Consider the following 72,089-nt stretch of genomic DNA (forward strand, 5'->3'; position numbering starts at 1 on the left):
AAAGAGCCCACTTGCCTGGTCATCTCTATCTCCTTCAATGTGCCTCCGCACATCACTAGAGTTAAGTTCTTGCCGCACTTGCTCAAGCTTGATAGGCTCCTTGCTATACATTATTGAATTCTCAATATCACGATATCCTGAAGTCAATGAAAATAGCAAAGCACATGCAAGCGTTTCCTCCTCCTTTTTAATTCCTGCAATCTGTAAGTCCATGACAAGTTTATTGAACGCATCTAAATGATATTGTAACGAAGTACCTGACCCCATCTTAAATGTGTTAACAACATCCTTGTTGTCACTGATCGGTCTTGGTATAGCCCTTCTAGCTTTTCCCATAACTATTTGGTCGTCTCTTCGGTACCCGTACTCACTTCACAAAGCACGTTAGGTGCAAGGGATAGTTGGATTGCACTCAATGCATCCCCTTCAATCTTCTCCTTGTCGGGAGTTGATATATCCTTAGGATACTTTCCGTCAATAGCATGGATTGAACCTTCCCTCCGCAGTAACGCCATCATCTGGATCTTCCAGATATTGAAGTTGTTGCGTCCACTGAATCTATCAATTTCAAACTTCATGGAACTCATCTTTGCTTGTTATTCCTCCTTGGATCATTAAAGAATCCTGTTACTCTGATACCAATTGTTAGCGGAAACGTAAAAGAAAGAACACAAGATTTAACGTGGTTCGGATCAAAATAATCCTACGTCCACCAGAGAACAATTGCCTTTTTAATATTAACAAAGGAAGGGGAGAGTTCCCAATTGCACTTGAGAGAATTTCTCTCTTAACTCTCTACTCACTACAATGTGTTGTATTATTTTTGGGAGGGTTTCTACAAATGAAGGAGTGCATCTATTTATAGAGGTAAAGACCTCCTCTTGAGGTGACATCAAACTACCTCCTCTTGATGTCATGGGTGACATCAAAGGAGGAAGCTTCCTCCTAGCATCCACACCAACTCTTTCCACCAACTCTTCTAATTGGCATGCCATTGTTGACTAAACATAAACCAACACCTTTAATTTGTTTACATATTTTTTAATTTATCATTCTTGTAGTGTTGTTCTATTTTGTTTTTCTTATTTTATAGGTGTATGCACATGGAAAATAAATCCATTGGAAGGAAGAAAAAACAAACAAAATGGTTAGAACTAAGTGTGAGGTACCCGCACGAAGGACCAGGCTCGGGAGAAGTATGAGTATCCCATGAGTTGCTGATGTTTCGGCCTTTGGCCTACTAGGGAGTTTTTTCCACCCTCTTGTTATATATAGTGTGCATTGGGGACAATGCATAATTTTAAGTGTGGGGTGAAGAGATTATCTAAGTGATTTTTATGATATTTTATTTGTGTTAGTTTAAAAAAAATAGGACTTTTCCTGACGATGGATCTCTTGGACAGCTTTCTTGAGAGATTAAGGTCCAGTTTTTATTTTTATTTAGTCGTAGGTAGATAATAATCCCCCTTGGTTTTTCTTTTGGCATCAGTTTTTTCCAAGGGATGTAACTTTAATAAGGTAAATTTTATTTTATTTATTTTTATATATTTTTGATTTTTTAGGAAACACATGGAAGAAAAAAAATTGAGTGCCCTATTGGCCTTTTGACCTGTTTGATGCTAGCATTGTTAGGCCATATCATGCACATTACCTTCCTAACATGTTTTAATGAAAAATATACTGTGAAAGATTGAATCGTCTGTCAGTGACGCCTTTTCTCAGTTGCTTGACTTATTATTCATGTATTTTTATTGCTTAATACTTCTTGACTTTGTGTTACTTGCCTAAACTTGAGAGTTGGAATGGAACCGTCCGACTGGGGTCATGTGCATATGTTATGTGAGATTTTGATTACGTTCTGTGTTATCTTGTGTTTGTCTAGAACTTGCCCTGTGTGTTAGTCGAAGCGAAATAAGTAAGCTTAGTGAGTCTAAGAGATGATGTAGGCATTTCTTTAATTTTCCATTGAGCTATTATGCCACCATATATAAAAAATTATATGTAGATAGCCATTTGAGCATATAAGCATTTTCTTTGGTACCTACATTACAAGACGATTCCCATTTTATTCTTAATTAAATCTTTTCGAACCTTTACCTCCGAAGGTGAGAGTTGGGATAGCTTTTGAGTGGAACCATAGAAAAGCCAAAGGTACATGTATGTTTTGGAAGATCATTAGCTAGGCAACCTAAAGTTATGGAGAGTGTTGAAGAAAAAAAAGAATATATATATATATATATAGAAAATACACCTACTATTCATCGTGATCCGGGCTAGTGAATGCATAGTTGTGCTTAAAGAAAAAAGGCCAAGTTGTATATGGTTTCGTGGCATTGCTTGAATTGGTCATGAAAAATGTGTATTTGAAAGTTAAGTATAGTGTATTAAAGTGATTAGGAGGGTTAGTCACTATACCCAAAATATGTCCTACCCGTCCCTTAGCCTACATTACAATCCGTAAAGACCTAGTTGATCTTAGACTTTGCGAGCTTAGATTAGTGGAGATATACACTACGGGCAAGCCTATGGTATAACCATGGAGTGCACATGAATTTCTTTGTGAGAGTGAGCGGTTCTTTGTTCATATATGTGATGTCCTTAAATTATATTCGAATGCATATTTGAATGTATGGACGAAATACCCTCTTATTCTTTGGTGAAGTACATGAGTCCATGACAGATATGTGATGTTATTAAACATCTCTTGTTGGGTGAGTGCACGTGTTGAGAATGTTTATTGGCGACGAGTCGGCCTTTGAGGTTGGGTAGTTATGGGCAAGTTGTTTGAGTGTTTTTAATTGGTCACTAATATTCCGGCATATGAAAGTTAGGAAAGGTATGAATGCGTTTGCAAGGACTCTTTTGTAGGTATCAACCATGGTCATAGGTGTAGTGTGTTGAATTACCAAATGTTCCTCCATTGTATGATATCTTGCGTGCATTGTTTGGTTAGCAAGGTTTTAGGTTCCTCAAGGAAGAGCAAGAGCTTAAGTGTGGGGTGATGATGCAGGCTAAAAATCCATGTTTTCGCACGTAATTTGTCTTGCATTATACCTCAATCTTGTTAACTTTGATGTAAATATTTGTGACTTGAGTTTAATAATGGTATGTATATGTGTAGGAGTCACTTTGAAGTGACTTGGCAAGCCTGCATGCAAAGTGAAGTCAAAATAGAAGAATTTTGATGGAGTATGAGTTTGGTGCCCAGGTTGGTGCCAGGCACCAACCAAAACACCAAAGGCAGAATAGCGGAAATTTTTGGTGTCCTGGTTGGTGCCAAGCGACAAGCAAGACGGCTAAGGGCGGATTTCATCCTAATTCAGCTAGGACTTGGTAGTTTCAACCCTACACTCCCCCAACATGTATAAAAGAGGTTCTAAAACTATTTCTTATGGGGAGACATTATTGGGGAGGAAAAAAGCTACGAGAATACTTGGAAGCAACGAATCGCAAGAGTTTTTCCCTCCCATTCTTCCTTAATATGTATTAGAAACCATGGATATATGTATCAACAGGTATACATCTCAGTATTAAACATATTAAACATGACCCCTCAAATTGGTATCAGAGCTATGGAAAATAAACATTTATATTAAGAAGCAAATCATGAAAAATAATACTGACATTAATAGTACAAACCCGCAAAACAGTGAAACAATTAAAATAACTAAGAAATCGCAGAAAATTAGAAAGAAACTAAAGAAACTATACATAGAATATGAATACTTAAGTATCACAAAAATAAACAAAGCTAGGCTGTCTAAATTAATCGATATAATATCTAAAACAGAATATAAATATGTTTGTTATCTAAAGGATAAAAGATGAATAAAGAAGAATTCGCACTAGAAGAGAAAACATATGAGAATCCAGAAGGATTAAAAATAACAATAATATTTTCCAACTTAGGAAGAAGATATAAAAAAATAGGAAATAACCTAAACTTAATGTTAGAAAAAGAAACTGTAAAACTAGAGGATAGTTTAACCGCCATGGTTAGAATAACAAAAGAAAACGAAGAAATAGATAGAAAACGAGAGATTAAAGAAATACAACAGCAAGCTAAAGAAAAAATACAACAGATAGAGGAAGTAAAAAACACTAAAATAACAGAATTAGAAAAAGAATTAGAGATGCTAAAACAGATGTATGCAAATAAACTAAAAGAAAAGGAAAAACGTAAAGAAGAAGAACAAGAACTAAAACTAACAAATGAGATAGAAAAGTTCAAATTACAGTTAGAAGAAGTACAGGAGAGTCCATCAAAAATAAGTATAAACGAAATAAATGACCAAAGTGATAAAGACACAGAACTAGGAGAAAACTATTCAGAAACAAGTGAAACATACACAGAACTTATAGAAAAAACAGAAAAGATAAAAATAAACCCAGAAATAAATACAGGAGATATGAACGAGGATAAACCAAGCACATCAGGAGTAAAAAATCCAAAACAATTAAACCCAACCTATTACAGAGTAAGTTATGATGCATATGATAGAAACAAAACATTATGGGATAAAAGGTTAAATAAGAAATGGGCACCAAGACAGATAACTGAACAATATAATTTTTTAGATCTAGATTGTGTAGCAGATATAAATAAAACAATACAATTATGGATAGGATATATCTCAAAACAACTAATAGATAATAAAATAGCAATAGCGGAAACACCAGGATATATAGAAAGAACATTAATAGGAACTGTAAAATTATGGTTACAAAATTTATCAAGTGAAAGCTTAGACACATTAAGGAGTAATAAAAAACTTGACGGTACAACTACAACAACAGTTACAGATATATTAAATAAATATGAAATAGCAATAAGAAATGAATTTAGTAGTATGACAACAGAAGTAGAAGAACAAAATAAAGAAAAAATTACAAATAGGAATTTAATGACAAAATTAGCAATATGTAATATGTGTTATATAGATGAATATACTTGTGCATTTAGAGACTATTATTATAAAGGAACATATAGTCCGGATGAAAGTAAAGAGATAAGAAAATTATATTTTACAAAATTACCAGAACCCTTTAGCTCAAAAATAATAAAAAATTGGAACGAAGCAGGACTAGCAGATACATTAGGAGCAAGGATAAAATTTCTACAAAACTGGTTTATAGAATTATGTGAAAAATATAAAGAAAACATGAAAATGGAAAAAATATTAGTAAAAAATTTGGCATGTTGCAAAAGTAGAATAGCACCCCAATTTGGCTGCACAGATAAATATTACAAAAAAGAAGGAAAGAAAAAGAAATTTAAATCAAAATATTCAAAATATAAATATAGGAAACCAAGAGGAAGATATTATGTAAAAAATTATAAACATAAAAAACCATATAGGAAAAAGAAAAAACTAACAGAATGTACTTGCTATAATTGTGGAAAGCTAGGACACTTAGCCAAAGATTGTAAATTACCAAAAAACCCAAAGAAGAAACAAATTACCGAAATATTGATAGATAATGATAAATATACACAAGTAGAATATGTAGATTATGAATTAAGCAGTGAAGATAGCATATATGAGATATCAGAAAACGAGTTCTCTGAAAATGAAAAGGAAATAAACAAGGATATAGAAGAATCAGATGAAGAAAATTATGACTGAAAAAGATATACAAATTATACAACAAGAAGAACACCAAGATGAACAATCTTCAGAACAAAAAATAATATTTGACGCTAATGTATTTGAACAAATAAAAGGAAAAGAATTGGATCTAAGCATAGACAAAATATTAGAAGTACCAACAATAAAGAATTGGTTTAAAAGACAGAAAGAAGAATACTATGTAGTAAGCCAAAGAGAACATATAATAGATTGTAAATACATCAAAGGTAAAGCACAAATACCAATTTTAAATAAAAGACTACTAAATAAAGAAATACAAGATATAAAAGCAAAAAATCCAATAAAATATGTACACTTAGGAGGAACGGAGATCCTAATAAAAGCATGTTTTAGGGAAGGAATAGATACCCCTATAGAAATATACTTGGCAGATGATAGAATTGTACAACCTATAGAAAAGAGTATAATAAGTGCCGTAAGAGGTAACTTAATATACCAAAAATTTAAATTTATAATAAGTGCTAACTATTCAGTAGCAGTAGATGATAAAAATATAGATAAATCATTAGTACTATACTGGAAAATGTCTGGAATAGAATTAGCACCAGGAAGTAAAATATTCACAGCAAGATGTAAAAATCTATATGTCTTAACAACAAAACATAAGATAACAGCTAAAAATAAAATAAATAAAATAAAAATAGAAAATCCATTCGAAAGAATAGTATCAGTTATAGACAACAATGATTACAGTTATACGGAAATGGACATGGATGAAGATTTAGAAATAGTAAAAGAAAGATTAAGCACATCAAAACGAATAAATAATGAAATGCCAGAAACGTCATCAAGAATAAGTACATCAAGAAGTACATCAAGAAGAATAAATTATACCACTCCACAAAAATTAATAGAACAAAAAATAGAAGAAATAAACCCACACCATTATTATATAACAGGAATAATGGACCAAAGAAAATATTTAATACTAATAAATACAGGACAGGAAGAGAATTATGTTATAAGAGAATTAATACCAGAACAAGAGATAGTAACAATAGAACAACAAAATTCAGAACTACCAAAAGCGTTAAGAAAAAACGAAGAAACAACTGAAAAAGAATTAATTATTGGAGGAATACCAATATTAATAAATTTTAAAATATATCAAGGCGATAAAAACATTACACTAGGAATAAAATGGTTAGAAAAAGTCAAACCATATAAATTAGAAGATAGGCAATTAACAATAAGTTATGAAAATAAGAAAATAATAATAAAAAGAACTTTGATATAATGCCAAAGATATACATACTTGCCAAGGAATGCCAAAGATATACATACTTGCCAAGATAATAGTAGAAGGATATTATAATAGATACTATACACCTATGATGGATACAGGAGCAGAAGCTAACATGTGTAGACATAATTGTTTACCAGAAAGTAAATGGGAAAAGCTAAAAACCCCTATAGTAGTAACAAGATTCAATAATGAGGGAAGTATGATAACATACAAAGCAAGGAATATAAAAATACAAATATGGGATAAAATACTGACCATAGAAGAAATATATAGTTATGAATTTACAAATAAAGATATATTATTAGGAATGCCATTTTTAGATAAATTATACCCACATATAATAACAAAAACACATTGGTGGTTTACTACCCCGTGTAAACAAAAATTAGGAGCAAAAAGAGTAAATAATAAAGTAAGAAAAACAACACCCTGGATTAAAGGAAGTGAAAAGATTACCCAAAAATTAGAAAATGTAATACAAAGCAACCATAATATAGAAATAATCATTTTCTCAATAAATAAAATAAAATTACTACAAGATAAATTAGAATTACTATATAATGATAATCCACTCCGAGGATGGGAAAAACATAAAACAAAAATAAAGATTGAACTAATAGATGAAAGTAGCATAATAACACAAAAACCTTTAAAATACAATTTTAATGATTTAACAGAATTTAAAATGCATATAAAGGAATTATTAGACAATAAGTACATACAAGAAAGTAATAGTAAACATACTAGCCCGGCATTTATAGTAAATAAGCATAGTGAGCAAAAACGAGGAAAAAGCCGTATGGTTATAGATTATAGAAACTTAAATGCAAAAACAAAAACATATAATTATCCGATACCAAATAAAATACTAAAAATCAGACAAATACAAGGATATAACTATTTTAGTAAGTTTGACTGTAAATCGGGATTTTACCATTTAAAACTAGAAGATGAATCTAAAAAGTTAACAGCATTCACAGTACCACAAGGATTTTACGAATGGAACGTATTACCTTTTGGATATAAAAATGCACCAGGTAGGTATCAACATTTTATGGATAATTACTTCAACCAATTAGAAAATTGTATAATATATATAGATGATATATTGCTATATTCTAGAACAGAGAACGAACATATAAAACTACTAGAAAAATTCATACACATTGTAGAAATATCAGGAATAAGTTTAAGTAAAAAGAAAGCAGAAGTAATGAAAAATCAAATAGAATTTTTAGGTATACAAATAGACAAAAACGGAATAAAAATGCAAACCCATATAGTACAAAAAATAATTAACTTAGATGAAACACTTGATACAAAAAAGAAGTTACAATCATTTTTAGGATTGGTTAACCAAGTAAGAGAATATATTCCTAAATTAGCAGAAAACTTAAAACCATTACAGAAAAAATTAAAAAAGGATATAGAATATCATTTTGACGAAAAAGATAAAATACATATACAGAAGATAAAAAATATGTGTAAAAAATTACCAAAACTATATTTTCCAGATGAAAAGAAACAGTTTACATATATTGTAGAAACTGATTCTAGTGATCACAGCTACGGAGGAGTTCTAAAATATAAATATGATAATGAAAAAATTGAACACCATTGTAGATATTATTCCGGATCATACACGGAACCACAATTAAAATGGGAGATAAATAGGAAAGAACTATTTGGATTATATAAATGTTTGTTAGCATTTGAGCCATATATTGTTTATAACAAATTTATAGTAAGAACAGATAATACACAAGTAAAATGGTGGATAACACGGAAAGTACAGGATTCAGTAACTACAAAGGAAATAAGGAGACTTGTATTGAATATACAAAATTTTACATTTACAATTGAAGTAATACGAACTGACAAGAATGTTATTGCAGACTACCTATCAAGACAAAGGTACCCAAACAGATGAAAGCCAAGAATCAAAAGACATATTTACAATCCTTACTACTCTATCTTTACAGATGGATGGTATGGGAAAAAGATTACAACAGCTAGAGGAAAGCAAGCTAAGTCAGCAGCATGACTATAAAAATGCGGAACTAAGTCAATCGGAAGACTCTAAACTTCCAGAGTTAGAAGGAGACGTTGGGAAACTCCAAAAAACCCATAACACAGTTGCTTTATATACAGCTGCAGGTACAAGCAAACAAGTTAACAAAAAGCCACATATCAATGTAAACCTAAACAACGTATTTGATAAGCCATTTACATCAAAAAAGCCAAGAGAAGCAATAGTTATAGCCCCACAAACTACAACCTATGCCAATAGCCTACACCACAACAAAAAGGTATATAACCATATTACTCAAACATATATTGAGAATATATATAAAATTCAGACATTCTTGAACCTAAACCCTAGATCAACTACTACTACAGATCCAACACAGGATTATGTAACCCAAAAACTACAGGGATATAATAGGCTTATAGCCCAGCCAAAAACAAAAGCAAACCTAGTAAAGACATGTTACAACTACGGACTACTTAGCACAGTATATACCCACGACGGAGAAGAAATAATTGGAATACCAGAGCTATACAAAGCATTTGTCACCTTCAAGAGAATTACAAAAGGCAACCTATTCTTCATCAAATTCTATACAGCACCAGCGGAAATACTATATGATGAAATAAAACCCATAATACAGGTGATAAAGATAGGACTAACACGAGATATGATAATACCGGAAGAGATAGAGAAACAACCGGAGATACAGAAAATGGAGATACCAAGTTTCTATGCCAATAAAAGAATAATTGGTATAGCAACTATTATTCAAGAACTAGCTAACAATTATCTACAAGGAAATGCTATCTGGAGCTACTATTCCAGAGACCAGTTAATGATATATGCCAACTCAAAGGAACTACGACAAGGAGATATGGATGAAGTCCAGAAATGGATTTTATCATTATTAAAGCCAGAAATGCAACCAACTACCAGAGCATTGAAAAAAGAATTTATTTCAAACGAGTTATTAACAAGATACTGCAAACTAGTAGGACACAAATATCCAGACCACATATGTTCAAAGTGCAACGGAGATGATAACTATGTACCAGAAGTCCAACTAGAATGAAGGTATCAACAAGAAGACAAAAGAAGAAGACAGCTACTGGAAACACATAATGTAAAGTAAATAGTACTAGTCACATTCATGAACAGTAAAGGTCGTTCATGAATAGTAAGAGTCATGTAAAAAAGTCGTAAAGTAAATAGTACTAGTCACATTCATGAACAGTAAAGGTCGTTCATGAATAGTAAGAGTCATGTAAAAAAGTCGTAAAGTAAATAGTACGAGTCACATTCATGAACAGTAAAGGTCGTTCATGAACAGTAGGAGTCGTTTAAATTTTCTATATATTTTGTAAATCAGAGGAAGGGAGGACAGCCTCAGACATCCTCATCCTCACTCTCTCTCTTATCTTCTCTCAATAAAATATCTGATTATATACAAACTTCTGAAAGCTATGGAACATTCAAACGAGTTACAAAACCAGGTAAGTTTATTCATAATCATGTTTAACTAAACTCATATATTCCTTATAATCTCTTGAATATCATAATTGTTTATCATGTTATAGTACTGTTATAAAGAACATCTTGAGAAAGTTTGCCTGTCTAATAATGCTGAGAGTAGTTAAGCCCAGACTATGCCATCCTAAAGTGGAAACCAGTAGGCAAGGAAGCCGTTTAGGGGAGTACACAGAGTTGAGGCGCTGTTAGGGTAAATGATTGAAGCATGAAAAACATGGTAGTGACCAGAAAAGATTGTTCAGTATAACTTATTAAAATATGATAAACTCTATGATAAACAAAGAGGTTAGAGGGAATATGTTTAGTAAATACATGATAAGGATAAATAGTAAATCTGAATGAACAACCACAACCACACGTATTTATTAGAAGAAAATATTGAGTACAAAATACTTATATTATATATCTTTAACAGACTTAATAACGATGTTAAAAGAAAAATTTATGATATTTTAGTTACTTTTGAAATAATATATGTAATGGAACAAGCATTTACAGAACTAATTGTATCACAAGAAATAGATATATTAGATCTATATGAACTAGATTTATATTCAGATTAATGATCACATATCAAGTTAATAAAATCTGTTTATAAATGAAACATAACACTTTTCATTATATAAGATTCTATAACACCCAGAAATGGAAACTTCTTAAAACCCTCAGTAACATAAATAGAAAAATAGATTGTGTTAAACACAATATTAAAACCTGCAAAGACATAATTAGATATAATAGATTGCGTAATAAAGCTTTATTAACTATAGAAAATGAAATTGAATTCTATGAAGATAAACTTGAAAGTTATCAACACAGAAAAGAAATAAATCTAAGAAATATAGAAACCATGGATATATGTATCAACAGGTATACATCTCAGTATTAAACATATTAAACATGACCCCTCAAATTAATGCTTTCAATTATTATCATGATTGTTAGTATGGTTATGAGTAGCTAAAACTTCCCATATAGGGTTTGATAGAACCTCTTGAAGGATGTACCACTGCATTTATTATGAATTTTCCATTTACTTTTCTCTACTTGTTCAACTATATGATTATTGTGGTTGATTGAATGACCCTCAATTGACTGTGCATATTTAGTGTGTATTGCTTGAAAAATGGTACACATTTAGGTAGTTGTTCACCAACATCACTCCTAACGTATATGAGCAATCAATACGAAGGGTTTAAGGCGGTATTAGGAATAACAAAATCTTGGTGCGATCTTAGTGAGCGGTAAATTAGTGCCAGCTAATGTAGTTCGGAAGAATACATCTAGTAAATTGTTGTACTTGCTCGAAAGAGAAATACGACATTAAAAGTGCTCACGATCAGTAGAGAATATCTAGGAGAATTTATATGAGACGTGGCGGGGAGGATTCCGACGAGAAGGAAGATCGTAACCTAGACCTTTCCAATCTTGTCTACAACATTTGCCTTGTTAGTTTTAAAATTACAGCTTTTTAATTACCTTGCCTTTAGTTAGTAAACACTCAAACCATAATTTAATATTTTTGGAGGTTGATTACTTGAATTCGTGCTTCTAGTGGTTGTAATTAGTAGGTTAATTCTCTATGGGATTCGACTCCGGATTTGTATACCGGATTATATTTGCAACGACCATTAGACCTTTTAGGAGGCATAGTTTGGTGTGATCAATTACTCTTAAGAACCCAAGTCTTGAAAACAGGTAATCCAAAGTTGAACTCGAATCAAGAGGTTCCAAATACTAAGATATATGAGGAATCAATACGAAGGGTTTAAAGGTGGGATTAGGAATAACTAAATCATGGTGCGATCTTAGTGAGCGGTAAACTAGTGTCAGCTAACGTAGTTCAGAAGAATACATCTAGTAAATTGTTGTACTTGCTCGAAAGAGAATTACGACACCTAAAGTGCTCACGATCGGTAGAGAATATCTAGGAGAATTTATATGAAGTGTGGCGGGGAGGATTCGACGAGAGGGAAAATCGTAACCTAGACCTTTCCAATCTTGTCTACAACATTTGCCTTGTTAGTTTTAAAATTACAGCTTTTTAATTACCTTGCCTTTAGTTAGTAAACACTCAAACTATAATTTAATATTTCTGGAGGTTGATTACTTGAATTCGTGCGAATCTAGTGGTTGTAATTAGTAGGTTAATTTCCTGCGGGATTCAACTCCAGACTTGTAAACTGGATTATATTTGCAACGACCGTTAGACCTCTTAGGAGGCATAGTTGGGTGTGATCAATTACTATCAAGAACCCAAGTCTTGAAAACAGCTAATCCAAAGTCGAACTCAAACCGAGAGGTTCCAAATCTCTCTCAAGAGTTTTCTTATGTCAAAATATGCTAAGCACTAATAAAATAACCATAGACTGTTATAAATACCCAATGGGTAAAACAAAAAAGTTTCAAAGTTAATTTTCCAAAAAAAAAATCGTCAGGCCAAACTGTAGCCTCAACTTAACCCCCACCGTAACGCACAACTGAATCGTGTCAAATCCCAGAAGTTTATTTTCTTCAGCTCTTCAGGCCCCTTTTGAATCATAGCCAGCACTTGGTGAAACCGTGCTATACGGTTTGACTTGGGGTCTTGATTCTTTAATTATCAACACTTCAAACATGGTATGCTTTGCACGAATCTTCCAAGTGACTCTTCAAACATTTTCTAGTCAATTGTTGAAGATCATGCAGCTCCCCGATGTGCATCCCTGGGGCATTCTTGGGCTTGGAGCAAATCAATGGTCTACCAAATAATTCGGTGTCATATTCAATGTTTTCCGTTTTGCCCGAACTATATAGGATCATATCATTCCACCCCATCACCATCAACAACTATAGTCGGCACTGCCCACCATTATAAGCTATCATCACTTTCCTCAATCACAACTACAACCACCACCACCACCCACCATTATTAATTATTACCACCTACCACCACCATTCTCAACCATAATCGACATCACTACCAATTACCACTAGCTACTACTTAGAACTAACACCATCAACCAAATCACCATCAACCACTGCATCTAGTCGGCATTCACAAGTACCACAGTTAACTATCACCACCACTAACTACCATATTTTAAAAAGAAAATATTATTTTTTATTAATAATATATTATATATATATATATATATATATATATATATATATATATATATATATAATTGTTACTTTGTTGTTTGTTACAACAACAACATTGGGGGAGGTCACACCCTCCACAAAAAGATTGTAGTCTATTGGTACATTATAAATATTACAACCCCTTATTTTTCTTTCAAAATAGTTCCTACTTCCTATGATGTCTGCCCATATTGCTTTATTGGCAAATATTGGAGGAATTACCAAAAAGTTTGTTCTTGCTTCATTCATCTTGCTTGCTTCCTTGGCCAGCTTGTCCGCCACCCTGTTGGTTTCCCTGTAGCTATGGTTTACTAGTGGATGCCCCAGTGCTGCTAGGAGTGACTTGCATTCATATACAATAGTCTCATAAATCAGATTGCCTTTACTGATACTGTGTATTACCTATGTCGAGTCTATGTTAACCTCCAAGGGCGTGAAGTTGTTTGATACTGCCATATTTAGTTCCTGCATTAGAGCTGTTAGTTCAGAGTGAAGAGTATTGGTATAATTTATTTTCCCCATGAATCCCAACACTCAAATGTTGTTTCGGATTACTCCTCTTATTCCCCCTATAAGGCCATTTTGAATAGTTGCGCCGTCTGTGTTGAGTTTATAGTGGTCTCTCCTTGGAGGATGTCACTTGACATATATGACGTTAATAGTGATGTCAGTGTTTTTACCAGCCACATGGATGAACTCAACGACTTTAGTTATGGCATTTTTACTGGAGACATTCTATCTCTCTCCATTGAAGCAATTGTTGTTTCTGGTTAGCCAAATCTCTCATAGGCAGAAAGGGATCAACTCTCCCCATTTAAGGAGTGAGTTGAATTTTTTGTAGTGTATTGTATTATTAATGCATCCCCGACTATTTTGCTTATTCAGAATGGTGTTGATTCTAAGGTTATTTAAGCTTATGTGGGATAGGTTATCCCAAAATAGCTTGGCATTCTCACAGCTGACTATGGCATGATCAATTGATTCATACTCTTTGTCACAAAAGAAGCACCTGGGATTCAAATTGATTCCCCTGTTTTGTAGTGCTTTGTAGTGGGAATCTGTCATGAGTCAGTAGCCACAGAAAGTATTTTATCTTGTTAGACACCTTATTTCACCAAATCCAAGTGAAATTCAGGCCTCGACTTTGGTGTAGATTCTCAGATTGGTCAAGGATCATGGCATAGGCAGATTTAGTAGAGAATAGACCATTATGGGTCCTGTTCCACACCCTTTTGTCTATACTAAGTGGGTTAGCATTACAAATGGTGGAGTTTATACTTGAAAGGACACTGCCAGGGAGGTTGAAGGAAATCTTGTTGGGGATGAACTGGCCATTTAGAAGACAGGTGGCCAGAGTTTTATTCTCCCCTCCCTTGTTAAGGGGGACACTAATTAATGCTCTAAGAGGTTCTAAGTTTTGGATCCATTTGTCATTATAGAAGTTGATTCTATTACCTTTATGCACTATCCACCTACTAGCATCTCTGCACATCCACCAATTTCTGATGCTAGTCCAGGTTCTGAAGGCAATGTGCCTACCATGGTGATTGTTATTGCAGTGTTTGTGGAACAATACTCTGGCCCACAAGGCCTGAGGGTTGTTATACATCCTCCAATCCAAACTAGCATGGCTGTCAGTATTCCTAAGGCCAGCTTTATGCACATCAAGACCCCATGTTTCTCTAGGCTTAGTAATGGTACCCAACTTAATCATATGCATTTTCTTTTCTCAGCAGTGGTTCCTCATATGAAATTCCTCTGAATCCTATCTATTTGGTTGCACACCTAGGCAGGTAACCTAATGTACTATATGACATGGATAGGAATGCATCACAGTGATGCGTTAGCTAATGTAGTTCTCTTAGCCATGTTCATGAATTGGTTTTCCAACCAGCTAGCTTAGTTTGCATGTTATCTATGATGAACTCGAAATCTCTTTTGGTTGGCCTCTTGTGGAAAATTGGAAAGCCTAAGTATTTCCCATAGGAAGAGCTACACTTGATATTCAGAGTCCTTGCTAAGCTATGTATGGTATCCTGATGGCAGTTATTGGAGAAGACAACTTTGGACTTTATGGTATTGACCTTTTGACTAGATATGCTACTTAAATGGTGCAGAGTATCCATGATTGTGGCACAATTCTTGGTGTTTGCCCTAGCAAACAGAGTTAGATCATCAGCAAAGAATATGTGTGAGATTTTTGGCCCATAGTGGCTGATTTTGATGGAAAACCAACACCCTTGATGCACCTGAGTCTCGATGCTCCTTGATAATCTTTCCATACACATTATGAAAATGTAAGGTGACATAGGGTCTCCCTGTCTGATACCCCTACTAGGCTGGAAGAAATCAGTCCTACCCCCATTTACTAGGATCGAAATAGAGCTTGAAGAAATGCAAGACATGATTAATTTGTTCATATTATGGGGAAAGCCAAAGGACACCAAGATGTCTCTGATGAAGGACCATTCTAGTTTGTCAAATGCCTTTTTAGGTCAATTTTGAAGATCATGTTAGCATTTTCCCTTTCATCTTAGTAAAGTGACTGATGTATTTCTAAACTATAATGGCATTATCACTGGACCTTTTGTTGGATAGGAAACTGGCATGACTTGGGCCATTGATGGAAAGAAGGACTAGCTTGATTCTATTGACAATTATTTTGGTAATCAGCTTGTACATAGTGTTGCATAGCCCAATATGTCTGAAATTCTTAAGGATTGTGGCATTGGAACACTTAGTAATCAAGTATAATTAGGTTGTATTAACATCAGACTTCATTTCTACGGTTTTGAAAGTCTGGTTACAATACCGAGTCACTTTTCTCTCCAGGATATTCCAGTATCTTTGGTAAAAGATGAGGTGCAGACCATCAGGTCTAGGGGGCATAGTAGGTTTGAAAGAGAACATGACCACCTTTATTTCACTACTCTTTAGGGGAGCACTCAGATTAGTTTGCTCCCTATTGGACAGAGTGTGGGCATCATAAACTATGCTTTTCCAAGGGAGTGGGGGAGCCTAGGTGTTATGTGGTGAACAAATTAGAGTGGTAGTGGTAAATGGTGTTCTGGATTTCTTGTTGCCCTCAATCCAGTTCCCTACTTCATCCTGCAGGGCCATGATTTTGTTCCTTCTCCTCATATTGAGGGTGGAAGTATAGAAGAATCTAGTATTAGCATCACCTTCCATCATCCAGTTGATCATAGACATAGTTTTCCTAAAGACATCTTCCCATTTGAGAATAGAGGAGTATTCCTCCAGAGTTTGCCCTTTAGGTTATAGAGAAAGGTGCTGAAGGGGTAGGCATGAGAATTTTGGATACCCCCAAGTCTGGCCATAATGTGCTTCTTCTTATAGAATATATTAGCAAACACAGTCCTATTCTAGGTCATTACTTGGGCCTAGAACTAGGCATTGCCTCTTTCAAGGCTATCACACCCTTCATAACCCTGCTGAACAATGTTGGTGAAGGATGGGTGACTACACCACATGGGTTCAAACCTAAAAGGTTTAGAGGTTTTGTTGAGAGCATTGGGCCACAAGCTGATCAACATAGGGCATTGGTGTTACGCCCCACAATATTACGTCATGTAGTATTATATTACGACGATGTTACGCCTTACGATATTACGTTACGATAGCCTTGCAGTATTACATTACGATGATGTTACGCTTTGCAGTATTAAATTACGACGATGTTGCACCCTATACTATTGTACGTTGAATTTGTTGTAAGGTAATTACATTAGTCACTACTACAAAAAAGACCTTTAGCGGCAATACAAAACGGCTTTAGCGGCAATAACAATAGCCGCTAAATCTTTTACCAACCATTAGGGTTTTGCCGTTGATGTTGGTTCGGCAAAGCTTTTAGCGGCTTTTCTTGCAAAAGCTGATAAAGAGTATGGTTTATTGCAGCTAAAAATTATTATCTTTAATGGCAATTGTTTGCGACAATTATAATGGTTACTAAATCCAATCCAAAACGGCCAACTATACCTCTTTAGCATCTATTTTTATAGCCGCTAAATTCAAACTAATTCCCGCTAAAGGTTCACATCTCTAACGGTAATTTTTTGCGGCAATTATAGTGGCAACTAAATCCAATCCAAACGGCTAATTGTACTTCTTTACCATCCATTCTTATAGCCGCTAACTTCAAAATAATTGTCGCCAAAAGTTCACATCTCTAACGGCAATTGTTTGTGGCAATTATAATGGCTACTAAATCCAATCCAAACGGCTAATTATACTTTTTTACCATCCATTTTTATAGCCGCTAAATTCAAAATGATTGTCGCTAAAGTTCGCATCTTTAACGACAATTATTCTATTGTAATTAAAAAGGCAAAACTATCCCTCCTTAAACATCTTAGTTTGCCCTTTAGAGTCCATTTTAATAGCTAATATGTTTAACTAAATTGCCTCTAATAATCAATAGCTTTAAAAGTCATAAGCGATAATAGCAATAATTTGGCCACAATTAATAATATATAGTTACTACATTTGTATAGAATATGACCCAAATATTAAAATATATTAATATTAATTAAAAAACATAATATATCTCATAAAATCTTAACAAACAAAAGAAAGTAGTAATCAAAAATATTAATATCAAAGTAACTTAAAACATAAAAATATATTGTTTGGACTAAATAGCAATGTCATCATTGTAATAATCCAGAATGATGGTCTTCAAATGTTTTCCGCAACTTTTCATCATTTTGAAATCTTCAAACCGCTAAATTATCGAACATCAGACTGTATGACCTGAAATTATAAAATAATTGTGTTAAAGGATAAAGTATATTCATGAAGTGCTGAAATAAGAGACTAGTGTTATAGCTAACAGTGTAGATTTTATAGCTACCAGTGCATTTTCTTTTGCAGGAACAAATGAATTTCATTCTTTCTCACAAATTCCTAGTACTGGAAGGAGCTACTAAACCTCGACAAGTCAAACTCCTAATCTAAGTATTAGAATTGCTAAAAGAAGACCACAGATTGAGAATTCAGGATGAGGGCATTTACACGACATGTGGAGCAACACATGAAAGGAAGATCTTAACTCGAAAGCTAAATGTTCACTGCCAGATATCTCATCACTCCACTGAGATACTCATATTCAGAAGGAGAAGAACCTAAGAACATTTGGGAAAATTTGGAAATGATATGAGCAAACCAATTGTGCAGTGTCCGAGCACTCTTAAACCATTCAGCTAAGTCATGCAACTGAAGCAACTATACAAGAACCAAATCAATGAGTCCCAAACTATAGCCCAACAAACCAGTTTGCTAGAAACTTTAAACAATGCAGAATAGAACAGAGTTATAGTTATTAGCTTCCCGGAGTAGCCACAAAAGTGCAGAAAGTTTTATTGTCAAAGCAAGCAGGAAGCCAAAATTCCTTTACAGTTTTGGTCAGCCCAAATGTGCAGAAATTTCACCTTCAAGCTGTGGAAAATTGCTGTCAAATACTGCTCAAATCTTGATCACAAACAGCTGAACATTAGACTGTTCAGAAGCTACAAAAACTGGGCAGAAACTTCCAACAGAAACAAAAATTGAATTCAGCAAACAGAGGCCCTATCTAGCTGATACTTTGTGATATTAATTCATATGAGCAAACCAGTTGTGCAGTGTCCGAGCACTCTTAAACCGTTCAGTTGTGTAGTGTCAGTTTTAGAAGAGCTTGTATCTCTTCCTTGCCATTCTAAGGAAACAATACTCTTCTTTCAATTCTAATATCTAAAAGGCTATCATGTTTCATCACTAGAATCTATTTAGTTTGTTTTCTTCCTGATGTCTCATTGTATAAATCACACTTCTGAAATATGAATTTTCTACTTATGGACTCCTTTTGGAATTTTCTTTTTCTAATGAAGTAAAGCTTGCACTTATGGGCTGAGGTATAGTAGTAACTCATAGATTTCCTTTTATATGACATTATCTGACATGCTAAAGCAATTTCTTTTTCCAGATATGTCAACCAAATGGCTCTCTGCCCCAACCTATTTTCCCAGTAAATTACCAACAACCTCGGCAACTTTCACAATATACGGCAAACACGTTAGATAACTCACTAACATCTTTAAGAACGACATATCAACTTTTTGAGGAGTCATAGGAGCAAAGCTAGAAATAGAGTAGTTGGTAGCTTTTGGGGCGGAAATTAAATAAGACTAATTCACCAAAGAAGATAAAGAAGATCCTGCGAAGGTGGCCCTGGAAGTTGAAAAGCTTGTGCTATTTCTATTGAACATGAGAGGAAGTTGTTTATCGAAAGGGGTAATTACATAACTTACATGTACTGTCTAATAGCTCACCTAATTTGTTCTCTTAAGTGTTCATTGCTCGTTACATGGCAGCAAACAACTAAACAAATAAGAATGAAATCAAATTGTCAAACTCTTTACCCACGTGTATATCTTTTCAGTAAACTCTTCACCCACGTGTTTTGTCAATCTAAATGTACAGAATAAGCTGTGGCCTGTTGAGTCAATAAATTAGAATGACCATTAATACTGTTCTTGTTCCAAGGGACAATACACAAAAATGCTTTAATCTAGCATGTTATCATGTCACTCATAGGATCTGTAAAATAGTCAAATTAGGAAGGAGGAAAAAGAAGAAAATTGACAACAGAAGACATACTCTACAACACCCTTTCCCTAACTAAAAGTAGAAAATAAACTCACAATTACTAGAGCAAAATGCCTCTAGTAGAAAGTTGAAAAAGTAGTTCCAAACTGGTTCAAGAAAGCTGGTACAAGACTGGTGCACAGCTGGTAGCCAAACTTAGTTCAAACACTTGAAGATTAATTGTCGAACTCAAAACAATCCACACTTTACTAAGATACTGTAGTGGTGCAAATTAAGAAATATATGCTGAAGAATTAAATAGCCTGAACTCAACAACTGCCTACTGAACCATGAAACAGTCTGATGAGTAATAGAATTAGTTAGGGAATTGACTCCTCCACTGTTCTATGTACAAAATGCATGTGACATGAATTATAAGCCCAAATACAACAATAAATTAATAAAAATCGAAGGAGGAAAACTCAAACAATAGTGACGAAGGACAAAGATGAGTAGTACCATGAGAAGGTTGAGCATTTTCAGCAGCACTATATATTCTTGATGTTTGTGGTACTCGTTCATGTCCACTATTGGCATCGGGGATCTAATAAATATTAACATGTTAGATAACAATACTTTTATATGATTATAATTTCATTTAAAATATCTAAAGTTTATGAAATGGAGTTACCTGTTTACCTAAGGTGCCATTGCTACTTTGAGGCATAGATGCATTAGGAGCATATTTGCGCATTAGTTGTCTCATTTGGAGTAATTCTGATTGCATATTCTCCTGATTTTGTTTCATAATATTTATTTCTTCATTTTGTTTCTCCTTTAACTCGATTATCTGTTGTTGTAACCTTTGTATAACCTCATTAGAAGAATCATCTGCAGCAATATTTCCTAAGAAAGACCTACTACCCCACAGAACAGAAGGAGTTGGACCAAGTCCTAAACCACGAACATACCCACTTTTTTCATTTACCAACACCTGGGAATACACATCACCCTCTCAAGCAACATTACGAGGAGGTTGCTCAGTAGATCTCTCACTATTGCTCATCCTTTCATTTATCATTTCCTGACCATAGAATACACAATAAATCCATTTTGGAATTCATGAATAGGAAAAAATACACATTGTTTGACGTAGTCATCAAACCCCCAAAAAAAAGAATAAATCTTACGATTGTCTTGACAGAATCATCATCCAGTGGCCTACCATCTTTATGTTTTTTATGAGTTAATAGGAAAATTTCTGCTCGTGTAGGCTCTATCCCGTTTACAGCCTAATACAATAAAAATGATATCATATATGCATAACAAAAAAAGCTTAAAATATTATAGTTTGTAGTTTTCACAGGTTCACCTGCTCATTCATCAAGGTGGCAATACTTTTTGATCCTCCTGTGTGAGGCATCGTTTGCTTGGACCTATTGTTTCTATTTGCTTGCGTACGTCTCTGTCATTGGATATTAAAATGATATCTTATAAATTTTAAACAAAAATTGAGCATACCTAAAATCAAAACTCTTTAAAAATGTGCAGATTAGGAGAATTTTCAAGGTTGATACCTTAGCTTTATCAGAAAGCCAATAAGAGAAAAGACCACTCCATTGATCCCTCGTTATACGACTTGGTCTATTTTTTAGTAAAGCATCTTTAGTCTTATATTTTTGGCATATTCACCCTTTAAATTGCACTTGTAATTTTTCCATTTCTTTCCGAGTGACTTAAGACCCACACTTCTCCACGTTTTGGGATAGAGAACTTCTTCTACAAAAATATAAGCCAATATTTAGAAGATAAAATCATGTATAAAAGATTAAGCATGTTCACAAATAATAATAATAATAATAATAATAATAATAATAATAATAATAATAACTATTCCATACCCTTGAAAAATCCACCAATTTCTTCTTTTCTTCGTTGTGAAAATTTCTCCAATCATCTATATGTAGAGGTGTTAGTTCTGGAGTTCTGACAATAATTCCTAGAGAGCTAGCAAGCTTTCGACCCTCTTTCCCAATGGCTTGGTTACGATTATTAAACGGCACATTAATTGTCTTCCCCGGCGGAAGTTTCCAAATATCTTTCAATAAAGTAGGCCCACGAACCTTTTTTGCTACTGAATTACCTAGAATGAAAACGAGAACAGAACGTTAGATAGTACAATAGCTAGAAGAACTATTTACTTTGCACATACTAGAAAGAACTATTTACTTTGCACTTATGAGCAATTAAAATAATAACTTCTACAAAGTCGACCATACATAATAGAAAAGGTGGGAAATAAAAGTAAAATGTAAAGCAAACTCTCAACTCAAAGAACAGTCGGTAACATAAACTTGAAAATGCCATATCAACATAATTAAGGAACTTCAAATTGGCAAGTGAAAGGCTTACCATTTACCAATACATAGGTACAATATATATCTTCAAACTCCATCTGATCAAAGTATCTCAACAACCCCAAAATAACAGGATAAAAAAACTTTCAAGAAAATATACGGAATTAAAATGTAATTAAGATAGAGTTTAACAATCTTGAGTAATAATTAAGGGAAAGTAATTAAGAGCACTGGAACACGACTATTGTTAGGCTGCGATAGGAAGCTCAAGAAATCAAATTGAAAGATCTTTACAAGGTATTCTAACAGAATGCAAGGATGGATACTAAGAAGCTTGAAATTCAAAAACATGACAATACAGGTGGGAAGACAATGCTGTGATTTTTGGACAAGCAATACACGTGATCAGGTAATTAATCTCTATGTCGAAATATACAGTGTAATCATATATGGCATCATGAGTTCAATTGATATCAGTAAAGATTCTAGGTACTGGACTGTAATGGACAAACAAGTCTATTATATTACTCAAAATGCTCGATGGTTTCCAGCCATTGATAACTAACAAGAAACTAATGGGTACTGACTGTCGAAGGATTCTATATATTGCTAACAACCCACGTTGTTTCTTAACAAATGAATGAATTACTTTGGTTGAGAGTCCTATTGGCTATTGAGCTTTTAGATGGTGAAAAGTAGCCTTAGAAAATATACAGAGGAACCAATTCACAAAATAATACCAGAATAGAGGAGGAAACAATTCAATCAATTGATAGTCAATTAACAGCAGCCAGATATCACAAACGACTTAGCAAAAACATAAAAAGCTATACTTTCACAAATTATTACTAAGTTGTTGTTCAACAGCCCCTGGCTTATCGCTCTTCTTCGTCGAACATGTTCCACGATACCAGAGACTAACATGGATATACAAGAGATTAATATGCCAATTCCTATTCTTTCTATAGGTCTAAGCCTTACTTGTCTTCCGTTTATTTTATATGCCAATGGAATGAGCATGCGGTCATAGATAAGTATCCTAATTGTTGTAGCTCATTCATAGTATTTAAGGTCATATTATTACTAAAAGATCCACTCGCACATCGAGCTCCGAGTTAACAAAATGCATATCGTTACCTTCAAATAGTCAAACAGAATGAGACTTTGAACCAAAACGTGGCGCCTAAAACTAGGAACTTTCAGCTGAGACTAAAAGAACGATAAAAAATAATATGCCATTAAATTTGGCAATGTTGGAGAATAATGGAAAAAGGTAAGGGACAATCGTGTGAAGAATGGTGCACAGAAAAATCTAGTACAAGGTCAAACTGGTAAGGAAATTGTTCCAGTGGTTTCTAACAGTGTGCAACAGGTTTAAACTACTGAAGGTGTTCATCGAGCTACTGAGATTTCTGGAAGGGAGATTGTGCCAATTTCTGGGCAGGTCCAACAAGATCAAGGTCACACAAGGAATGAAATAGTCATAGCTACTTGGCAATTGCAGCAAAATGATGTTAGTACAAGGAAAGAGATGGACCTTGCAGGTGTAGTTAATAATCATCAAATCCAAACCTCTAACAAGTTTGCAATGTTAGAGGTTCAAGATGTGATGAGGAGAACAATAACCAATTGATTATGGTAGAAGGAAGTGCTGAACCTAGTAGTCCTACTACTAATCTCAATGCAGGTGGGAGATTAAATTCTAAGGCAGCTGTTTTTACCCCTAAATCTACTGGGGTTGGGAGTACATCAAGGAAAGGAAAAGCTGGAAACATTACTGGGAATGAGAGTGCAATAGTTGAGGGTGTACAAAAGGAATCCACAACTGCATGGGTTAATAGAGCTTTTGCAGACAATCCTATTACAACCAATCAGTCCCGTCAAGAAATCCCTTATCAGGCTACTGATATAGATGCAACATTGAAGGAGTCCAATGTTAATGAAAGATTACAATTAAGTGGAGGAAAAATATGGAGTCAGCAAGTTGAAGAGGATCTAGAAAAATGAACTATCGAGAACCATAAATTTACTGCTTGTAAGATATTTTATGTTAAAGGTTGTCATTATATGAATTCGAATAAGTCGTCATTCCTAACCATGATGACAGAAAAGAAACAAAAATACTACAAGACAAGTTGCTTAGTCGACAGTGACAAAGTTCCAGTTTGGATTAATTTCTAGTCAGCCTTTCGAATACAAAATACCATTATGCACCTAACTGTAATATAAAAGACCAAAGCCTCTTAACTATTTGCTTTCTAAATTGCTTCCTGAAGACTAAAGTGTAGCCTAAAATGCATCCAGAAAAGGAAACAGATAGGAAGCAGATCATGTCCAAACGTATCGTCTTGTGCTTTACACTTATAATACTCTGTCGCAGATGTTTGTTTTCTTTCATTAAACACTCTGCTTATTGCTATATTTAAGGTTGCCATTTCAGAATTGGGATGAATCACTGTCTTCAAACACTATCAAAGTGATTAAACGAGAGTTTGTTGGAAAAGGCAACGCCAATTTAAACAATCAAGCATCATCAATCAATTGTAAATAAATCTACATAAACAATCGAGCAAAAGGATCCTCTGTAAAACAATCCATATAATCAATCGAGCAGCATCAACCATCAATCCATTGTAAATCAATCCAAATAAATAATTGAGCAACATCAATCCACTGTAAATCGTTCAGTCCATATAAAAATCGAGCAGCATCAATCAACGTTGTATTGCAAAAAGATTGCAATCGACCAATTTAACAGGCGAAGAAGAGAAATTAACAGGGGAAGAAGAGAATGTCACAGGAACGAGAGAACTTACCTGGAAAAGAATCGACGACGAGGTACTGGAAATTGACGCAACAACAATCTAGGTTTTCCTATCGTTCAATGCATATAAAAATCGAGCAGCATCAATCAACAATGTATTGCAAAACGATTGCAAGCAACCAATTTAACAGGGGAAGAAGAGAAATTAACAGGGAAGAAGAGAAGGTCATAGGAACGAGAGAACTTAACTGGAAAAAAATCGACGATGAGGTACTGGAAATTGACGCAGCAGCAATTTAGGTTTTCCTATTCAATTGACGGTATCCGTTTCTATTAAAGGGAAATATGTTTTCCTAGTTCCTACAAGTTTCTAATTGGAGGGAACGATAATTGTCGTCCAAAAAATTTGGAGGGAATGTTGTTTTCTTTTTGTGGGAGGGAAACGTTAAAATAATAAAAAATTAAATTAAATTAGTAATTTTTAGCGGCAATTGTATTTTTATTGTCGATAAAAGGATATCTTTTACTGGCTAATGCTCATGTGCCGCTAATTTTTCAGCTTAAAGAATTTATTAGCAACAATTGCCTTATTGCCGCTAAATAATTACCGCCAAAGGTCTTTTTTGTAGTAGTGAGTCCAAGGAAAATATTATTTGGAGATTACAAGGATTATGCTATTTCAAACAAGTGATGAGTAAATTCGTGTAGATGAGATGGGAAGCAAGTCAAAGAAAATGAATTTTCGTCCAAGTTTGACATGTTGGGATAAAATTCGGTCTAAGCTATAATACCCCGTATTTTTGAACTAGTGTCATACAAGGTACCATATAACCATGATAGTAAGGTGTATTAAAAGTGAGTAGTATTTTAAGTAATTTGAGACAGTTCTTAATTATGTGGATAATTAACTAATGGTGGGAATAATTATGATTAATTGGATAAGGACCATGTTGGGGCTGCCACTTGGCGTTAACTAAGCCAAAGTGGCATCCATATAATGATGAGTCATAAAGACACATTAAGGCTTGCCTACACATAAAGTGTCTTTGGATAAAGACTTTAATTTGGATTCTTTAGTAATAACATGATGTATGGATTTCACAATTAAGATATGGAAACTAATGTATGGAATTCACATGAATTCTTTACAAAGATTAAATGGAAAAGTAATTTTCTTTAGCAATTCATTAAGAGATACAAGGAAACGTTATTGTCCAGTAAGGAAACCATATAAAGTTTGATCAAATTCACCAAAATGTGATATTCTACATCTACCAAGTAGCAATCCTCAACAAGGAATTCATGCGAAGTTATACAGATTTTTTCCTACTTCGATCCTCCATTACGTATTTCATCACAAAAGAGGTGTGTTATAGGGATTGTCAAGAGGACCGGCTTAGGTATATTAAGGTTATCCCTCTTTTCTTTTTGGCATGATCCCTACGAAATAAACGAAACGAGCAAATGCACAACTTTTATAAATGACTCTATTCATACAAATCCTAGGGGTGTCTATATTCTTGATTCTCCATGTTAATTATTATTATATCTTTTGTTCATGGGTCTCAGAAAAATATGTATTTGATCAAGTTTATCCAAAAGGCACATTGATTTTTATGGCAATACGAGAAAATCTTATTAACAAATTTCTTATGCATCTCATGCATTTATACAGGTACATTGACCCATGACCAGATGACGTTATATACGTGTATATACGTATATTATACGTATATGGGATATGAAAAAGGTTACGGCGTTATATACGCACCACCACCTGATCAGCTGGTATACGTTAATGATTTGTCCACAATGGTCGAGATGATATGATGAGATGCCCTCAGAGGCTTGATGATGTTATGAATACATGTACCTATGCACGACATGACATTCATACGCATATGCATGACACTATAAGTACTTCATAATTTACAGAATTATCCAGACTTACATGTTGAATCATTTACTCTATATTTCTTCTATGTCTGTTATGTACTTATTTATTTGTCTTATATACTTGGTACATTATTTGTACTGGCGTCCCTTTTGCACGGGGACGCTGCGTTTTATGCCCGCAGGTTCTGATAGACAGGTCGAGAGTTCTTCAAGTAGGCTATCAGCTCAGCGAAAGATGTTGGTGCGCTCCTTTTGCTCCGGAGTTGCTTATTTGGTCAGTATAATTTAGACGTGTATTTTTTGGTATACGAGGTCCTGTCCCGACCTTTATGATAAGTATGTACTCTTAGAGGCTTGTAGACAGATGTCATGTATACGGATGCTTGTATGGTCCTGTCGGCCTATGTTTCGAGTTTACAAAGGATTATGTCAGCCTTATAGGCCCGTACGTCATATGTATAAGTCGGTATATCAAGTTGAGTATTTCCTCATGTTTTATTCTACTTGTCTCACGACCATCTTTCCATCTCATTTACCTATAAGAGTATGATACGAAAAGATACGTTATATTGGTACTCGGTTGAGTAAGGTACCGGGTGCCCATCGCGGCCTATTGGTTTGGGTTGTGACAAGTGGTTAGAGTGTGTTCTAGGGAGGTGGCTCACATTACTGGAAGGATAATCCTGGATCCAATCATCATTGGAAAAACACATATCTAGTCTTTAGGATTAACTGATTCTTATCTCATGTTAGTCCAAGTGTATTTACTCCCCTTAAAACTTAAGTCAATGAGCTTACAGTGGTTCAGGCAGTGCCAAAATAGGTGAGCTCTTGGGGCAGAGATGCAGTTTCCCCTTACTAGCCAGCTCCCCTTATAACCATCAGAGATAATTTTAAGCTGATCCTATAGGGCCCTTCTGTTAGCATAAGTGTTACTAGCATAAATAGTAGTGAAAAACTAAGGGGTGGAAGAGGGAGTTACCTTGACCATGACATTGATGCCCCAGGGAGTGGTGGAGACTTCATCAATCTTCAGCATGTCATTTTTCCACATATTGACAATGCCTCCTGATAGGCCTACAACAGGGTTTTGAATTTGCCCTGTGAATCCCAACTCCTGAATGAGGTGCTTCTGCTCAATCATCCTTGTTTCCAAGAGGACCAACATGGCATATTTGTGCATGTTAACCATCTCTACACAATATCTCCTAAATTCCCCATTGTTAATCCCCTTAGTATTCCATATTATGAAATTCATCGGTTACCTTGGGTTGGTTTGTAGCTTTCTTTTCAGGCATTTGGATTTCCTCTTCACTGTTTGTCTTTCTAGGTTCTCCATCCACTGATGATTTTGGGGAGTTAACTGGGTCATTATTGGTTTTAGGTTAGTTGAGTCTCTTGAGTTTGTCTCTAAGGCTAGTCTTAGGCTTATCCCACGTATTACCATGCTTCTTGGGCATAGTACGATAAATATTTCTCCCTCAAGCCCTCTGAACTCTATTATTTCTTCTGTTGTAGAAGCATAACTTTCGTCTTTGGCACTCCCAGCCTTGCTATTATTTCCTCTACTTCTATGTTGGTGGCTTCTAGGTGCTCGTGGACATTTTCTAACCCTATCTTCGGAGATGGGGTCCTTGTCCTCACTGGTGTCCATAGGAAGAAGAATGGGCTGGGGATCCCCTCCCCTGGAGAGACTAGTGAGAAGAAGGGGAAGACATGGCTTATCTGTTGCATTAGAAGACTTAGCTGATCTATTGTCATTGTTTGTTGGCTTAGTGCAAACTGAGCTTGCATGAGATTTGCCAACCACAGTTGGTGCCCATAATTCAGCAAGGCATGGTTGAGGTTGACTATGACTAGCTATGCCGAGTAGTGGGGGTTTTGAATTACTACTAAGATGGGTATTGTCCCTATCGAGAAGTTCAAGGGAAAAAAATACCTTGCAGTGCCATCTCCAACCATGAGGTTGGAATGTGATCCATAGAGAGTGGGGTGGATGGAACCTTTATCAGATTTGGATCCTCCCTTTGGTTCTGCATGTTGCTGCTGTTTGTTGGGTTGTTTTGTTCCTCCTCCATTGTTAGTGTCTGGAAAGATAATGGAGTTTACTTTTTCAGATGTGCCCTCATTTCCCTTTAAGAAAAGGTCTTCTCCGTTGGGTTTCCATGCATGAAAATTTCACATCATTAGAAATCTTTGAGAGCCGACGACGTCAGTCAAATTAGTAGAGAGAGAGTGATGATGGGACACAGGGTTGGTTATAATGTGAGAGGGAGAGAGAGATTAATTAAATCCTTCTCCCTTTGCACTGTGTTAGTGGTGTTGTTAGAGAAAACAAGTGTAGCCCCATTAGTAGACCCCAGAATTTGATCTGTGTCAGCACAGTGGGTATCATATTTAGGATTGCATTTGGGGTATTTTTCATACCCAAAATGGGTGTATGTTTTCCCCCTTGGGTTGCGTGCGATGCGTTAAGTGTGTAAGTGATGGGGCACATGCCCTGTGTGTGCTCTATACTCGGCACATGCTATGAATTGTGCAGTCGGTTTGGGCTGTGCGTTGTAGGCTCAGACAATCGTATCGTGGGCACATGTGGCCTAAGATGCCTATCTTGATGGGGCCTATCTATACGAGGCCCGTGTGGCTTGCTTTGGGCCTGTTTCATTTGGCCCAAAATTCCCAAAGCCCTAGCGTCGCCATGTTCCACAGTTCTGTTGCCGCCCTCAAAATCATATAGGCTACTAAATATGGAGAATTTACCTGAATCTGATGGTCGCTTTCTACTCCCTGCTTTGTTCTTTGTTGTCTCCGGTCATATCTGGGTTTTGAAAACTTCCGTTCTCCCTTTTCGTTTTGCTTTCCGTGGGAATTCCACCACTTTCCAGTCATCATCTTCGTTGGTTGACGATGTCTTCGTTGTGTTCTTCACCCTTATCTATCACTGATTTGGGAATTTCTTGAGTATATGACCCAATCGCCTACACCCCTGGCACATGTTGCCCTCCCTTTTCGTACTCAATTGGTTGTTTATGTTTCCTAATGAGTACCATCGTTTGTAGCACTTCCTTGGTAGGTACCTGGATGCAGATTCGTGCATACCTGCCTCTTAATGTAGCAGAGGTGCACGTATCAATTTTCAACAAACCTCCAACCCTTTTCCCTACCCTTTCCAGGATCTCTTTATCATAGAACTTTTTGGGTAATTGGGGTAGTCAGATTCAAATGATGATGGCATGTATTTTTTATTCCACCGGAACAAAGTTTGGTTCCCAATTTCTGACGGAGAGCAAGTGTCCTATTACGAACCATGGGCCTTCGTGTAATGCAATCATCATGTTATCTTCCATTTTAAATTTCACCACAAAGAAATCCTAGCCTAGATCTATCAGTGTTAGTTGTTCACTAGGATTCCTTAGGTGCTGTAATTTGTGTTTCAATAGGTGGTGGGGAATTTTATCTCTAGGGATCTTGATGATTAATGAGAAATGCCATGGGTGGTAGACTCTGTTCTTTTGTTCTTGGCTGAGAATGATAAAGTTGATAGAGCAAAGGTTAACGTAATTGCTAGGCTCCTTCCACCGATTTCTGTGAAGAGCATAAAGAGTTTTTTGGGACATGCTAGATTCTATAGAAGATTCATGAAAATCTTTTCCAGCATTACCAAGCTGTTGACTGCATTGCTAGCGAAGGATGTCAAGTTCATTTTCACTGTGGAATTCTTAAGAGCATTCGAATTGATAAAAGAAAAGCTTGTGAGTGCTTCTATTATAGTGACACCTGATTGGAGCCAGCCATTTGAAATAATATATGATGCTAGTGATGTGGCTGTGGGGACAGTTCTGGGGAAAAAAAAGATGTTTAGGCCCATCTACTATGCTAGCAAGATGTTAAATGATGCTCAAGTCAACTATGCCACTACTGATAAAGAGTTATTTGATATAGTCTTTGCTTTTGACAAGTTTAGATCATATTTGGTGGGGAGTAAAGTGATTGTACACGTTGTTAACTCAGCCATAAAATACTTGTTGAGTAAGAAGAAGTCTAAGCCGCGTCTGATGCGGTGGGTGCTATTGCTCCAAGAGTTTGACTTGGAGATCAAAGATAGGAAGGGAACAGAAAATCAAGTTGTTCATCATCTATCTCGACTTGAGAGACCTCATGTTGAAACAATTGAAATAAGGGGAAAGTTCCCTGATGAGCATATTTTCTCCATTGTTGTGGCCTTCGAAAGACCAACTTTTTGGCTAGTAGATGGTTTCCTCAAGACTACTCTCATGATCAAAGAAGGAAGCTTCAAGGTGAGGTAAAAAGTTATTTTTGGAAGGACCTTTTCTTGTTTAAACTGTGTGCATATGGTGTGATTTGAAGATGTGTGCCTGAAGGAGAGATGACAAGCATTCTTTCTCACTATCATGATGGAGCAACCGGAGAATATTATGGTAGAAATCGCACTGCAGCAAAGGTCATGGAAGCCAGTTTCTATTGGCCTACTTTGTACAAAGATGCACAGGCGTATGTAGCTGTATATGACAAGTGTCAAAGTACAGGTAATATAGAAAAAAGGATGAAATGCCACTCAACTCCATTCTGGTATGTGAAATTTTTGATGTTTAGAGCATTGACTTCATCATCTCTTCTTATGAGTATATCCTAGTAGCCATTGACTACGTCTCTGAATGGGTCGAAGTAATCCCTACTAGGACTAATGATGCTTGGGTGGTGTGTGAGTTCTTAAGAAAGAACATCTTTACTCGCTTTGGGACACCTCAAATGATTATAAGTAGTAGTGGGTCACACTTTGTGAACAAGCAGTTTGTTGCACTACTATCCAACTACGGGGTCACACAAAACATGAACCACGTACCATGACCAAACTAGTGGGCAAGTTGAAGTGGCTAACCGTGAACTTAAACGAATTCTTGAAAAAAGGGATAATGCTTCTCGTAAGGATTTGTCTATAAAGTTGGATAAAGCTCTAAGGGCGTACAAAATTGCGTTCAAAACAACCATAGGGACTTTACCGTTCAAATTAGTGTATGGATATTCGTGTCATCTACATGGTGAGATAGAACATAAAGCTTATTGGGAAATTAAGATGCTTAATCTTGATCTTAGTCTTGCAGGTGAACATAAGTTGGCGCAGATGAATGGATTGGAGGAGTATAGACTGGGCGCATATAAAAAAGCATGAATCTTTAAGTAGAAGACAATTATGTGTCATGATCGCTTGATTAATCCAAAAGAGTTTCATGAAGGGGACAAAGTCTTACTATACAATAGTAGACTTAGGTTGTTCTACGAAAAATTCAAGTCAAGATGGACAAGTCCGTATATGATGAAACATGTCTCACTGTATGGTGCCATTGAGATCCAAGATAAGGAAGGGAATGAGAGCTTTAAAGTTAATGGGCACAGGTTGAAACCGTACCTTATTGGAGGATTTGACAAGCAATCATCTAGCATCATGATCAAATGAGCCTAAGTGACGGAGTCAACCTGACGACTATAACTCAGAACTACTTCTAACCCTTTTTTTCTTGCTTTGTAGAATAGTTAGATGATGGCGGGCAGAGTTTGAGAATTTGCACCAGGGTACTATGACTATGTCGGAGTATGTTGTCCGTTTCACTGACTTGGCAGGGCATGCACCGGCCTTGGTTTCTATTTTTTGCGAGATAGTTCGCCGGTTCATTGAGGGGCTTATTCCCAGCACCAGATATAGCATGGCTCGGGAGTTGGAGATGGATATCTCTTATCAGCAGGTGGTGAATATTGCAAGGAAAGTATAGGGCATGCATGCTCGGGATAGAGAGGAGAGAGAGGCCAAGAGGTCTCGAGAGTCGGGTCATTATTCTGGTGCTCGTTCCCCAACTACAGTTCGTCATGGTAGGAGTTATATGAGTCACCCCGTTCATTCAGCTCTTCCAGCAGCCAGTGGTATTCCATCTCCACCTAGACCCCATGAGCTCTATTATGCACCTCTAGTATCTAGTGCGCCTCCTGCACGAGGTGCTTTCAGTGGTCTGTCTAGTAGACCTGGCCTGAGCCAGTCACAGATGCCATATCCTCCTAGAGCTTGTTTTGAGTGTGATGATGCATGCCATATGGTGAGGAATTGCCCCACACTTAGGAGGGGTGCACCACAGCCTTCTCAGCCACACCGTGCTACACCAGGTCCTCAGGCTATGATTACAGCACCAGTTGTCACCCCACCTGCCCAGCCAACTAAATGTGGAGGTCGGGGAGGTAGAGGTCGCCCTAGATGGGGAGGCCAGGCAAGATACTATGCCCTTCCTACCCGTACTGAGGTTGTTGCCTCTGATTCTATCATCACAGGTATTGTCCTAGTTTGTCGTAATGATTCATCGGTTTTATTCGATCCAGGCTTCACGTATTCTTATGTGTCCTCTTATTTTGCCCCGCATTTGGGCGTATCTCGAGATTCTTTGAGTTCCCCTGTTTATATTTCTACTCATGTGGGAGATTCTCTTGTTGTGGACCGCATTTATCGGTCGTGTTTGATTGCTCTTAGTGGTTTTGAGACTAGAGTTGATTTATTATTGCTCAGCGTGGTAGATTTTGATGTTATCTTTGGCATGGACTGGTTGTCGCCCCATTATTCTATTCTTGATTGCCACGCCAAAATCATGACGTTGGTATGCCAGGTGTGCCGCGAGTAGAATGGAGTGATACTTTAGATCACACTACCAGTAGAGTTGTTTCATTTCTTAAGGCTCAGCGAATGGTTGAGAAGGGGTGTGACGCGTATCTAGATTATGTGATAGATGCCAATATTGATACCCCTACAGTTGATTCAATCCCAGTAGTACGGGATTTCTCTGATGTGTTTCCAGCTAATCTTCCGTGCATGCCGCTCGACAGAGATATTAATTTTGGCATTGATTTGTTGTCGGGCACTCAACCCATTTCTATTGCTCCTTACCGTATGGCCCCTCCTAAGTTGAAGGAGTTGAAGGAGTAGTTATAGGAATTACTTGATAAGGGTTTTATTCGGCCCAGTGTATCACCTTGGGGTGCTACTGTCTTGTTTATGAATAAAAAAGATGGTTCTATGTGTATGTGCATTGATTATCGCCAGTTGAACAAAGTTACAGTGAAGAACCGGTATCCTTTGCCTCATATTGATGATGTGTTTGACCAGTTACAAGGTGCACGAGTGTTTTCTAAGATCGACTTGCGTTCAGTTACCATCAGTTGAAGATTCGGGAGCTAGATATCCTGAAGACTACTTTCAAGACTCGGTATGGTCATTACGAGTTCCTTGTTATGTCATTTGGGCTGACCATGGCCAACAGCCTTTATGCATTTGATGCACAGCGTGTTCTGGCCATATCTTGACTCGTTCGTCATTGTTTTTATTGATGATATTTTGGTATACTCCCGGAGTCGGGAAGATCATGAGCAGAACCCGAGGACAGTGCTTCAGACGTTTAATTAAAAGAAATTATATGCAAAGTTCTCAAAATGTGAGTTTTGGTTGGTTTTTTTGGCATTCTTGGGTCACGTGGCATCGAGTGAAGGGATCAAGGTGGATCCGAAGAAAGTGGAAGCAGTTCAGAGTTGGCCCAGACCATCCTCAACTATAGATATCGGTAGTTTTCTTTGCTTGGTGGGTTATTACCGTTGATTTGTTGAGGGATTTTCATCTATTACAACACCTATGACCAGGCTGACCCAGAAGGGTGCTCTGATCCAGTGGACGAAAGGGTGTGAGGAGAGCTTCCAGATGCCCAAAACAGCTTTGACTACAACCCAAGTATTGATATTGCCTACAGGTTCAGGGTCTTATACTATCTATTGTGATGCCTCGATGATTGGTCTTGGAGCGGTATTGATGCAGGACGGTAGGGTGATTGCCTACACATCCAAACAGTTGAAGGTACATGAGAAGAATTATCTTGTCCATGATCTTGAGTTAGCTGCTATTGTCCACGCCTTTAAGATCTGGCGTCATTATTTGTACGATGTTCTTTGTGAGATTTATACGGATCACCGGAGTTTGCAATATCTGTTCAGGCAGAAGGACCTTAATTTGCGCCAGAGGAGGTGGTTGGAGCTGCTGAAAGACTATGATATCAGTATCTTGTATCACCCGGGCAAGACCAATGTAGTGGCCGATGCTTTGAGCCGCCGGGCAGAGAGTTTGGGGAGTTTGGCTTATCTACCAGCAATGCAGAGGCCCATGGCGATGGATGTTCAGGCCTTAGCCATCCAGTTTGTGAGATTGGATCTTTCGGAGCCCAGTCAGGTTCTAGATTGTGTGATTTCTCGGTCTTCTTTGTTTGATCGTATCCGAGAGCGTCAGTATGATGACCCTCATTTTCTTATCCTCAAGGACAAGGTTCTGCATGGTGATGCCGGAGATGTGACCATTGGTGATGACAGGGTATTGAGGATGCAGGATCGGGTAAAGTATAAGCACCAGAGACCGAGTGGGTTGATTCAGCAAATAGAGATTCCGAAATGGAAGTGGGAGTGTATCACCATGGACTTCGTAGTTGGACTCCCACGAACTTTGAGGAAGTTAGATGCCATTTGGGTGATTGTAGATCAACTGACCAAGTCTGCGCACTTTATTCCTATGTGTACTACCTATTCTTCGGAGCAGTTGGCGGAGATTTATATCCGGGAGATTGTTCGTCTGCATGGTCTTCCAGTTTCCATTATTTCAGATAGAGGTCCTCAATTCACATCACTGTTCTGGAGGGCCGTACAGATTGAGTTGGGTACTCGGGTGGAGTTAAGCACAACATTTCACCTCCACACGGATGGACAATCATGTGCACTATTCAGATTCTTGAGGATATGCTCCGTGCGTGTGTGATGGAGTTTGGAGGTTCTTGGGATGAGTTCTTGCCACTGGCGAAGTTTACCTACAACAACAGTTATCAATCCAGCATTCAGATGGCACCGTATGAGGCTTTGTATGGTAGGCGGTGTAGATCCATGGTGGGTTGGTTCGAGCTGGGCGAGGCTAGACTATTGGGCACAGACTTGGTTCAGGATGCTTTGAAGAAGGTTAAGGTGATTCAGGATAGACTTCGCACAGCCCAGTCCAGACAGAAGAGTCATGCGGATTGGAAGGTTCATGATGTCCTATATGGTTGGAGAGCAGGCCTTGCTTCAGGTTTCGCCTATGAAGGGCGTTATGAGATTTGGGACGAAGGGGAAATTGAGTTCGAGGTTTATTGGTCCTTTTAAGGTATTGCGACATGTTGGGGAGGTTTCTTATGAGCTTGCCTTACCTCCCAGCTTGGCAGGAGCTCATCTGGTATTTCATGTTTCGATGCTCCGGAGGTATCACGGTGATCCGTCACACGTGTTGGATTTCAGTTCAGTCTAGATGGACTAGGATCTATCTTATGTTGAGGAGCCAGTGGCAATATTGGACAGGCAGGTTCAAAAGCTGAGGTCAAAGAATATTGCATCAGTGAAGGTTTAGTGGCAGGGTCAGCCGGTTGAGGAGGTGACTTGGGAGACCGAGCAGGATATGCGCATCCATTACACTCATCTTTTCACCACTTCAAGTATGTCTCTATGCTCGTTCGAGGACGAACAAATGTTTTAAGAGGGGGAGGATGTAACGACTCGGCCGGTCGTTTTGCGAATTAATGCCCCGATCCCCTATTAACTGCTTTTCTCATGTTTATTTCTGCTATTGTGAGTTGCTGGGAGGTTTCGTTTGGAGTTTCGGAGTGTTTTGGGACACTTAGTCCCAAAATGATAGCTTAAGCTTCAGAATTTGGACTGTAGTTGGATCAGTGTGAAGACGACGTCGGAATGGAATTCTGTTACCTCCGTTGGGTAATTTCGGGCTTAGGGGCGTGTTCGGATTGTGTTTTAGAGGTCCGTAGCTTATTTAGCTTGAAATGCCGAACGTTGAATTTTTGAAGTTTCCGGATCGACAGTGAAATTTTGATATCAGGGTCGGAATCCGATTTCGAAAGTTGGAATAGCTCCGTAGTGTTGAATGTGACTTGTGTGCAAAATTTGGGGTCAATCGAACATGGTTTTGTTGGTTTTGGCATCAGTTGTTAAATACTTGAAATTTTAAGTTCTTTAGGCTTGGATTGGAGGGTGTATCGTGGTTTTAGCGTTGTTTGATGTGATCTGAGGGTTGGATTAAGTTCGTATGATGTTTTAGGATTGGTTGAGGTCCCGGGTACCTCGGATGTGTTTCGGATGCTCAACGGGTCATTTTTGGACTTAGAGAAGTGCCAAATTTTCTAGTATTTTGTTGCGGAGAAATCCTTCTTCGCGTTCGCGAGAGGGGTCTCGTGTTCGTGAAGAGCATCTAGGAGATGCAACTGAGTTGTGCTTCGCGTTCGCGATGATGATCTCGCGTTCGCGAAGGTGTGGACCCTTTAGCCTTCGCGTTCGCGACATGGTCCTCGCGTTTGCGAAGGGTCCACCATTGCAAGCTACGCATTCGCGAGAGGACCCTCGCATTCGCGAAAGAGGAAATTGGCCAGTGGGATTTTTGTGCATCGCGTTCGCGATAGTAGTCTCGCGTTCGCGAAGAAGAACACGTCCGGGCAGAATTTAAATTTCAAAATTGAGGGTTTGAGTTCATAACTCAATAATTGGATTGAGAGCTCGGTAGGAGGCAAAATTTGGAGAGATTTTCAGAGGAAGTTTGTGGGTAATGATTCCTAACTCCCTTCTGGTTATAACCCATTAATCTAAACATGAATTCATCATCTAATTTCGGATTTGGGGTGAGAAATTGGGAAAAATTTGAGAAAAGTTCTTAGGCGTAATTTTGGGGTTTTGATCAAGATTTTGGTATCAAATTTGAGTGAATTTGGTATGATTAGACTTGTGAGTGAATGGGTGTTCATAATTTGTGACTTTTACCCAATTTCGAGACGTGGATCCGGGGAGGATTTTTGGGTATTTTTCTATTTTCTTACCTTAGCTTCGATTCTTTTAGCTAAATTTGTTGTTTGTAGTTATATTTACATTATGAAATTGATTTGATTAGATTTAGGATACTCGTGGCAAGAACGTGATTTTGGATTGGTTTTGAGCTAGTTCGAGGTAAGTGGCTTGTCTAACCTTGTGTGAGGGAACCTCCCTTAGGATTTGGTATTGTTGTTTATGAATGCCGTGTACGTGAGGCGACGAATGCGTATACGTGCTAATTGTTGGAAAAATCCCGTTTTCATTAAGTAAATATTTGTCTTTCCTTTTTGTTGAACACTACTTGTATTTTAAAGCCTAATGTTTAGTTTAGGAAAGCATGCTTAAGTGATTTAGATGTTCTATCTGCTTAAACTGTCTACTTGAATTCTGTGCAACATGTTTAGAATAGAAATCCCCGTTTTCTTGGTACGAACTCGAATAGAACTGTAGATTCTTTTCGTGAGACTGTTGTGTATTTACTTTGGGACTATGAGACGATATCCCGGGAGATCCCCCTGCATGTTTACTTTGGGACTACGGATCGGTACTCCGGGAGATCTCCCTGCACATTTATATTCAGGACTACGGGACATCGCGGGAGATTTCCCTGTACTGGATATTTACTTTGGGACTACAGATTGGTATTCCGGGAGATTCCCTTGCATATTATGATTCGGACTACGGGACGATATTCGGGGAGATCCTCTACATATTTACCTTTGGGACTACGGGACTATATCTTGGGAGATCCCCTGTTGCCATCTCTGTGTACTAAGTTATGTTCTTTCTGTGATCGATTCTTCATCGACTGTTAGGATTTTAATTATACTGTCGCATTTCATACTGTTTTACCCTATTATTTATATATAACTAGTAGGTCCCTGACCTTCCTCGTCACTACCCGGCCGAGATTAGGCTTGACATTTACTGGGTACTGTTGTGGTGTACTCATGCCCTTTCCTACACATGTTTTTTGTATGCAGATCCAGGTTCTTCTGCTCAGCTGTTCTATCAGTGAGGCAGGCGATATCAGAGACTTCGAGGTATATCTGTCGCATCCGCAGACCTAGAAGTCCCTCTCTATTCTCCCCATTAGCTTTAGTCATTCTGTATTTACTTTTGATTAGACATTCTGGAGTCAGAACACTATATAATTTTCTATAGCTTGTGATTTCATGAAATTCCTGGTTTTGGGAGTTTGATTCAGTTTTGAGAGTGTGTATTGTATATGCCGATCGACATTTTTAAACTCTTTTATTATGTTGGCGATATCAGAGATTTCGAGGTATATCTGTCGCGTCCACAGACCTAGAAGTCCCTCTCTATTCTCCCCATTAGCTTTAGTCATTCTGTATTTACTTTTGATTAGACATTTTGGAGTTAGAACACTATGTAATTTTCTATAGCTTGTGATTTCATGAGATTCTGGATTCTGGGAGTTTGATTCAGTTTTGAGAGTATGTATTGTATATGCCGAGCGACATTTTTAAACTCTTATTATGTTGGCCATATCAGAGACTTCGAGGTATATCTGCCGCATCCGCAGACCTAAAAGTTCCTCTCTATTCTCCCCGTTAGCTTTAGTCATTCTGTATTTACTTTTGATTAGACATTCCGGAGTTAGAACACTATGTAATTTTCTATAGCTTGTGATTTTATGAGATTCCGGGTTTTGGGAGTTTGATTCAGTTTTGAGAGTGTGTATTATATATGCCGAGCGGTACTTTAAAACTCTTTTATTATGTTTTTAACCGTAACTTGCTAGTTTCATATTTTATTTTCCTTTTTCCGCAATTTGTTAGGCTTACCTAGTCGTAGAGACTAGGTGCCGTCATGACAATTCATGGAGGGAGAACTTGGGTCGTGACACCTTGTTGATATGTTGTTCAGTCTAACAAACTTTTTTCTTTGTTGCTCCTCTAACCCTCTTTCTTTAAACCTGGAAAAAGGAAGCAAGTGATACCACTCTAGCTACTTAAGTAGCTTTATTCAAGGAAACAACGGCAAGCATCCAATGTACCTGCATCAACCTATAAAAATTGATTTAGTATTTGGAACTCTCAATTTTATGTAAAAGCATAAAAAATTGTACATAAAAATTATCTTTTGCTGATACTAATTTAATTGGCGATATCAGCCTACGGACACCCAAAGCCATATGTTTTCATAAATCTACGTATAATAGGTTTCAAAATGTGAAAAGGAGAGAATCAAATTATCTTATACTATTGAATATCAACATTTAATACTATTAAACAAATGGTCCACTAATAGAAGAAGCCAACATGATTATGAACATACATTTGAGCAGCAAGATGCCTCTATATGAAATTGACAATAGGCTTGTAAAGTGCATTAGAGAAGAGTATTTTTACTTATTAAATAGGTTTACAATGTTATACCATAGCATCATGTTTAATATTGATATATCATTTCAACTTTGTGGCAGCAAATGTGGTACCCTATCAAAATAAAATCTCAATTTTTATTGATAACAGATAATTATCTGTAAGGAGCAATTTTTTCACCCCCTGAAGTAGGATTTATGAAGAACACATTTTTCTCCTTTTAATTTTCTATGGGTCCACAAGACGAAAAGAAGTATCAATTTTCATTAATCTATAAGATAATATATGCAATGAAGAAAACAGTTTCAGTTCAATAATAGTATATAAAATGGTGAAAAGGATAAACAATATATTAGATTTCAAGAAAATTTCAGAGAAAAAAAAAACAATTTATGGCAGCCGATGATTCATGCAACGATTACATTCCCGGGCATGGGGTTCTCCATTGGTCAAAACAAAGCCTACAGTATCCCCAATATTTCATCATCTCAATCTCGGCCATGCCTATCATCTCCGTCAAAGAAATGAAAAACTCAAACCTTATAGTCACCACATTATAAGGGTTCTTCCTGAGTTGAGAATCCGAGTAGTATTCTTTAAAGGATGACAGAAAAATTAGAAGCACACAAATCCATGAAAAGCAATATAGGGACCAACAACAGCAACAACCACCAAAATTGAAATTCAGTGCACGCAACATGATTACAAATCAAATACCAAATGAAGCAGCAAACATTGACAAATATCTAACCAATTATAAAGAAAGTCAACAAAAGGGCGCCCAAAAAATAGTAAAACAATGCATCATAAACTGACCTCACTTGCAAGAGGTCAATTGGGAATTTGTTGGATTTCTTTTTCACATTTATGTTCGACGCCAAATTTAATACTTTTTGAGTTGTCAATGGGGAATTAGGCAGAGAATTTTTGGAGTTTTCTTTGGTTTGATAGAAAGAACAAGATTTTTGGAACTTTTGGTGGAAGAGAGTAACGACTGCAACACCGATACAATACAAAGAGTGTGATTTACTGAAAATAGCTGAATTAATTTATTGAAATCTTAAGGGGCAACTACAGTAATAAACGACATAATCAAGGTCAAATAGAAAGAAGTGGCATAACAGCTGGACTAAACGAAATTTCAAAAATATCCTTCGTTGTACTTGTAAGCCTTCACTTATTATATAGTTATTAAAAATATTATATATTTTGTAGGTAAAAATTAATATAAATACTTGTAATTGCATAGATAGAAATAGAAAAATAATTCACTAAAGAATTTTCAAATTAATAACTAAAATATATATTATGTAATATAATAAAATGTTTAATTGATTAACGAAAAATAATTATATTATATTATGCTAAAATTAATTTTATTTACATAATAATATATAAATTATTAAGACTAATGGTTATTATTTTCTTGAAAAAAATATAATAATGTTGGAAATAATGTAATAATTCTTTTAGACAGTTAACACAATATTTGAATATAATTTTCTAAATTACTACTAACTAGGAAGCATAGAATAATTTAAAAAAGGAAGGGTCAAAATTGATCGTCAAAATTGACCTTTTTATTTCATATGTGTCTTTTTTTATACTTTTGCTAAATTTTATCTTCTACCATAGAAGAGAATGACATTCAAGCAACTAAGCTAGTTTGAAGTTGTTAAATGTGTTTAATATGCAATATTCGTAAGATAAGATATTCAATAAATATCACACAAAAATATATCATCAAAATAAAATGTCCTATTTAGTGTGAGGGTCTCATGATGTATTTGGCAGAGGAAACAAAAGATTAAAATTTTAAATAGGGTGCCCGTTTAACTTGTATTTTTTTTTTTAAAAAAATAACTAATATCCAATGTACAAAAACTTTTGACCTTTTTCTCCTCATTCTTCTTTTTTCCCTTCTTCTTCTTAAGTGATGTGAAGACAAAGGTGAGAGTGGATTGGTACTTGTGAGTAGGTTTTAAGATAGTTTATGGTATTTTATAGTAGTAAGATATTGTGGTGCTTCTCTCTTTGCTACTGCTTAGTGTGTTTTCTTCTTCTTCTTCTTCTTCTTCTTCTTCTTCTTCTTCTTCTTCTTCTTCCTCTTAATTGCAAAATGAGATCGTTAGATTTATTGTTATTTTTATAAATTGATGATTAGAGTTTATTATTTATGATATTTAAAAGATATATTTTAAATTTGAACCCATTTGGAGTAGATTTGAGTGTTGAATCATATGTTAGATTGTTGAAATTCGAAGAATAAGTATGTCACGACCCTAACCCCGAACCCGGTCGTGATGTCCCATCTACTGAATACAAGGCCAGTCAACTATTCCCAATTCGACGTTAAACAGTTGAAACATCAGTAAAACAGTCTAAAACATGATTAATAATACGAAGTAGCAGATAATATCGATAAAAATGCGGAAGTTCAACCCAACACAGCCCTAACCGGGGTGTCACAAGTCACGGGCATCTCACAATACAGAATCCTCAAATGTGACTACAGAGTTTTAAATACTGAACTAAGAACATAAAGAAAATAGATAGGGAGGAGCTCCAGGCTGCGAACACCAACAACTACCTAAAGACTCCTCGAAGATCCGCTTGAAGCTGGGATGAATCAGCACTCGGGAGCGGAACCAGCTATGCCTGAATCTGCACACAGGGGTGCAGGGAGTAAAGTGAGTACTCCAACTCAGTGAGTAACAAACGTAAATAACGACTGAAAGTAAGAAAACACGTAAGGTGCAAGATATTCTATGACGAAGCAGTAAAATCACTTAAAATCAGTAAAACCAGTAAAAATCAAGTAAAATCCTCTTCCAACCGGTAAACAGGTAATTTGACAAATAATTAAGATAAAGTAAACGAATAGAGGTTCACCCCTCGGGCACAGTATCAACAAATCCGCCCCTCGGGCAACATCTCAGATCAGTACTAACCCCTCGGGCTTAATCTCATATCACAATGGGTACCTACGCTCACTGAGGGTGTGCAGACTCCTGGAGGGGCCCCTTACGGCCCAAGCGCAATAACAAGACATCTCGTGGCATCAAACTAGGCCCTCGGCCTCATATTAATCAAGCCACCTCGTGGCATACATATCTCAGGCTCTCGGCCTCAAATCAGTATCAGTGTTTCCTCACAACATAGGTCCTCGGCCTTACTCAGTCAAAAATACTCACAAGCCCCCCGGGCAATAGTAAAAAAGTATTTCTCAGCCCAAACATCATTTAAAATATTATTTAGGTTTTAAAACTGAGTAAACATGGCTGAGTAGTAAAACGATGGAAAATAACATAACTGAGTTCAAGTAATGAATCAAAACAGTGAGGAATTTGTAATAAAAATCCTCGAAGGGTTCAAATAGTTGGCACGAAGCCCAAATATGACATTCAACCCAAATCATGATGATAGCAAATAAGATTTAGTCAAATACGCAGTAAAATCATTAACCGGGAAGGATCAAGTCACAATCCCCAATAGCACATGACCTCACGCTCGTCATCAAGCATGTGTCACACCTCAATATAGCACTACGATGCGCAATCCGGGGTTTCAAACCCGCAGGACATCATTTACAATCATTAGTCACCTCGAATCGGTTAAATCTCTAGCTCGCTACGCCTTTGCCCCTCGAATCGGCTTCCACATGTGTCGAATCTATCCAAAATCAGAACGAGGACGTCAAAATATGCTAAGGGAACAAAGCCCAAGCAAAAATAATCAATAAAGGGCACAAAATCCCGAAATTACCAAAACCCGACTCCCGGGCCCACATCTCGGAATTCAGAAAATTTTACATCAATAGATTCTTTATCTCCCCACGAGTTCATACATATCAAAAGTTTTCAAATCCGACCCCAGATGGTCCTTCAAATCCATAATTAAATGCCTAAGTTTCCAAGCCCTAGTTTCCCCAATTTTAACCTTTGATTTCCATTATTTCTATCTCTAATCTATGAAATAATAGCATAGGAACGAGTTTTAGGTCCAAATTCCTTACCTCAATGAAGTTCTCTTGAAATCCCTCTCTCAAGTCGCCCAAAAAGCTCTCAAGCCGAGGTCAAAAATGGTGAAATAGCTCAAATTCATGAAATGAAATAACTTATATGTTCTGTCCAAACCTTTTCGCATCTGCGGCACAATACCCGCTTCTGCGGTACCGCATTTGTGGTTAAATCCTCCACTTCTGCGGAAATCACTTATCCAGCATAAATCGCATCTGCGACCACACTTCCGCATATGCGACATCGCAGATGCAGTCACCTTACATCTTCTGCGGTCTCTGCTAACCTGACCCTTTTTTGCTTCTGCGATGGATCTCCCGCACGTGCGGTGCCGCACCTGTGGTCCCCAATCTGCAGGTGCGAAAATACCAGAAGCAGCAATTCAACAGCTACAACAACAATCCAAACTTCCCATCAACCATCCGAAATCACCCCGAGGCCCCCGGGACCTCAACCAAAAGCACAAACATATCCTAATACCTTATTCGAACTTGTTCCAATCATCAAAACACCTCAAACAACATCAAATCACCCAAAACACATCGGTTTCAAGCCAAACTTTCTAAAATCTTCCGAATTTCGCTTTTGATCAAAAACCCAACCAAACCACATCCGAATGACCTGAAATTTTGCAGACACATCCCAAATGACACAACGGAACTACTACAACTCTCGAAATTCCATTCTGACCCCTATATCAAAATCTCGCCTACCAACCGGAAATTGCCAAAATATCAGCTTCGCCAATTCAAGCCTAAATCTACTTGGGACCTCCAAAACCCATTCCGATTGCATTCCTAAGTCCCAAATCACCTCCCGAAGCTAACCGAACCACCGGAACTCACATCCAGGCCCTCTAACACAGAAGTCAATGTACGGTTGACTTTTCTAACTCAAGCTTCCTCAAAAGAGACTAAGTGTCTTAAACCTTACCTAAATCATTCCGGATTTGACCCAAACTTATGAGACGACTGGGAAAAACGGAGCGGTAACTCATGAGACGACTGGCCGGGTCATCATATCCTCCCAAACTTAAACAAACATTTGTCCGCGAACGAATCAAGAAATATACCTGAAGCCTCAAACAAGTGAGGATATCTGCTCCACATCTCCTGCTCAGTCTCCCAGGTAGCCTCCTCCACGGGCCGACCTCTTCACTGCACTTTGACTGAAGCTATATCCTTTGACCTCAACTTTCGAACCTGACGACCCAAAATAACTACTGGCTCCACATCATAAGTCAAATTATCATCCAACTGAACCGTGCTGAAATCCAAAACATGAGACGGATCCCTGATAATAGACTAGATGTATGTAATTTGGCGATAGTTTATGCCCCAGCTTGATTATGTTTCACTGTAAAAATATAGTTAAATGATGATAAATTGGCTCTAATTGTGAATTTCACATGTTGCAGGAGTGAGTAGCACGTATGAGGACTTAAAACGGTGATTGGAGCTAAATTGAAGCAAGAAAAGCCCCTAGGAGCTGAGTACGTGGGAAGACGAGAAAAAGAATAGGGGAAATGAAGACCTGGACTAGCGTGGCCACTAGCACGACTGCGCTAGCCCAAATGGTCGAGGCAGGATGATAGGGCATATGCGCGGTCACTAGCGCGTCCATTTACACGACCGCGCTAGCCCAGTTCCGGAAAAGTAAATTTCAGGGGTAAAATTGGAAGTTCGGGGGTAAATCCACTTAACATACAGAAGGTCTAGCTCTCCCAAGAGAGTATTATCAAGGTTTTCATAGCTTAGTTCAAGAAAAGGGGAGGCAAGATGCAAGGAGGATAATTCAACATCGAGTTCTTCTTTTCTTCCTTTTGTTTTTACGATTTGTGATGAATTTGAATATTGTTATGATGAACCCTAGTATGAGTAGCTAAATATTTGGTCTAAGGTTTTGATGGAACCTATTGAAGGATGAACTTCTTATTATGTTAATATAGTTTGCCTGGTTTAATCTCTATTTGTTCAACAACGTTCTTGTTGTAGTTATAGGATCCTCAATTAGCTCTGCCTATTTAATATGCATAACTCGGGAGAGAGTGCATATTTAGGTAATTATTGAACAACACCACTCCCAAAGTATATGAGGGATCAATAACTGAGGGTTTAAAGGCGAGATTAGGGATAACGAAGCCTTGGGTGCAATCTAAAGTGAGTTGTAATAACCAAAGCTAGCTAGCGTATCTCGGGAGAGTGCGTCTAGTAAATTATTGTGATTACTCGGGAGAGATTTAAGGCAATAAGAGTGCTCATGATTGATAGATACGATTAGGCGAATCTATGTGAAACATAACAGAAAGGGATTCCATCAATAGGGGAAATCATAACCTTAGAACCTTCTCTTAATTGTTTACAACTCGGTCTTAGTTAATTTTTAGTTGCTTATTTACATTCATTTGTAGTTAGTAGAAATACCCTCAATTGTTATTTACAATGTTTGGGAAGTTGATTCCGTGTAATTTAGTAAGTCTAACGAGAGTAATTGATAGGTTAATTCCTTGTGGGGTCGACTCTAGGCTAAATACTCAGATTATAATTGCAATGTCTGCGTGTCCTTTTTTATACGGCATAGTTGGACATGATCAAATTTTGGCACCGTTGCTAGGGAATTAACGGTGTTATCAATTACAATTGAAAGAAGTACAAAAATTCTTAGTGTAGTCAGTTTTCTCTATACCCAATCTTTACATTGAAATTTGAACGTTTGTTGACTTGGTTGTACAAGTGCATGCCTAGAAACTCATCAATAACTGGTGAAGTATTTGAAGCATTATCAGATCCTGATAAAGTTTTCAAGGCCTTGAATCGGGCCAACCAGAGCAAACAACAACAAACAACTGAACAAATCGAACCAGACATGGGGGACAATATGGTAGACCTAGCAGTGCCAATAGCACCTGTGGCACCTCTTGTGCAAGAGGCTGCTCTCTATGACTGGGCATAGCCCACAGCTGAAAATCTGGCCACAACGATTGTAGTCCCACAGATATAGGCTGAATCATTCCAAATCATGAATAACATGTTGCACTTGTTGCAAAACAAGGGACTATTTTCGAGGTCACAAGTCGAAGATCCTCAACAGTACTTGAAGAATTTCCTGTAAATCTGCAAAACCCAAAGGCAGCCTAACGTAACTCCGGAAGCAATCAAGCTTTTATTGTTTCCATTCTTAGTGATAGGAGCTGCCCAGACCTGGCTAAACTCACTCCCCGTAAATTCCACAACAACTTGGGAGGAGTTAGTCAAGCAATTCCATAACAAGTTCCACCCACCCAACAAGACTGCTCAACAAATTGATGAAATTTTGAGTTTTAAACAGAGACCAATGGAGATACTACATGAAACACGGGAACGTTTCAAAGGGATGCTAGTTATATGTCCGCACCATGGTATTCCAGATCTGATGTTGGGGCAGCGGTTTTACATGGGATTGTCAGATAGCGTGAAGAACATTGTTGATGCTTCAGCTGGTGGAGCATTTTTGAGCAAAACATGGAGAGAAGGCCAGAGTCTGCTTGACAAGATGGCAAAAAATTCAGGATGGACAACCAGGAATGCACCTATCACTCCAGTGGTTCACTTAGTGCCCTTAGATCCATCCAACTCTATGGCTGAAAATATGGCCACCTTATTGACACAGATGAATATACTCACCAAAAAGGTGGAAGAGTTAGAGCAGAAGCAGCAGGTACACATCGTAGATACTACCAATGAGGGCTTGTGCACATGTTGCATTAGTCAGCTAATTGGTAACCAGTGGAATACAGAACATGATCATCAGCACTACCCTGAAGACATAAACTATGTGTCTAATTATGGAGGCCAGAGACAGGTTGGTTAGAATTGGGGCCAACAAAATTAGCCGTACAGGCCAGGCCAGCCACAGTTCAACAATGGGAATATGGGAGGTTTTAGACCTCCTAACAATATGGCACCTTACCCAAGACCACAAGGATATAACAATCAAAATCAGTAGCAGGGGTATCATCCCCCTCAGCAGCAACATGGTGGATGGCAAGAAGATGGGTTTGCTCGACTTGAGGCAATGATGCAACAGGTTATTGGATCTAATGCAAAAATTAGTGAAAGAGTAGATGCACATGATTAAGCTATTAAGAATATTGAAGTGCAACTGGGCCAAATTTCGATGTCTCTAAACAATCGTCCTCATGGGACATTACCTACATACACTCAAATAAACCCAAAAGACCAAGGCCCGAAACAGCTGATGGCAGTGAGTCTACGAAATGGCAGAGATTTAGACGTGGATCAAGAGAGGGCTCTAGGAAGAAGATAGGCTGAGACACTCATACCAGTGCCCATTGAGCTAGATGAGTCAACAAAACGGACAGAGGTGACAGTCCAGCCTGCCCAGGAAGAATATAACATTCAGATTGAGACTGAGAAAGAAGCTGAGACAGCCCAGGAACAAGTAGTTGAGGTGGCAGCTGATAAAGAGCAGTCCCAAATCATTGGGAAGAAGAGACCTCCCACATCATTCCCTTAGAGGCTGGCTAAGTACAAAAAGAGGAGCAATACAAGTAATTCTTGGAGATGCTGAAACAAATCTAGGAAAACATTCCATTGATAGATGCTTTGAAAGAGATGCCTGAGTATGCAAAAATGATGAAGGACTTAATGTCCAGAAATTTGATTTCCAAGACCTGGCCACGGTGACTCTAACTCAGACCTGTAGTGTAGTGGTGACTAGACCAATTGCGGAGAAGCTATCTGACCCAGGGAGCTTTACAATTCCCTGCACTATTGGTAATTTTGCTTTTGCTAAGGCACTTTGTGATCTAGGGTCTAGCACTAATCTTATGCCTCTGGCAATTTATAAGAGGTTGGGGATTGGAAGAGCTAGACACACCTCTATGTTGTTGCAGCTGGCTGACAGGACTACAAAAAGACCCTCTGGTATCCTAGATGAAGTGTTGATTCAGGTGGGGAAATTTGTGTTCCCTACAGATTTTGTGATCTTAGACTACAAGGTGGTTGAAGAAATTCCCATAATTTTGGGAAGACCGTTCTTGGCCACTGGGAGAGCTCTCATTGATTGTGAGACTGGGGAGCTCAAAATGAGATTGAACGACGAAGTGATAACATTCAATGTGCAGAAATCTATGAGGCGACCAAGTGAATTCACCAATTGCTCTCTTATTGATGCTGTGGATTTGATTGTCGAAATTGATGATGAGATGCTGACTATTGAGGACCCTCTTGCTGCACGTCTGATGAATTTAGATGAGGTGAATGGAGAAGAACTGACAGAATGGGTGTTGGCACTAGAGGGCAGAGAGTTCTGGGACAGAACTCTTGAATTTGAGCCCTTGCACTTAGAAAATAGAGAAACTCCTCCAGCCAAGCCATCCATCAAAGAACCCCTAAAGCTGGAGTTGAAGCCACTGCCCGCCCATCTCAGGTATGAGTTCCTTGGACCTGACTCCACATTACCTATTATTATCTCATCTAGTTTGTTAGATGTGCAGGCACAACAACTCTTGAAGGTACTCAAGGAGTGTAAGACTGCCATTGGGTGGACCATGGCAGACATAAAGGGGATCAACCCCGCCTACTGTATGCATAAAATTCTGCTGGAAGAGGGCCACAAACCTTCCAAGTAACATCAAAGAAGGCTAAACCCCAAAATGAAGGAAGTGGTGAAGAAAGAAGTGATAAAGTGGTTAGATGCGGGAATCATTTTCCCAATCTCTGACAGCAGTTGGGTTAGCCCAGTTCAATGTGTGCCTAAAAAGGGTGGCATGACGGTAGTAAAAAATGATAACAATGAGCCGATCTCGACGAGAACCATCACGGGCTAGAGAATTTGCATGGACTACAGAAAGTTAAATCTGGACACCCGGAAGGACCACTTCCCACTTTCCTTCATTGATCAGATGTTAGACAGACTAGCAGGGAGGTCACACTTCTGTTTTCTGGATGGGTACTCGGGTTACAATCAGATCTCCATTGCACCTAAGGATAGAGAAAATACCTCTTTCACTTGCCCATATGGCATTTATGCCTTTCGGAGGATGCCATTTGGCCTATGCAATGCACCCGCCACATTCCAAAGGTGCATGATGGCCATATTCACTGACATGGTAGAGGACATAATGGAGGTATTCATGGATGATTTCTCAGTGGTGGGAAATTCATTCGATGAGTGCCTAATAAATCTAACGCGTGTGCTGAAATGGTGTATTGAGACTAACCTGGTTCTTAATTGGGAGAAGTGCCATTTCATGCTACAAGAGGGCATAGTCTTGGGGCACCGGGTGTCAAGCAAGGAATTGAGGTGGATCATGCTAAAGTGGATGTGATAGCAAAGCTGCCCCCTCCAACTTTAGTCAAAGCAATCAGGAGCTTCCTCGGGCATGCCGGTTTCTACCGGCAATTCATAAGAGACTTCTCAAAAATTGCCAACCCTCTTTGTAAGTTGTTAGAAAAAGATCATCCTTTCTTGTTTTCTAATGATTGCAGGGTAGCATTCGAGGAGCTGAAAAAGAAGCTAGTCACTGCACCCATCATTGTTGACCCCGACTGGGAGCAACCGTTCGAACTCATGTGTGACTCTAGTGACTACGCAGTGGGGGCAGTGTTGGGACAGTGCAAAGACAAGCTAATACATCTAATCTACTATACTGGTAGAACGCTGAGTGGAGCCCAGTTGAACTACACTGTGACGAAGAAGGAGATGTTGGCGGTGGTGTTTGCTTTCGACAAATTGTATACACTGATCATGCAGCTCTCAAGTACTTGATTGAGAAGAAGGAATCTAAGCCGCGCCTGATTCATTAGATATTACTACTGCAAGAATTTGACCTCGAAATTCGTGACCATAAGGGCATAGAAAACCAAGTCGCTGACCATCTATCACGACTTGAGGGAGCTGAAAACTTAGTTGAGGTTGAGGAATTCTGGAAACCTTTCCAGACGAGCAGCTGCTCGCTACTAGTCTTGAGGAAGTGCCATGGTATGCAAACTTTACAAATTACCTAGCCAGTAGTATAGTTCCTTATGACCTTTCCTCTGTACAAAAGAAAAAGTTTTATCGTGACTGCCACATGTATTATTAGGATGAGCCTTACTTGTTTCGAATATGTGTTGACAATATGATCTGGAGGTGCGTCCTTGAGATAGAACAATCTTTTGTTTTGTAGGTATGTCATGCATCGGCATATGAAGGGCATTTTGGAGGAGTTAGGATAGCGGCGAAAGTGCTAGAGGCCGGTTTCTTTTGGCCAACAGTGTTCAAAGATGCGCACCAATGGGTGAAGGGCTGCAATGAATGTCAGTGAACCGGGAACATTTTCCGTCGCCATGAGATGCCCATGAACCCGATTCAAGAGGTGGAAGTGTTTGATGTTTGGGGTATTGACTTCATGGGACCCTTCGTCAGCTCCTTTGGCAATAAGTACATACTTGTTCCTATAGATTATGTGTCCAAATGGGTAGAAGCTGCAACATTTCCCACGAATGATGCAAGAGTAGTGGTGGTTTTTTTGAAGAAGAACATATTCACCTGTTTTGGGACACCGAGAGCTATTATCAGTGACAGAGGAACACACTTCTATAATCGAGATTTTGAGAAGTTGCTAGCGAAGTATGATGTGCGTCACAAGGTGGCAACACCATATCATCCGCAGACAAGTGGACATGTAGAAGTGTCTAATAGAGAGATAAAGAGTGTATTGACCAAGACAGTGAACGCCACAATAACTGATTGGGAGAAAAAGTTAGATGATGCACTCTGGGCTTATAGAACTGCTTTTAAAACACCAATTGGTTTGTCACCATATAAATTGGTGTTCGAGAAGGCCTGCCACTTACCAGTGGAACTTGAACATAAAGCTTGGTGGGCACTGAAGCAGCTGAACCTAGACATTGAGGTTGCGGGCACAACGAGAATCACTGAATTGTATGAGCTTGACGAGTTCTGACATCTTGCTTTTGAGAGCACAAGGTTGTAAAAGGAAAGAATGAAGAAGTTGCACGACCAGAACATTTTTGAGCGAGATTTCAAACCCGGGGACATGGTATTGCTCTATAACTTAAGATTACGGTTGTTCCCTGGTAAGCTTAAGTCACGATGGTTTGGTCCATTTCGAGTAGTTGAAGTATTCCCATCAGGGGCTGTAGAGATTGCCTCAGAGAAAGACTCTCACACGTTTAGAGTCAATGGGCAGAGATTGAAGCTATACATAGGCATAAAAGAACAAAAGGAAGTGTCAGATACCCACCTGACGGAACCTTAGAGGTCGAGCGAGCCTTAAATGTGCTTGTCTGCGTCGTGCCACGACGCTAAATCAGGCGCTGCATGGGAGAAACCCATTGAATTGTTGTAATCGTCGTGCCACGACATTAACTAAGGCACTGGTTGGGAGGCAACCCAACGATAGTAGTAATTGTTAATTATGAGTGTTAACCAATGTAGGTGACTATGGGCGGGTGATAAGGCCATCAGAAGTGGTAAGAACAGGTGAAAAACATGAAAGAAATTTCGCCTAGGAGCACGCATGCGCTACAGGCCGCGCATATGGGCAAGTATTCTGCCTGGGCTCAAAAACATTAGCACGCCCATGCTATTGAACGTGCTACTGGCCGCACTACTAGCATGATCGCGCTAGTGGCCATGCATATTGCATTGTGTTCTGCCTGGGCTAGCGCGGTCGCGCTCGCACTATGCTACGACCGCGCTAGTTCCGCCCACATCCGTAAGTTTTGTGTCATTTTTTAATTTAATTTTTGTATGTTAATTTTTTTTAGTAGCTTAAATTACCCCCCCCCCTTCTATAACCCCCCCTCTTTAATACCAAACCCACCGCCCAAATCAAACAAAATCAGAAAACCCTCCCCAACCCCTTCTCCTCAACGCTTTCTTTTCTCCTTCAACTCCCCTCTTCAACAAATTTCCAATTTATTTTCAATTTTCCCCAAGTCTCAAGCCACATTCCCCTCTACCTTTCTTCTCTGCTCCCCACCCTCTATCACTACATGTATGAATCCCTTGTTCTATTTTGCCCTTTTCTTTTTCTATTTTTTTTCCAGAATTTTGTTTGTTTTTAGTGTGCATTTAGGTAGTTGTTTTTCTTTGTTTTTGAGTAGTAGAATTGGTAAAATATGTTTTAGTGTTTGTGGGTGGTGAGATTGGTGGGGTGTTGTTTCACTTGGTTTGTGATTTTGGGAGATATTGTGGTGGGTTGATGTTATAAAATGCTTGAAATGGGTTGTGAGTGCCTAATGTCCACAAGGTGTTTGTGGAAAGGCCCCAGTGAACGTAATTATGTAGTTGGGACCACTTATGTGTGTGAAGTCTGAGTAACCGCATTGCGTCACAATTTTGTGTTGGGCTGTGTTAATGTGCTCCCGTTTTTCAGGTACCATGACTTCATCTCAGAAACGCCGGGCCACAGGTGCCTCTTCTAGCAGCCAAGCTGGCTCGTCCAGGACACGTGGGGCAGCCCCTGCATGCCCCTTTGATAGCAATAGATTTGTCTCCGCCAAGGCTCAGGATCGCTTTGCGGATAAGGCCTCTAAAAAGCCGATTTCGGAGAGGGATATTGATATAGGATCGGTCCAGCTACACTGCCCTCACATGTACATTGAGTTGGTGAGGCGGGGGTTGCAAACTTTTATTAACGAGCCGGGCGAGGCAATGTAATGGTTGTTAGAGAGTTTTACGCCAATGTGAAGGAGCATGACAATGGCGTAGTCATGGGGCGCTGGAAGGCGGTGAATGCCTCTGTTGAGGCTATACAGATGACCTACCAGCTGCCCCCTCCTGTGGACCCTTATGATTACTATTATGAGGGGTATGGCCAAGGACACACATAGTGGGAGAGGTTCTTTGAAACGATTTGTGTACCCAGGAAGGAGGTGATCTGGATAAAGTATGGTGATAAATTTTACTCCTCGGCACTAACCTTTGAAGGGAAGTGCTGGTTGTATATTATCAACAATCGTCTGATGTTGTCCCTCAACACTACGGAAGTGAATGGCCCCCGAGTGGCCTTGATTTGGTGCTTCATCAATGGTCACAACTTTGACATGGCCAAAGTGATCCATGAGGAGATGTTCATCCGCTGTCCAGTCAAAAGGTATGGATTCTTTTTCCTTTCTTTGGTCACTAACCTTTGCATGCAAGCTCAGGTGCCGGAGAATCCGGTGGTGGATGTGCTGGTGCCAAAATACCAAAAATTCTGGGCGGACAAGGTAACCACGGGTAAGGAGTCGGCGGCAGCAGGTGGGGAGGATAGTAGTGGCTCTGATGACTCAGAGGACGAGGAGGCTGGGCAGGAGGACATGGGGGCCGAACCACAGGCCCATGAGCAAAGTGCAGCAGTTGCAGCACCATCTGTGACTGCAACATCTTCTGGAGCTGCCCGGGTGTCCCGTTTCACCGCTTTGGAGCAGGAGGTGGCTGAGTTGCGTACCTCAATCACGGATTTGGGTGCCCGTGTATACGTGGTGGATGATCGGTAGGTGAAGTCAGAGAAGAAATACTTAGGCTGGCTGAGAGCTATGGGTCGTGCTTGTAATGTGAACCCAGACACCGTCTCCGATCAGGAGTGATATTTGTCCCGCCCCCTTTTTCCATGACATTTGGAGGGACAACTCATTCCTTTTGGGAATTGGGTTTGATTTGAAGAGTCGCCACCTAATGATTAGGGTGCATTACGACACCAAGAGGGTTTGATTTGAGTAACCAGAGATAGGGTAAGACCTTGAAATTATTTCAAGGGGAAGTTGTTAGGCACCCCTCAGAATCCACTAGTGTGGTTCTCGACCAGACAATTATTGTGAATATGGGTGCAATTAACACATAGGCAAATAAGGCTCAAATAAGAGGGGATTTCAACACAGAATGGATTTGAAAGTAAATCAGTTTTGAAAGAACAATTAGAAAAGCTGATTTTAAAAAAAAAATAAGAAGTAAAAATGCTAAAGAATAAAGGAAAAAGGGTCTTAGGTTTATGAAAAATATGGATTACCCCACACAATGTCCGGTAATCACTCCTCAAAGAGGGGCTACACGTGACATTATCGCGTGGTCATCATATTCATATCTACCCTTTCTACCCCGTTAAGGTATTAAAGCGTGGATTGATCTCGATTAATTATTGCACGCTATTACCCGTCCCATTCCTATCAGTCCCGGAGGCACTTAGGACTACTAATCTTAAAAGGGAGGGATGTTGGGCTTATTTGGAGTTTCAAAGGTAAAAATTCTAAAGCGACATACAAAACACATATGCATGTTTGGGGAAACATATAAACAAATAGAGGCTCATGTATACCTCCTCAAAACAAAACACATAAAATAGCATGTCTTGCATGTACTGTTTAGGTCTGATTTAAAAGCATTAAAGACGAGGGAGATGAGGTTGTTGAGGCAGTTTTAGTTTATTGCATAACTCAGATAAGAAGTCTGAACCAGGCGTGCCTGCTAGTTGTAATAATTAACAGAAGCATATACGGTTTTGAATTATTTCTCTAAGGATTTCCTAAGTGTTGGACAAAGATCCTATATGCATGGTATCTACTGGATCCAGAAGACGAAATAAGAAGGTTCGAAGCAAACTGTTTGCATGCATACTTATTAAACTGCTAAGCGATAGAATCAGATTATTAAAAGAGAGACAGGATTTAGACAAGTTGGTTACAGATTCCGACCCTAACAGTATTCATTACTACTGGTTTTAATGTCTAACACAGAGTGAGGCGATTCAGATCATAGGCATGCTTTCTATGCGTTGATTATTTTAAACCTTGTAGACATGGTGTAAAAAATGCAGAAGCCTTATAGACATAGTGTCTAAATGCATAAGACTGGTTTTAAACCTAGAAACATGGTATCTAGCTTGCAGAATTTGTTTAAGACCTATGAGCATGGTATCTAGATGTAATTGAATAGGCAGAATTGACAATCCTATAGGCATGATTCTATATGAAGTTGAGTATGCAGAATTCAGATTGGACCTATAGGCATGATTTCTATATGCATTTTTGAATATACAGAATTCAGAACACCTATAGACATTGTTTCTATATGAAAGTTAGATATGCAGGAATAGAGTAATCCTATAGTCATGATTTCTACCCTTTGCATACATAGTTACCCACCCCTTTTCACTAACCATCCCCAAGTGTTTATTACAAACTATTACAACACAGAATAAATAAAAAATACATCAGAAACAAAAAATACAACTAGATGAAGCTTGATTCTTGACTTCCTCTATGAGTTATGAGATAGACCAACTCAAGAGACCATTGTTCCAAAGCCTTTCTCCCATTTGAGTGTGTCAAAGTTCCCTAAGAGCCTCAACGGGACTCTGGGCAATGCTCACACCCAAATGCATTATCAGGATATGGGCAAGTGCAATGTGGAAGTACCAGCCCTCAAGTGTCCAAATTCAGAGGGAACTCAATGGGTCCTAAGGCGAGGCTCACAATAGGGGGGCAGAACTTAAAGTCTAAGAGAGTGCAAGTGAAGAGCAGAGTTCGGGGGAATACATGAAAGAGAAACAAATACAAACAGGTGCACAAAAGGGGTTTAGGGGAACAGAGAAATTGTAAAGAGCCTATTGCTTAGGAAAGGGCAAGCTTTAGGGATGCCCAGCAATGGAGGATGCTGGCATACCTATAAGCCTGCCAGAAACACACACTATTAGAGGCTAGGATCCCAGGGGGATCAAGTTTGAGTTATGGACAATAATTTACAGTATTGGCATGCCTCAAACAAACCATAGCATGAACACATAGGGGTAGGGGTTTGAGATTCATAATAGAACAGGCAGAAAGAAATTTTAGCATGCTAGAGTAAGTGTTGAACTATACAGAAGCAGTAGGCAGACATGCATAAAAAGGTAGTAAATAAACACATTATTGTGGTGCTGAAAACCTTAAATAGGATATACCAGTTTCAAAGAAGCAGATAGAATAAAAGCAGGCAGCAGGACTTGAAAGAAAACAGGCCACAATACAAGTAACAAGAGAAAATACTTTAGAGTATGGGTAAAGGTTCAGAAAGACTATGAGTGTCCGCCTCTTTGTGTCAATGAAAGAGCAGATATTTATAGTGTGAAAACGGGCAGAAAATAAGGTAATAAAATAATCATGTACCAATTAAGATCAATCAGTAGAAGACTTTCTTTAATTAAGGAGTTCAAACTTAAACGGTAATGAGCAAAAAAAATTATTTAAGGAAAGAGATCAAGGAAGCATCTTGTGTAAAGTAGGCAATTAAGGTAAATACATAAGAGTTCAATTAAGGGAAGAAATTTTGAAATACACAGTTACACAGATAAGGTAAGAATCAATCAGTAGAAGTAAATCAAGGAGTAAGAGATTTGAAATTACTGGTTCATGAATAAACCAAGTCAGAAAGGCTAAGGAAAGTTTTCGACTCAAACCAAGTAACAGGGAAATTAGCAAAACAAGGAAAGAAATCAATTAGACTTACACAAAAGGAAGTCTGAAATCAATCAAAAAATTAAAAGTCATTTTAGAGGGAAGTTCAACACATATAAAGAGTACACAAGTATTAGGCATGCGAAGCTGAATTTAGGACAAAGAAAGGTGTCATGCAATTGCAAAATTAGTGAACTATTGGAGCATGATAGTCACATAGTAACTCATCAAGAGAGAGAGAGAGAGAGAGTATCAAATAACATGAAGAGGGTCCAGTAGAAAGACCTTAGAAGAGTTTAGCAGGGAACCAGAATCATATAAAGAAACAAAGATCGAAACAAAGATTTCGAAGCTCAATCGAGCAGTAGATGAAACAACTTCAGTAACTAGACTAGGTCTAAAGAAGTTTAGGGTTTTGAAATTGAACAAGTTCAGAGATGAAGAACAAGCAAATCACATTGCAAATGGTCTCAAAACTCATATGAATCCCTAAATTTTAGGGTCTTACCATCAATCGAGCGTAGAGATGAAAGGACGAGTAAATCAGGCAGCAATACTAATGAAATAAGTTCAGAAATCCCAAAAAGGGAACTAAGACTCTTAGTATGCATATTCCAGTAGAAGAACATAAGAAACACAGTAGAGAAGCAACATAAGAAACATGGTAGAAGAATCAACATAAGAAACACAGTATAAGAAACACAAAAGAACATAAGAAACACAGTAGAAAAACCAACATAAAAAACATAGTAGAGCATGCTAAAGATAAGAGAAACTTCTTAAATAACTCAACAAAACCCTAGATCGGAAAAGATAAAAGTTTTGAAAGCAGAGTTTGAGAAAACGTTTGAAAGCTTAGGGTAAGCACAAATGTGCAATGGATCTAAAAGAATCAAAAAACCTCAAAGGTTAGGGTTTCAGAAGAAACCCAGAGGGTGAGAAAGGCTTGGAAATCATCGATCTAAGCAGGAGAGGTCGAGATCAAGCTCGAATAACCATAGCTGGCCGGAACAAGGTCGAAAATGGCCGGAGATAGCCATAGCACTGAAAACATCCGAGGTCTAGACCAAGCTTCTTCATGGTCAGGCCTTGAAACTATAGTGACCAGGCGTGTAGGAGTTATAGGAGGCCGGTATAGGGCTTTAATGGCCTTGGAAGCCATGAATTCCGGCGATTTTAGGGTGGAAGCATAGGGAGGCAGCTAGGGTTTGAGAGGGGAGTTGAGAGAGAACTGAGAGAGGAGGGAGTTTGAAGGCAGATACACGTGCAAATGACTAGGGTTTGGGGGGTAGGTCGGGATTAATTTAGGAAAGGTTAAATGGTGGTCGTTGATCATTTTGATCAACTGCCTGGATTGAATGAGGATCCGGGCGGGTTATTCAAACGGATTGTGGGTCGGGTAGATTTAGGATTTGGGCTGGCTAATTGGGTTTGATATTGGGTTTAATTTGGGGTTCAAATCTGGCCAAAATTGAAATACAAATGGGCTATCATTTAAATAGCCATTTTCCCTTATTTATTTTATAAAAAATAGTAAAATAATTTCCCAAAATAAATTAAAAGCAATAAAATGATTAATAATACATAATTATCAAATTAAAAATACTGAAGTTAAATTTATAAATATAAATACAATTAAATCTTAAAAGAGGCCAATATTGTAATTGTATGCAATTTAGCTTTAAAAATGCCAAATAAATTTGTAAAAATATGCAAAAAATTATTTTAGATATATTTCAGTATAAGTATGAGAATCCAATAAATGAATCACCAAAATAATAATTTTGGGAATAATTATTGGGTTTTTCTTGCTAAAATAGGGTAATAAATTGATTTAAAAATCCTTAAAAATTAATAGAAAAATATTAAAACCTTGGGAAATACTTATATATACATATACATGTTATTTTGAAAGTAATTTGCATATAAAAAATATACAAGAAAAAATTGGGTGTCAACAGCTGCCCATCTTTACCCGGGAAGGATGAAAGAGTTGCCGGGTAAAGATATGATGGCCAATTTTGACCGAACGAAATGGTTCGAGGAGACTTAGGTCGTACTCTGGATTCTGAGCTGCCTACATATCCCTGGTTCTATAGGAATCAGGCCGTATGTAGTTCGGGATCCGTCGGCAAAATATGCCGATGGAGATTTCTCAAGAACGGGCGCAATTTTCAAGTTGGGATGGATGGTTGAAATCTGATAGGGCTGCGGGAACTGGAGCAGGATTGATCCTGTTGAGATGGTCGTTGCTCGTCGGTCTACCTGCAAATATTCAATATAAGCATATATTATGCATAAAAATTAAACATGATGCAAGTTCCCGTCGGACCGTGAATGTTGTCTTTGGACAGTTAGGATGACATCCTCAAACCATGACGTCCTGGGCCATGAGGAAATACATAAGAGTTCAATTAAGGGAAGAAATTTTGAAATACACAGTTACACAGATAAGGTAAGAATCAATCAGTAGAAGTAAATCAAGGAGTCAGAGATTTGAAATTACTGGTTCATGAATAAACCAAGTCAGAAAGGCTAAGGAAAGTTTTCGACTCAAACCAAGTAACAGGGAAATTAGCAAAACAAGGAAAGAAATCAATCAGACTTACACAAAAGGAAGTCTGAAATCAATCAAAAAATTGAAAGTCATTTTAGAGGGAAGTTCAGCACATATAAAGAGTACACAAGTATTAGGCATGCGAGGCTGGATTTAGGACAAGGAAAGGTGTCATGCAATTGCAAAATTAGTGAACTATTGGAGCATGGTAGTCACATAGTAACTCATCAAGAGAGAGAGAGAGAGAGAGAGTATCAAATAACATGAAGAGGGTCAGTAGAAAGACCTTAGAAGAGTTTAGCAGGGAACCAGAATCATATAAAGAAACAAAGATCGAAACAAAGATTTCCAAGCTCAATCGAGCAGTAGATGAAACAACTTCAGTAACTCGACTAGGTCCAAAGAACTTTAGGGTTTTGAAATCGAACAAGTTCAGAGATAAAGAACAAGCAAATCACACAGCAAATGGTCTCAAAAGCGGGTGGAATTTCTTTCTTATGCCGTATTTGATGTCCGGGATAAATATTAGGCGATTCCACGACGGATCCATCCGGGCCCAAGGCGGAAGGCATGGGCTATAGCACACAAAAATTTGGGACTCGTGCGGATTTGCAGTTTTATGGCTGTAAAATGCCAAAAAATAAAATGTGGTCATTTCGAGTGGGTGGAAATTGTTTCTTAGGCCGTATTTGATGTCCGGGACAAATATTAGGCGATTCCACGACGGATCCATCCGGGCCCAAGGCGGAAGGCATGGGCTATAGCACACAAAAATTTGGGACTCGTGCGGATTTGCAGTTTTATGGCTATAAAAAGCCAAAAAATATAATTTGGTCATTTCGGGGCGGTGGCAATGGTTTCTTAGGCCGTATTTGATGTTCGGAACAAATATTAGGCGATTCCACGACGGATCCATCCAGGCCCAAGGCAGAAGGCATGGGCTATAGCACACAAAAATTTGGGACTCGCGCCGATTTGCAGTTTTTTGGCTGTAAAATGCCAAAAAATATAATTTTGTCATTTCGGGGCGGTGGCAATGGTTTCGTAGGCCGTATTTGATGTCCAAGACAAATATTAGGCGATTCCACGACGGATCCATCCGGGCCCAAGGCGGAAGGCATGGGTTATAACACACAAAAATTTGGGACTCGCGCGGATTTGCAGGTTTATGGCTGTAAAATGCCAAAAAATGTAATTTGGTCATTTCGGGGCGAGGACAATGGTTTCTTAGGCCGTACTTGATGTCCGAGACAAATATTAGGCGATTCCAGAAGGGATCCATCCGGGCCCAAGGCAGAAGGCATGGGCGATAGCACACAAAAATTTGGGACTCGTGCGGATTTGCAATACTAATGAAATAAGTTCAGAAATCCCAAAAAGGGAACTAAGACTCTTAGTATGCATATTCCAGTAGAAGAACATAAGAAACACAGTAGAGAAGCAACATAAGAAACATGGTAGAAGATTCAACATAAGAAACACAGTATAAGAAACACAGAAGAACATAAGAAACACAGTAGAAAAACCAACATAAGAAACACAGTAGAACATGCTAAAGATCAGAGAAACTTCTTAAATAACTCAACAAAACCCTAGATCGGAAAAGATAAAAGTCTTGAAAGCAGAGTTTTGAAAGAAACTTTGAGAAAACGTTTGAAAGCTTAAGGTAAGCACAAATGTACAATGGATCTAAAAGAATCAAAAAAACCTCGAAGGTTAGGGTTTCAGAAGAAACCCAGAGGGTGAGAAAGGCTTGGAAATCATCGATCTAAGCAGGAGAGGTTGGGATCAAGCTCGAATAACCATAGCTGGTCGGAACAAAGTCGAAAATGGTCGGAGATAGCCATAGCACTGAAAACATCCGAGGCCTGGACCAAGCTTCATCTTGGACAGGCCTTGAAACTATAGTGACCAGGTGTGTAGGAGTTATAGGAGGCCGGTATAGGGATTCAATGGCCTTGGAAGCCATGGATTCCGGCGATTTTAGGGTCGAAGCGTAGGGAGGCGGCTAGGGTTTTAGAGGGGAGTTGAGAGAGAACTGAGAGAAGAGGGAGTTTGAAGGCGGCTACAGGTGCAAATGACTAGGGTTTGGGGGTAGGTCGGGATTAATTTAGGAAAGGTTAAATGGTGGCCGTTGATTATTTTGATCAATGGCCTAGATTGAATGGGGATCCGGGCGGGTTATTCAACGGGTTGTGGGTCAGGTAGATTTAGAATTTGGGCTGGGTAATTGGGTTTGAGATTCGGTTTAATTAGGGGTTCAAATCTGGCCAAAATTAAAATACAAATGGGCTATAATTTAAATAGCCATTTTTCCTTTATTTATTTTATAAAAAATAGTAAAATGATTTCCAGAAATAAATTAAAAGCACTAAAATGATTAACAATACATTATTATCAAATTAAAAATACTGAAGTTAATTTTATAAATATAAATATAATTAAATCTTAAAAGAGGCCAATATTGCAATTATATGCAATTTAGCTTTAAAAATGCCAAATAAATTTGTAAAAATATGCAAAAAATTATGTTAGCTATATGTTAGTATAAAGATGAGAATAAAATAAATGAATCACCAAAATGATAATTTTGGAAATAATTATTGGATTTTTCTTGCTAAAATATGGCAATAAATTGATTTAAAAATCCTTAAAAATTAAGAGAAAAATATTAAAACCCTGGGGCATACTTAAATATGCATATACATGCTATTTTGAAAGTATTTTGTAGATAAAAAATATACAGAGAAAAATTGGGTGTCAACAATATTTCAGGGGAGTTCCTTTACCTCACTGTTCTTTAAATTTTTATGTCATGAGGACATGTCTTTAAGTGTGGGGTGGGGGATACTTCAATGTATGTATGTATGTGTAACAATTTTTCTGTTTGATATTTCTTTGTTTTGCTTTGATTGTTTTTGGTGTTTTGAGTAATAGTTTCATTAGGTAAATTAAAGTAGGTAAGTGGCTTTTCCCGACGACGGATCTCTTTCTGCGGGGTTCTTGAGGGACTAAGTCGATAATAAAAAGGCAATACGGAGACTCTTCCTGATGACAGATCCTTTAGACAATTTTCTTGAGAGAAGTAAGTCTAGAGAAAAGACCAAAAATATTTTTTATTTTTAGGTAGTGTAGTAACTCCCCCTTGGTTTTTCTTTGGGCCATGGTTCTTTTCCAAGAGTTTAGCTTGAAACAGGTGTAGGTAGTTTTTGTTTAGTTTTTTTTAATTATTTAGTTTTTAGTTAAGATTGATGGGCTACGAGCTGAATTCAAAAGAGAAACCTCTAGCGTTGATACACCTGAACACAATAGACACTGGAGTGTAACGCTTAGTTTCAGTGGTTGATTCTTGCTAAAGTGCCTTAAAATTGTATGTTTGTCACTAACTTGAATACTCAAAAGAGAGTGTCTTGATAAGGCAATCTGGAATAAGTCATATGCTATGTGTGTGTGAGTTTTATTGTATTCCATGATTCACATTTGATGGCTAGAACTTGCCCCGTGTGTTTGCAAAGCGAAATAGTAGTTTCATTCAGTCTTAGAAGTGATATAGACATTTCTTTGTTGAGCCAGACATATAAAGTAAACCTACCTAACTGTAATACATCATAGTTAACCCCGTTGAGCCTATAAGCCTGTTTCTTTGGCAACCACATTGCGAACCTTACCCAATTGTTTGAATAGCCTTCTGTTTGAACCCTTTACCTCCCGTAAGCACTTGAATGGTATTGAAATTATGCAAAAGCAAAAGTGTGGGGTTGTGTTTTGGTTTTTGAGTGGAACCGTTGAAATAGAGAAAATGTGCAGTGTTGGAAAAGTAAAATAATAAGAACCACGAAAAAAAAAGAGTAAATGTAGTAATCGATAAGTGGTGGTTGTTATAATTGTACCAAATGGATGTAGATGTTGTTAAAAAAAAGTGGTGGAGTGTTTGGTTGACATAAGTATGGTCTTGAAGGTTAATGTGATTGTATTAAAAGTGCTTAGGGAGGTTAGTCACTATACCCAAATATATCCTACCCGTCCCTTAGCCTACATTACAACCAAATGAAGTCCTATTGATCTTAGACTGAGCGAGCTCGATTAGTAGAGTAGTACACTACGCGCAAGCCTATGGTGCATCTTTGTGGCATGTGAATGTTCTTTTTGAGAGTGAGCGAATTTTGTTTATCTAAGTTCCTAATTGTTCTTGAAGTTAATGTTTGTGGAACTACTCTTTTGTGTGATGTGAGGGCATGTGATTCACAAAGGAAAGGCAAGTCTTGACTTCTGTGTAGAGTAATTTCAGTAAGTATGAATAATGCACGACACATGAGAGTCGACTTTTGAGGAGAATATTGTTCACTACTAGGCGTAACTTATGTGATATGTTCTTGGTGTGATGCGTTAGGGAATAATGCTTAGTGGAGGAACCTTTATAGAGTGTGGTGGATTGCTCGAGGACTAACAATGATTTAAGTGTGGGGTGTTGATAATAGACTAGATGTATGTAATTTGGCAATTGTTTATGCCCCAACTTGATTATGTTTCACTGTGATAATATAGTTAAATGATGATAAATTGGCTCTAATTGTGAATTTCACACGTTGCAGGAGTGAGTAGCACGTATGAGTACTTAAAACGGTGATTGGAGCTAAATTGAAGCAAGAAAAGCTCCTAGGAGCTGAGTACGTGGGAACACGAGAAAAAGAAGAGAGGAAATGAAGACCTAGACTAGTGCGGCCACTAGCGCGACCGCGCTAGCCCAGATGGTCAAAGCAAAATGATAGGGCATAAATGTGGTCACTAGCGCGTCCATTAGCGCGACCGCGCTAGCCCAGTTCTGAAAAAGTAAATTTTAGGGGTAAAATTGGAAGTTCGGGGGGCAAATCCACTTAACCTATAGAAGTTCTAGCTCGCCCAAGAGAGGATTATCAAGGTTTTCATAGCTTAGTTCAAGAAAAGGGGAGGCAAGAGGTAAGGAGGATAATTCAACATCGAGTTCTTCCTTTCTTCCTTTTGTTTTTACGATTTGTGATGAATTTGAATATTGTTATGATGAACCCTAGTATGAGTAGCTAAATATTTAGTCTAAGGTTTTGATGGAACCTATTGAAGGATAGACTTCTTGTTATGTTAATATAGTTTGTCTGGTTTAAACTTTATTTGTTCAACTACGTTCTTGTTGTATTTAATTGATAGGATCCTCATTAGCTGTGCCTATTTAGTGTGCATAACTCGGGAGAAAGTGCATATTTAGGTAATTGTTGAACAACACCACTCCCAAAGTATATGAGGGACCAATAACTGAGGATTTAAAGGCGGGATTACGGATAATGAAGCCTTGGGTGCAATCTAAAGTGAGCTGTAATAACCAAAAAAGCCAACTAGCGTATCTCGGGAGAGTACATCTAGTAAATTATTGTGATTACTCGGGAGAGATTTACGGTAATAAGAGTGCTCATGATTGATAGAGACGATTAGGCGAATCTATGTGAAACATAATAGAAAGGGATTCCATCAATAGGGGGAATCATAACCTTAGAACCTTCTCTTAATTGTTTACAACTCAATCTTAGTTAGTTTTCAGTTGCTTATTTACATTCATTTGTAGTTAGTAGAAATACCCTCAATTGTTATTTACAACGTTTGGGAAGTTGATTATGTGGAATTTAGTAAGTCTATCGAGAGTAATTGATAGGTTAATTCCTTGTGGGTTTGACTCTGGGCTAAATACTCAGATTATAATTGCAACGTCCGCGTGTCCTTTTTTATAAGGCATAGTTGGGCGTGATCAATCCCCAATATACTTCTCGAGCATAGAAACATGAAATACCGGATGCACACTCGACAAGCTGGGTGGCAAAGCAAGCTCATAAGCCACCTCCCCAATCCTCCGGAGCACCTCAAAAGGCCCTATGAACCGCTGACTCAATTTCCCTTTCTTTCCAAATCTCAGAACACCCTTCATGGGTGAAACCTTCAACAGAACCTTCTCGCCAACCATGTAGGACACATCTCGAACCTTCCTATTAGCATAACTCTTTTGTCTCGACTGCGCTGTACGAAGCCTCTCCTGAATCACTTTCACCTTCTCCAAAGCATCCTGCACCAAGTCTGTCCCCAATAGCCTAGCCTCACCGGGCTCGAACCAACCAATTGGAGATCTACACCGCCTCCCATATAAAGCCTCATATGGAGCCATCTGAATACTCGACTGGTAGCTGTTGTTATAAGCAAACTCTGCAAGTGGTAGAAACTCATCCCACGATCCTCCGAAATCAATGACACAAGCACGCAACATGTCCTCCAATATCTGAATAGTGCGCTCGGACTGCTCGTCCGTCTGAGGATGAAAAGATGTGCTTAACTCCTCCTAAGTACCCAACTCTCTCTTCACGGTCCTCCAAAATTGCGAAGTAAACTGAGTACCTCTATCTGAAATGATGGAAATCGGAACACCATGCGAATGAACAATCTCCCGGATATAGATCTCTGCCAACCGCTCTAAAGAATAGGTAGTACACACAGGAATGAAGTGTGCAGACTTGGTCAGTCAATCCACAATCACCCAAATAGCATCGAACTTCTTCAAAGTCCATGGAAGTTCAACAACAAAGTCCATAGTGATCCTCTCCCACTTCCAGTCAGGAATAACCATCTGCTAAAGCAAGCCACCCGGTCTGTGATGCTCATATTTCACCTGCTGACTAGTGAGACACCGAGCTACGAATCCCACAATATCTTTCTTCATCCTTTTCCACCAATAGTGCTACCTCAAATCCTGATACATCTTCGCGGCACCCGGATGAATGGAATACCGCGAGCTATGGGCCTCCTCCAGAATCAACTCCCGAAGCCCATCCACATTGGGCACACAAATCCGGCCCTACATCCTCAACACCCCATCATCACCAATGGTCACATCTCTAGCATCATCATGCTGAACTCTGTCCTTAAGGACAAGCAAGTGCGGATCATCATACTGGTGCTCTCTGATGTAATCATATAAGGAAGACCAAGACACCACACAAGCCAATACTCGACTGGGCTCCGAAATATCTAACCTCACGAACCGACTGGCCAATGCCTGAACATCAACCACAAGAGGTCTCTCCCCAACCGGAATATATGCCAAACTCCCCATACTCACTGTCACACCTCCTTTTTCACACCCCCGGAAGGGTATTAAGGGAGTTTGTCCAATTAAAGTGACAATCGAAACGGGATTATTATTTAAAATTCAGAGTCGCCACTTGGGATAATCATGGTGTCCCAAATCACCAGTTTTAAATCCCGAATCGAGAAAAAATTGACTCTGTTTTACAGTCCACAAACACAGAAATCCGAGTAAGGAATTCTGTTAACCCGGGAGAAGGTGTTAGGCATTCCCGGGTTTCGTGATTTTAGCACGGTCACTCAACTGTTATTATTGACTTATTATGTGATTTTAATACATGTTGTAGCCTATGGTTTAACTTATTAGCCGCTTTTAATTAATTTTAGGAAGTTTCAACGTTATCTAAAACACATTGTGAACCACGCCACATGAAATGCACCCGCGGTCTACGACACATTTTATTTAACGTTGTTGAGGATTGGAGTTGGTTCACATGAAATGCACACCCGAGTTTTGGTAATTACAAATCACAACTATGTCACGGGAACCATACCCGTAGCCATGATAATTATTTAATTAACGCGCATAAAGAAAACTATGAAACATTTTAGTATCTAAATTATAACATTAACACGAGGGCCATAGGGATTCAATTATGGATGGCACACCTCGGCCTGAAGAACTACAATTAATTTAAAGGGAATTATATTAATATGATAAGAGATTTAAAACTTCCCTTTAAACCTCACCACTGAGACCACAATTTCATAGAATCATTTTGAAACATTTATACCTACTCAAGCTAACAAAGACAAACTTGCATGCTCAAAGATCCAAGCCTTACGCTACTGTTCATGAAAATATGGGGAATATATCATACTAAAGATGTATTGGGAATTTCTTTCCATGAGGAAGCTATTCCAGACGTTGTAATTAGGAAGAAATAAATAAACAACAACAGAGAGTCACAAATCAACCAACACACTTACCAAGCCATCGTAACAAAATGAAATAAGAATGAAAAATTGAGAAATGGACCTTTTATTGATGAACAAAGCTGAAAATTCGAGCTAAACGGAGCAACAATCCTTGGACTAAAACCCCGAAATTACAAACCCGAACCTCGACTTGGCACTGAAAAGCTCGAAATTTGCCTCTTCCTACCCCGACTATGAGGATCATTCACTATCGCTTCAGACACTATCTCATCGACCCTGTCACCATGTTCAAATACAGACACCATTCTGTATCTTAGAAGCAGACATTTTGATTGAATACTCTTTTATTATCCATTTTTTGTTAATTAAGAACTCAAAAATTGAAGAGGAAATTGAAACAAAGTTGTGTAACATCTCTTTTAAATACAAAATTGACACACAGATTTCATGAATATGGTGGTTTTGGTAAGAGGTTGAAGGAGACAAATTAAAGAGCTTAATTCTTCCCAAAAAACTCTATAGTTTGGCTGTTGCGTTTTCTGTTTGGTTCAAATTTCGGTTTTCTTGCTACAGGCTATTTATTGTTGCTGAAGAAGAAAATCCAAGGTTGCCATGTTTGTGTGTGTCCGTTAACTTAGGGTGTAGGTTGTATTTTGGGAATTGGGGAGGGCTGCCGTGATTCTCTTATCTTTAGGTCAGCTTTTTGGTATTTTCGCTGATGATCTTTGAAAATGGCGGATTGTGTTTTTTTAGAGTCCCTCAATTTAGGGATTAGGTACTATTATATAGGGGTAGAGATTAGGTTAAGGATATGAGCCTAGGAATTATGAGCTTGGGAATTATGGGCTAGGTAAAAAATTAGGCCTAAAAATGGGTTGCTCGAGCCCGAGCTTTATTTTTCCCCGTGAACGAGATTAAAATATGATCTCATTTATTAATTAGTCCTACTTAAGTAAAATAACTGTTAAAATATGACTGACCGTTAAAACAAAACTATTTTTGGTATTTTTTAAGATTAAAAATGACTACAAAACATTAATGGAATAATTTTTTTTGTAATTTTCATTTTTCTTGTAATAAAATAAAGTAAAAGAGTTAAAATTAGTTGAAATAGCTATATTAGGCCTAAATTAAATATTTACGTGCTAAAATATGAAAAATCTTGGGGAGGGTCAAAAATCAAATGTCTACAGCTGCCCCTCTATGACTGGAAACGTGAAGAGTTTTCAGACAAAGAATGACTAGACAGGTTTTTTGACCCGACCCTTATTTAAGGAGACCAAAACTAAAAGAAAAGGGAAATGTGACCGAGCCTTGGTATCTGAGCTGCCTACATATCCTTGGCTATAAAGGAATCAGGTCACGTGTAGTTCAGAAATGAGTGATGATGGAGTATGCCGAGGTGGAGAGCCAATCTAGGTGCCATTCCGCCGAGGTTCCGATCCGTGGTCTTGATGTTACATCAAAAATCAAACCATGAAAAAGACTAGCTAAGCCTATCAACTACGAGTTACAAGTTTCCTATCTATAAGTCTTCTGAAACTTGATCCTGAGTCTTGAGTGGTTCTTCATGCAAACTTTAGATTTGAACCTTGACGCTTGCTAGTTGTAGGTGCTCGTTCGTCCTTCTTCATCTTTTCGGATCAAGATCAGGCATGCAGTGCTTATGACCTCGGCCATGTCTTGAGCAGCTCACATCTTTCATCAACTTCTGCATTTGGATTCACTTCTTGCCTCTTTTTTTTATTCTGGATTGTGACTAACTTCTATTGATCACCTCGGACTGTTGACTCGCATTATTGCCATGAGCTTCTTTTGTTGTTGAGTTGAATTGTATTCTGAAGTGAATTCTCTTATTCTCCAGGTAGGCGCCTGATTGCCAATACTCGACATGTCTTCCTTCGAAACTTGCTTCTTCCCTTTGTTCTTCAGGTGGGCTCCTGATTGCTGAACTTCTTTGAACCTTGCTGCTTTCCCTTTGTTCTTCAGGTGGGCTCCTGATTGCTGAACTCTTTTGAACCTTGGTACTCCCCTTTGTTCTTCAGGTGGGCTCCTGATTGCTGTCTTCCTTTGAACCTTGCTGCTTCCCTTTGTTCTTCAGGTGAGCTCCTGATTGCTGTCTTCCTTTGAACATTGTTACTTCCCTTCGTTCTCCAGGTGGGCTCCTGATTACCAACACTTGTGCTGCTTTTCCTCAAAACTTGAACTGTTTCCCTTTGTTCTTCAGGTGGGCTCCTAATTGCTGAACTCCTTTGAACCTTGTTGTTTCCCTTCGTCTCCAGGTGGTCTCCTAATTGCTGCTTCCTTTGAACATCGTTGCTTCCCTTTGTTCTCTAGGTGGGCTCCTGATTACCAATATTTGCACTGTTTTTTCCTCGAAACTTGAACTACTTTCCTTTGTTCTCCAGGTGGGTGCCTGATTTCCAACTCAAACTTACTCCTCTGAAACTGTTGCTTTCCCTTTGTTCTCCAGGTGGGTGCCTGATTGCCGAACTCGAACTGACTCCTCCGAGGCTGCTACTTTTCTTTGAACCTGATTACAACAAAATAGACAAACAAAAGAAATTTTTTTGCCCCAGTTCGATATTGGGAGCATCTGTGAGTAGAACAAATTCTAAACTAAAATCCTTTATCTAGAAAATTTCAAACCAAACCTTATCTCAAAAGTGAAAAGCTTAGATGCCAGATTACACTTCCCAAAAGTAGCCCTTTTGTCTGACCTTGTCATTTGCGAGGGTCTCAAAACTTACCAAATCCTGTTATCCAGGAAGGTACTGGAATTCACTACTGAGCCTGTCTGGTACCTACTTTCCTAACAGAGGGTTTCTCCGGAACAAACAAAATTTTCTGCCCTTGTTTCAATCAAAGAAAACTTGTGAATTTAAACATGGTGGTTGGTTTGTGGCCTTAAACTTTGAGGGCGATTGCTCCTTCACTTCCCATGGTAACTTCGGTTTCAACTCGAAAGACCTTGCCTGTTTATTGACTGACCACTTTTCTCTATCACCTTTACCACGGAGAATACCTCTGATCTGTTCAAACCCAATACTGATCATCTGTTGCATTGTGCTCGTACTGACATATACCGAACCTTTGTGTTTCACATGAATCCCAAAGCACGTCAATTGCCACCCACTCAGTGCGCATGCTATTCTTTCCTGACCTAAATGACTGGCCTTGGCCTTGAGGTCTATTGCTCCTTCACTTGCCATGATATATTGATTTCCGCTTGGAAGACCTTGCTTGTCCCTGGTTAACCACTTCCTTTGTCAATCTTATCACAGAAATAACATTGATTTGTTCAAACCCAAGCCCTCTATCTATTGCATTATGCTCATGAATTGACATATACCGAACCTTTGCATTTCACATGAACCCCAAAGCACGTTGATTGTTATCAACTCAGTGCGCATGTTGTTCCTTCCTGACTTATGCCATTTTGATGTGCTAGCCAAATCCTGTTTTGTGCAATTGGAAAGCTGGTGGAAAATTTTGAAGTCATTTCTCGCTTGTTCTAACCAAACAGACTTGGGAAGAGGGAATAAACAAGACAAAAGAAACAGAGTAAAAGACAATGGAAAGAGATGATTCCTA

At 38.2% G+C, this 72,089-nt stretch overlaps 2 protein-coding genes and 1 non-coding gene across 3 annotated transcripts; 1 reads left to right on the forward strand and 2 right to left on the reverse strand.

Annotated features, from left to right (window-relative positions):
- Positions 1-19,980: 19,980 nt before the first annotated feature.
- On the reverse strand, positions 19,981-22,622 carry LOC138889963 (uncharacterized). Its single transcript, XM_070173311.1, has 7 exons — positions 22,580-22,622; positions 22,069-22,310; positions 21,540-21,632; positions 21,358-21,459; positions 20,859-21,161; positions 20,687-20,771; positions 19,981-20,075 (listed from the first exon to the last, which is right to left on the reverse strand). Exons 1-7 carry the CDS (start codon positions 22,620-22,622, stop codon positions 19,981-19,983), a joined length of 963 nt encoding a protein of 320 aa, XP_070029412.1.
- A 25,149-nt stretch (positions 22,623-47,771) lies between these two features.
- On the reverse strand, positions 47,772-47,878 carry LOC138890948 (small nucleolar RNA R71). Its single transcript, XR_011407310.1, has one exon. It is a non-coding gene; the product is annotated as a small nucleolar RNA R71 (small nucleolar RNA).
- Positions 47,879-48,125: 247 nt separating this feature from the next.
- On the forward strand, positions 48,126-52,428 carry LOC138889964 (uncharacterized). Its single transcript, XM_070173312.1, has 4 exons — positions 48,126-48,317; positions 49,132-49,907; positions 50,969-51,240; positions 51,923-52,428. The coding sequence occupies exons 1-4, from the start codon at positions 48,126-48,128 to the stop codon at positions 52,426-52,428; spliced, it is 1,746 nt and encodes a 581-aa protein (XP_070029413.1).
- Positions 52,429-72,089: the final 19,661 nt, after the last annotated feature.

This window comes from Nicotiana sylvestris, chromosome 4, assembly GCF_000393655.2.
Source record: "Nicotiana sylvestris chromosome 4, ASM39365v2, whole genome shotgun sequence".
Classification (NCBI taxonomy): Eukaryota; Viridiplantae; Streptophyta; class Magnoliopsida; order Solanales; family Solanaceae; genus Nicotiana; species Nicotiana sylvestris.

Bases quoted from the DNA above. Each gene is read 5' to 3' on its own strand.
- LOC138889963 (XM_070173311.1), bottom strand. From the start codon at position 22,622: ATGGAGTTTGAAGATATATATTGTACCTATGTATTGGTAAATG. The intron at 22,311-22,579 runs GTAAGCCTTTCA...TTTTCATTCTAG, and splicing joins TACCTATGTATTGGTAAATG to GTAATTCAGTAGCAAAAAAG. The intron at 21,162-21,357 runs GTAAGATTTATT...GTGTATTCCCAG, and splicing joins ATGATTCTGTCAAGACAATC to GTGTTGGTAAATGAAAAAAG.
- LOC138889964 (XM_070173312.1), top strand. From the start codon at position 48,126: ATGAATATACTCACCAAAAAGGTGGAAGAGTTAGAGCAGAAGCAGCAG. The intron at 48,318-49,131 runs GTTGGTTAGAAT...CTTAATGTCCAG, and splicing joins ATTATGGAGGCCAGAGACAG to AAATTTGATTTCCAAGACCT. The intron at 49,908-50,968 runs GTATGAGTTCCT...TAATGATTGCAG, and splicing joins CCACTGCCCGCCCATCTCAG to GGTAGCATTCGAGGAGCTGA.